Source organism: Mus musculus, chromosome 5 (genome assembly GCF_000001635.26).
Source record: "Mus musculus strain C57BL/6J chromosome 5, GRCm38.p6 C57BL/6J".
NCBI lineage: Eukaryota > Metazoa > Chordata > Mammalia > Rodentia > Muridae > Mus > Mus musculus.
The window spans coordinates 45,923,168-45,995,256 of NC_000071.6; the positions used below are offsets into that span (position 1 = coordinate 45,923,168).

A 72,089-nucleotide genomic window follows, 5' to 3' on the forward strand; every position below is an offset into this window, starting at 1 on the left:
CTCTAAGCAACACAGGAGAAGAGGAGGTGGGAGGGTCTTTAGAATAATGCTTCTTCTGCCCGTTATTGCTTATGAGCACGGAAGTAGAAAGGGATTTGAGGTCCCTTCTGGTTCAGGACAGGGCAAACGGCAAAAACAGAGCCTCTCCCCACTACCCCCTTTACCATGGTTCAAGGCTGACTGTGGCCTGAACACTATTGCCTGTTATTCTTACTTCCTGTTTCCAATAGGCAGCCAAATAAATGCCCTTTAAACCAAGTAGAATTTAGGATTAAGACATGCTTCGTATATGTCATGCTGGGGGCTTTTTCTATTTGAATTACAAAAGTAATGCTTTCATGTTGGTATGTGAAAGCTGGTTTGTCACTATGAGGACTAGTGATTAATTTGGTTTTCCTCTTGGGAAGTTTCAAATTCTTTCCCATTGATTACCATAGAGCATGTCTCTGCATCTAGAACTTTGTGTACCTTTCCTGTGACCATCAAATCTGACTACTGAGAAGGTTGAGGCACACAAAGGCTAGCAGCCTGTTAAATATTCAGAAACTGAATTTCAGACTGCCAACCTATCTTTTGTAGCAGTAAGGAAAAAGCAGATCCAGGACTAGCTGGGTGCTGGTCCATCTTCTCTCCTCTCTTTCAGCAGTAATTACAGTTGCAGGGCCCATGCCATCCCCATCGTCTGTGTCCATGACCTAAATGGGACTCCACTTGTTTCTCCAGGCATCTTCTTGTCCTAAAGCTTTCCATGGATCCCAATCAGAAGTTCCGAACAGGCAGGTGGCCAATGCACGGAAACACGTTTTTTTACTCATATAAAAGATTGCTAATCATTTGGTGAGAGCTATAGGCAGAGAGGTAGCACCTCCTCTTTTCTTATTGTCATTGGGAGGGGCTGGGCTGCTTAGTACTGCATGGTCTTGGATGGAAGCCAAGAGAGCAGAAGGTAATGCTAGATTAGGAGGAAAGAAGCAACCTTGTGCTACCAGCACCATCTTCTGCAGCTGGCCACACCCAAAGTCAGCCTCACCTTTGGATAGTGTTTTTCCCCACAGGGGAAAGTTTTCTGCTTGTGCTTATTTAGGTTGGCTGTTTAGTCCTAAACTCTATACCATATAACTACATAGGTGAGTAGTTAGTTTCAATTTTCAAGGACAATTTCTCAGTCTAGAAAATGAATTCATGTTTATAGCTCTGCAGCTATGGCTCCATCTTGCTACTTAAAGGGACAGTGACATATCACACTCAACTTCAAATTACCCTTGGATATGTTGTTTCTTTGACTCCCAGCAAATACTTTCTGTTCTTTAGGCTAAATGGGCCTAGTAAAGATATGTTGTATCCCAAGATTTAAGCTATTGATAAAAAACATTCAAGAATTTGGTTAAAAGTTGACATTGTAGAAAGCAGATGATGTCTACTTGAACTTGACATGAATCTGCATTAAACCCATGCACTATCTGGGCATGAAATAATGTGTATATTAAATTATGACCACAGAAATTTCTCTCTATAATTTGACAAGTGGGATTATATATATTTAGTTATGAAAATTTAGTGTTTTAGAACTGTAAAGTTAAGCAAAAGTAATCTATCATCTATCTATCTATCATCTACGAACCTCTCTTTCTACCATCTATTTATTTATCTGCTATCTATTTGTGATATATCTATTTTCCCATTACACATGTATGTATACATATATTCAGTTACAGATTAATTTTTTCAACATTTATTTATTTCACTTTACCTGCATAAATGTAAATGCCTGCATGTATGTATGTGAGCTATGTGCATGCTAAAGCCTACATTTTCCATTTGATAGATGTTAGAAAATTGATTGGTATGTAGAAAAGTGCACGACCCACAGAACTGAGAAAGAATGGAACGATAGGAAGAAGTCATTTCTATCATCACTTCTCTCGGTACGGATGAGAATTGAATCTTTGAACCTGCAGAGGCACCCAGGTGGGAATGCTGAATGGTGCATAGGAAAATACTGCCAGCCACTTAACAACCATGGTTGCCTTGTGCACGGTACATTGTGAGATGTTACTGCATTTGAAAATATTCATGACAAATGAAATGTACATAGACTGTTAGAAAGTTATTATGATTCTCTAGGAAGAACGAGATGGCTTGTAATTCTATTCCCTTGTATACACAGTTTCTTGAATGTAAAATCCCATCCATTTCTTTCCTACACACATAGTACTGTGCGCCTTCCAAATTTGGGTTTGAGAACTTTGCTTACCTTGGTTCCTCTCTTAGATTGCTCTGTCCACGATTCCAGAACTGAGCCATGTGTTTGCTGTAAGATCAGTAACATATGCTCAAGTCTCATTCCACCTCTCTACCACTGGAGTTGTAGGACACTGAATTTGAGGATTTGGGGTGCTATAAATGCCCCGCAATGCACGTTTTCTGGATGAATAAATAACCGTAGTGATCTTCATTTGAGGGCAGCTTGCAACTACAATCATTATGGTCATCCATCTTAAAAACATGTAATATAGGCCAGGCAATTGACATATGCTATAAACTTTTATAATTTAATCTAATCCTACCAAATGCACGGTATATCCCCCTCCCCACTTTGTAGAGGACTTTGTGCAAGCTCAGAAAGGTGAAGAAGGATATCCAAGATGCCACTGGTAAGGGTAGCACAGGGATTAAAACCCTGTGCTCATTCCTTCACATCTGATTTCTAATTTAGCTTGAAGTCATTATTTAAAAAAAAAAAAAAAAAACCTACACTGCTTCCGTTTAATCATTCTCTGAGCGTTCTCTTGGGCACTCTGCTTCCTGCTTGATTCATGCTACCTGCTTCCGTCTGCAAAATCAAATAAGCCACTTTGTGCAGCTCCTTCCTCAGGAAATCTGGAAAACTGGACTGTTCTTTCTAGGAATACTAACCATTCGTCTCCATGTATTGGCCTGGCTTATGTTTAACCCCTTGCACTTCGTGTGGCCTTGGGCTGGTGATCTTAGCATGGTCAGTCTAAAAATAAGTCTTTCTTCCTCTCAAACCAAAGCAGGAAGCAAATCAAAATATCGCAAGGGCTGGTTAGCAGAGAGCTTATTTCAGGAAGTTGTTTCAGCTTATCTTAATTTCAATTTGTTGTTTTTCCAGGGCCGATCTGGCCCACACCTGTTACACGCTGTGGTGCACTTTACCCCAGTGATTACTAGTGATTACTAACCGCTGCAGTGAGCCTTTGTCCTGTTGTAGATTGTTACTAGTCAGAAGAGAGGCTAGAAACAAAGTATCAGTGTTATAAACACATCTGACATACACATGAATGTGTACAAGCACACCCGCTTCTCTGCCTTTTCCCTTGCTTTCTCTTTAACTAGGTTGTTATTCTGAGAGTATGTCCTGTTGTCTAATATTGACTGTAAAATATCTTTTAAAGGAGTTCAGATGTGAGTGGAAGTTCAATTAGTGTCTGCCCCTGGCAGGATAAAGATTGTCTCAGAAAGAACAAAGTTTACAGGTCCATGAAATTCTAGAGCTCTGAATTGGTGTCTTCCACGCCCTTCCTTTAACCCTGAAACGAGTTCTGGAATAGAGGAGACTAGTGGCTTGTTTGTTTGTTTGTTTGTTTGTTTGTTTGTTTGTTTTCTTCTTCCGGCACCTGTATAAGGTATTGTCTTTATCTTTTATTGGGATTAGAAGATGGCAGAAGGCAATTTGTATCACAAGCTACTTAGTTGCTGTTTAGTCTTTCTTGAGTCTTAAAAATCTTCTAAAATGCTTCCTTTTAATTATTCCTTTAACGCTGGCTGTCTTGAGGCTTGTCTTCTGCTTGGTTGCAGTGAGATCTCAGTCTGTCACATGCCTGCTGTACAAGTATGGGGACCTGGGTTTAACTCCTCAGCACCCATATAAAAAGCTTGGCACCGAGGCACGCTTGAAATTTCAATTCTGGGGGGGCAAAAAGGAGAGAGGAGGAACTGGGGGTGCTCTCTGGTCAGCAAGTGTCCCCTAACTGGTGAGCTCCAGGTCCCTGTGAGAGATGCTGTCTCACACAACAAACTGAAACAAAACAAAAAATAAAACAAGACAGTTCAACACAAAAGTCCCAACCCAAAGCAAACCAAAACCAACCAACCAACCAACCAAAAGCCAAGATAGGTATCTCCTGAGGAATGATGCCTGAAGTTGACCTCTATTGGTTACACACACACACACACACACACACACACACACACACACACACACACACAAGAGCCATAACAACTACTACTCAAAGCTAGAAGCATTGCTTTTTTTTCATGTATTGCTAGACTCTCCTGGAACATGGAAACAGATTCTGAAAATTAGTTTAAAAAATGACAACAGATTAAACATTGATATTTATTTTCTTTTTCAGATCACTGTTTTAAGTATTTACATTCAAACTCATTTTCACTCTCACCTTCCATTGTACCGAGGAAACTATGAGAAGAGGAATTCCCCAGCTCCTCTGGAGTCACATGGATTTCACTCAGCAATGGTTGGGTCTGTGTAGCCTGACCTTCCCCTCTTCATAACCTCCTCTGAGAGCTGTTTAGGGATGAATAACAAAGAGCAGTCTCAACTGCAAGGGTTGTAATTAAGATGCTGCAAGAGAGAAGGAGGTTTGCAGCCCCATGGAGGGAGTAACAGTGTCAACTGGCCAGACCTCCCAGAGCTCCCGAGGACTGGACCACCAACCAAAGAGTACACGTGGAGGGACCCATGGCTCCAGCCTCATATGTGGCAGAGGATGGCCTTGTTGGACATCAGTGGGAGGAGCAACCCTTGGGCCTGAGGGTATTCGATGCTCCAGTGTAGGGGAATGCCAGGGCAGGAAGATGGGAGTGGGAGGGTGGATGGGGAGCACCCTCATAGAGGTAGGGGGAAGGGGGATGGGATAGGTTGCTTCTGAAACATTTGAAATGTAAATAAAATATCCAATAAAAAAGAAAACAATACCAAAGATGCTCCAAGAGCTGCTGGTCTGCTAATGGCTATCTTCATGAGATCGTAAGCATGAGTCCATACAATCTGGGTTCCTACAAACACTATGTTATAGACAATGAAGCTGAGGCATAGAAGCCTATGGTGGAAAATGGTGGCATCAGAATGCCAGTTCATCTTCCTCTAACTTGAAGTCCTGTGAGCTAGGATGGTGTGCTTAGACAAAAACAGGACATGTAGGGAAACGCCATTTCTAAGCCCTTCAGTGGCTGAATGGCCATATCTATGTCACTGTGCCTTGAAGACTATTGCATCCTTTCCAGAGATGAAGATGCTGCTTAAATGTAATTTATCGATGAATGTCGGAGGCTTGTTCCTTTTCCTGATCTTTCAAGTGTCTCTGTGGGTTCAGGAAGGTCACTATCCTTCTTCGATCCTCTTGCTAGCTTTCCACCCTGGGCGGCCCCTCAGAAAGATTTGGATTCCTGACTCCAAGTAGCTCTAGGAAATGCTCTGCAAGTTGCTGATCACCCAGAGCAATAGGAAGAAAATCAAAGCTGCCAGGCGTGGTGCTCATTAGGTAGGTACTCAGCTTTAGCCAGCCACAAAGATATTAAGAGAAGATATGTATAGCTGACCTTTCAAGATTAATAATTCCTGCGAGAAAGAACCTGTAGCATCCCATACAATTAAAACATGCCTGGAATATGAAAGGAAGTGATTATTTTACTGTTTGTAGTACAGATTGTCACATTTATTAAAATTTTAATAAAATGCATATGCACATTTACCGTGCTTTAGTAACAAATAATATAAAAATTGTTTCAGTTTGCTTCTTTAAAATGAGATGTGTGACATTTTCTATGCTTTCTAATTATTTTGATATATTCCTCAAAATGTGTGCATTAATCCTGTAAAATTCTTTAACAACCAATTAATAAGACATTGCAGATTGAATCTTAAAGTGTGTTAAAGTCAAATGCTAAAGCACTTGTGATTTTAAATATTAGGAAACAGAAGTTGAAAAATACAAGAACCTGGGGTGTTTCTTATGTTCCTAAAGTTTTCATTGACACAGAATTGCTGTTTCTATTTTTGTGGTCTAATATAATATTTCACGTACATATATAGTGTGATGATCTGACCAGAATGACTGGCACACAAATCACCTCAATCACACATCATTTTTATGTTGGCAACCTTCTGAATGCTCTTTCCTAGCTATTTTGAAATATACAATTGTTATCAATAAGCTGCCTTTCCTTAACCTTCATTTTCTTTTATTCTTCCTTCAGACACTGCATCAACTGGGGAAACAATCCCATGCGTTCATATCACATGCCTGGTGAAGGTCTTCCTGGCTTATGTTAATGTCTTGAAAAGATAATAACCAGGAGGGTCCATGTCATCTTCAAATAAATATGGTCTTAGTAAGGCATCTTTGGTTGAAAATCCCCAGATTGTATGTAATTTTACTCTGGTGTGACACACTGTATTCTATAAAACACTCACCAGTATTCTACATGGGAACGGTTTGGGTTTTCTAGGTTGGAGGAAAGGGAAAAGCCTGAGGGCCCAGGATAAGTTATTACTCTGGGTTCATACATCTGGTATGAGGTCTGCCTGGTTTGCTGTTTTTAATGAAAATAGAAAGGTTGCTATGAATTAAATTGGAAGACAATTGAAAATAAGTTTGTAGACATAAAAATGTTCCTGGAATATAGAATTTTAATCTTTGCTTTTTAATATAGTGAGTTATCATGAAAGGATTTAAAAAGAGATTTATATTGCAGCTAGAGAGTCAGCTCAGTGGTTAGCAGCACTAGCTGCTGTTCCAGAGGACCCTGATTTTATTCCTAGTGTCCATATGGAAGCTCACAACAGTCTGGTACTATAGTTCCAGGGGATCTGATGCACTTTCTACACTCTGCAGGTACCAGACACACATACGATGCCTTCACGTACTTATAGCTAGAGCATTCACATGCACAAAATTAAAAAATAGGAAAGACTTTTATTATCAAGCCAATACCCAAAGCTATTTTATTCTGCATACTTCTTTAGATTTCTTGTTCACATATAATTTAAAAAGCATTCTATTTTATGTTATCTAAAAAAATACAATAAAATTACAATTCCTCTTTATTATCATTAATGAAATCTTTATAAGAGCTTGATTTTGGTCAATTATTTAACTATTCCATTATTTATGTATTTAATTGTAACTAGGATTTAATTCATTTGTTTTGCTTTTAAAGAAATACCCATTCTAAGTTTCTAAAATATTTTGGGTTTTACTCCTTTAATTTTCTTTGTCTTTGTGTGCATTTCTTTTTTTAGCTCAAAATGCACTCTTGATCAGTACAGTGTATAGATCTTCATAGGTTTAGCTAGATGTGCTTGCAGAATGATTTTTAAATGTGTAGTTATTTCTTTAGGATAAAATTTGTTCCTTTGCTTGCTCTTATTTTTTTTTTATCCTCTCACCACAATGAATTATTTAACACTCAATTTCAATATCTTTTCATTAGTATTCCCCAGCAATGACTGTCACTCTGTCCTTTACCTGTTCCATGTTTACAGCTGAGGCTACACTGTAGAACAATCTTGTTCAGTTTCAAATATTTCCTGCCCTACTCTGCACTGTTAGGGGCAGGATCTAAGTGTATCCGTATCCCAGTTCTCTAGGACAGTTTTGCATAAATTTCCTGCTTTCTAAGTAAGAGAATCAATTAATTAAATGAGAGCACTTACAAGGTCTTTGATGAATGCAGGAGGAGGTACAGTTCTCTATTAAAGGAGTTCATGGAAAGGTGAGATGTTGGGACTGGAGGAACATGGGAGAAAGGCATGGAAGCTGCTGTCTGCTTTGCTGGGTACTTCACAGGCCTTGTCTCATGCAAGCCCGGACAACTCTGAAGCTCTGAGGGTGCCACATGCAGACAAAGAGATGAGTGTTCATAGATGTTTGGTAATTATTTAAGATCATTTCATTAATGTCAGAGCTGGATGAGGGACAGAGGAAGAGTTTTACTGCTGTTCAAAAGACAGGGATGGGTGTGGTTTCTGCAAGAACAAATGTGTACATACAGAATAAGAGAGCAATTAGTGCTTACGGGGTACTGAGGACGCCAGCCTGGGTAAGCAGTGTTTGGATGAAGGTGAAACCTTGGTAATCTGTATTTACGGGGTCACATGCTGTAAGTAAGAAACAGCAAGTAATTAAGGCCAGCATTGGAGTAGAAGGGGTTAAGGTCTGTTGAAGGGTGTGCCTGCTTGAATAATGGTTGCAACTGAGATGGCTTGGGAAACTCTGATACCCAAGGCAGGTAATATTCTTACTACAGCTCTGTCACCAGGTGATTATATTGGCCTCATAGGAATTAATTTACATTGCCAAGAGCCTTGGGAATACTCAGGTGAGGGTTTAGTGAAACCACAGAGAGAGCTGAACTAGGAAAATAGCTCAATAGAAAAAATTCTTAACTGCTTGATCGTTGGCATAGAAAATAGAACAATATTTTAAAAGGCAAATAAAATTAATGGAAGATGTTCCTTTAATATTCTTCTTTTTCCTCTATGGAAAATGAATTACAGCTTCTAGGCATGAATAATTTTCTACCCATGCCTTTTGATTTGGGGTCTAGCCCATCACACTCACATCCTAATGTATGCCTACACTCACTACTGGGTGCACCAGGAGGCATAAGGCCAGTCCTGGTGCCTTAGGAAATAGGTTGTGAGGGCAGGTAAACCAACAAATATTTAGCATGTCCTGTGTGCTGTCCACTTATACCAAATACATCACATGAGTAAATAGAAAAAAAATACTGTTTTCCTGGCAGCTGATTCTAGGAAGGGGGAATCTTTAGAGGACATTATTGCTCCTTAGGCAATAGAAAGGGAGTCATGAAGAGTCGTTAAAAAGGGATGACAGAAACTAAATGACCAGGTAGTCATTGAGCCAGAGTAGAGCTTTCTACTCTGAAAGCTCAGAGTATTCACATAGCTTTCTAGAAAAGAAATATAGGTGATCCTTATTTGATAGGCTCTATATAGCTTGATTATATCAATCCAAGTCACATACTATTCAAATTTCCCATACAAGAGAACCTAGAAACAAAGACTTCTGGATTCCACCTTGGAAAGGTGAGATCCATAGCTTAGTAAATTCTTTGAACATGTGAAAGCTATTCAGAAGATGCTAGGGAGGACACAGTAGCTCAGACCTGATATCAGTTCAATACAAATGTTCTTTCAAGCCTGTTTCTTCTCCTTCCAGAATTCCATAGAGATCAGTTCTCTGGGCCACTGTGTAGAGACAATAGTTGGGCACTGTTGCTCGGTTGTGCTGTGATGCGAATGGTTCCATGGAGCCTCCCACTTTGGAACTCTTCAAGGTGTTTTGCATTTATAATATTAATTCGTTCATCAGGAAAGTGTAATGAATGCTCACCATTACTGTCATGCTGCAGGGCAGCTTAGATCCAGAGTGGGGTTTGCAGGACTCAGGCTTGACGTTAATATTAGCTGTGAGGCCATGGACTAATTAGCTACACGTAACTATCTTTCTTTTCAGTAAAGTGGAGGAGATCCAATACTTATCTTGTCATGCATGTCATGGCTGTCCCAGGGGACACAAACAGGAAATAGTGGCAGCAGTTACGATCCACAATCATCACCATCTCTAATTTTCATGACAGTCTTTGAGCTCTAGGTCTAATATATGGGGAAACTGAAGTTCAGGTAAGAAAGGACATGCCCAAATGATGACAATACGGAAAAGGGTGGAGTCACACTCCGATTCTGGAGCCTGTGCTCATTCTCTACTGATAAGTTGATTTTTCATGCATCTCCCAGAAGGAATCTTCGACTGAAAGTCCCGTTCTTCCCAGCCTTTCTTTATGTCCAGCATAAATATTAATGCAGCTCCCATCTGCCATCATGTAAAAACACTTGGTCAAATTTATTTTAGCAAATGGAGAAAATCGCCTTTTGTTTGGTATGGGTGTGATGTGTGTTATACTTGCCTTTGACTACCCAGTTCATTTCTGCAGTGGTTGCCTAGGGAACAAGCGTATAGCATTGGTAATTAAAAAAAAAGGGAGGGATGTAAGTTCAAAGTGGTTAGAATTGTTGGCTGAATTTCAAGTGGTGACCTCTGTATTGACTGGAAAGAAATGTAATTTCACTTTCTCTGTAGAAATAGAATTAAAGGTGGGGAAAATTAGAGAAGTTGAAAAGAATTGGTAGAAAATGAAAACCTTGTTGTAGATTTTTCTGCCTGCAGTTCAAAACTAGGTAACCAGTATGTTTATTTTTGAGTGCATAATTCTTACTGATTCTAGATGGGTTTTTATATATTTATAAGTGGGAAAAATTCTGTGTGTTACATTATAGAAAATATATAGCCACTAATGATTTTCGGCTCTAATCTGAAATGGAGCTATATAAAGCTATTATCTGAACACTTATCTTTCCTTTAAAAAAAATCTTTGGCCTACTTTGATGATTCTAAACTCTCACAGTGTACAGATTATTGGGGAAAATAAAAATTTAAAAAACACTCCAGTCTCTTTTTGTTTTCCTTAGGGGCAATAATTTCTGAGGACAAGCCAAGGCAGAGCTATCCATCCTGAGGTAAGATGGGATTTAGGGAGCTAAAGGAGTGAACTCAAGCACTGCTTGTCTGCTTGTGTAAGAAATCTGATGCTTCTGTATCAAGTATACCACAGGTGCTATTTGAAATTTTTGGGATTAGGTAGAATCAAAGGTCATGAACCTGGATTGCCATTGAATGAGAACTAAGTTGAGTGGTGTTTGCATTGTACTTTAATGACCGAATGCAATTTAAAATTTGAGTTAGTTTGTCTATGTTAATTTTATCTGCATTTTCCCATCACTTATTTTAAGTAAGTTTGGCTGAGGTCTCTACCTGAAGTTGTGGTGGGAAGATCAGATTGGAGCAGCTACTGTGGAAATCAGTGCAGAAGTTCCTCAAAAAGTTAAAAAGAGTTCTACTGCATGGTCTACCTACACCACTCTTGGACATGCATCCTGCGGTGAAGATACTTGCTCCTCTGTGTTCACTGCTACACTATTCACAATAGCTAGGAAATCAATACAACTTGAAGAATATACATAATGAAAATATGTTGTATATATACAATGAAATATTATTACAATATATTGTATAGTGTAATTGGAATACTACAGTAATGTGTTAGGCAAAATAAAATCATGAAATTTGCAAGTAAATGGTTGGAGCTGGAAACAGTTATTCTGAGAGAAGTAACCCAGAAAGACAAATGTCATATTCTTTTTTCATTTATGGATGCTATCTTTGAATCTTCAGATATTTATGTTTCATTTGGGATACCTCTAGAGGTCAGAAAATTAGGAAGGAGTCATGGCAGGTAGATACTTTCAAGGATGGAAAATAGAATGCAGTGGTATAAAAAGATTAAAGGGGAAGTCACATATCTTCCTGACATTCACCATAAGTGTTATTCTATGATGGACGGTGAGTTTGTATTATGCAGAAAAGAATTTAGACAGGAAAGAGAAAGTAATTTTCAGAGAAACTTCGTTGGAAGGAAAAAACACCTTCAGCCTGAAGAAGAGAGTGACAAGTGTCACAATGGACAGACTGAGAAAATGCAGATACTGCCCTGCTTAGATTTCAAACTTGATTGGACTAAGAAACAACTGGAGAATTAGTGAGGCACATCTCGTGTGTGTGTGTGTGTGTGTGTGTGTATCCAAGAGCTAACTGAGAAAGAAAGACCCACCCTGAATGTCGGCAGTTCAAGACCCCATTAGAGTTCTGGATTGAATAAAGGGAGGGAAGGAGAAAGCCAGCTGAGCTCTAGCCACTGCTTTCTGTCTTTGCTAGTGAGCATAATGAATTATGTGGCTCTTGCTGCCACGTGTTTCCTGCCACGACAGGCTGTATTCCTCTGAACTGTGATGGGAAATAAAGTCTTCCTCATATTGCTCTTGTAGGTATTTGGTCACAGCAATAAGGGATGTAATCAATACTCAGAGGGAGAAAAATGTTTGCAAGCACAAGCAATTGGAAGACAAGGGTGAGCTTTTCAGAAGGGATTCTAGAAGCAGAAAAGTCCTAGTAATACAATGCATGGATTGGTATAGATGTGATAGAGCATGTGAGTGTGCTGTTTTCAAGGAAAATGGAGACAGGTACAGGGTGCAAAAGAAAATGACTACTGTGCTTAGGAGGGAGTCCATGGGCTGATGTCTGATGGGAGGAAGAACAGGCGATCAGGGTGGTTCATGTATGCATTATAAGGAGCATATTAAGTAGTGAGGTAAAAACTTCATGGTACATATATGTTGTCATGATGTTGTTTATAGAAATTTCTAGTTATAGCTGACATTGCCAGCTAGTTAGTGAAATACTTTAGATAAGTTTTAGATAAGTTTACTTGCCAGCTGTTCCCTGAATCAGTGCCCAGATCTGACAGTTTCCCCTAATTTGCAACAACTTTTCTCCTTCTTTTACTGGTAGGAATGATGGAGCTTTTTAATGCATTAACATAAAAAGAAGGTCTTTGGAGTAATGGAGTTGTATATAAATGTAGACAAGTGACACACACTTAGAAATTCTTCACTTTCCAAGTGTAGAAAGGTAAATTTAATGGCAAATTTAAACAAATAAATCATTCTACATTTGCTGAACTCTGAATACACAGTCCTTTCAGAACAAATAGAAAGGAACTAAAACTGTTTACCTGGTCATGGAAATGTGTTGCATTTGAAAAGCATGATCAAGGACAATCAAATATTCATAGAGCCTGCTTTTCAACTGAACCGACTTAAAGATATTTCTCCCTGCAACAGCCTATATTTAATTATGGTAAAAGAGAAAAGCCAACTTCTTTGTCCCCCACAACAGGTGTGAAGGCTACTGCTGTGTGGGAGGACAACACACTCCCAACCTTGTTCTGAGAGTATTGTTGATATACCCGCAATCTCCTTGAAGCATTCAGTTATTAGATTTAAAAGAGCAGGCATGCTTAGTTCTCAGGTAAATGGCTTATAATGGAGTTATAGTTATACATGGCACCATCTAAGGAGCATGGCATAGAGGCATAAAATATGTCTTTGAATCATAAAATATGTCTTTGAATCAGTGGTCAAGGAGAGAAAAACTTCAAGTAGTAGCTTCAATATTTGTATTTATGTCTGTTTCTGAGGGACCCTGGAAATCTATAAAGTGTATCTATTTGTCTATTTATGTATTTCTGGAATTTGATGACTTTTTAAAATACTTATTTCTACCTGTTTAGAATCCATGTAGTTTGGGAGCTAATTGAATATTTTCAGTCCCAATTTTCTTGAATAAATTAAGTGTGGTAGTGACTTTAACAAGCCTTTATTATGTGCTGAAAGCCCACCATATGAATTAAAGCATCCAAACATGCTTTATATGTAACAGGAACACCAGAGATGGATTGGAAGCACTAACTGCAGATTGTCACTAGTACAGGTGTGTGTGTTTGTGTGTTCCATGAGCAGTGGTAAAGGGGCCTCTGTAACTTCCCGTTTATAGCTGTGCTTAGCAGCTGTTTTGTGTTTAGGTCCTTAAATCCAAAAGTGACTTCAAGGAGACAGGAAAGCCAACACTTGACCATTGAAAGATCATGTTCAAAGTATAAGGCAAAGATTGAGAGCAGTTGGTATCCAAGGGAATACACAAGTGAAGAAGGGAGGGATGTGCTGTTTAGCATGTGTGGTGAAGGCTGAGGTGATTAATTTGTAGTGTTATCAGCACACGGTGTACACATATATTCAGTCACCACAAGTACTCACTGAACAGACTCAACTTATATTTGACAAGCATTTGAAGAAGAAAGCATGAAGCCTGGAATTCAAATAATGGTAGGGAAATGCAAAAATTGCAAAAGAAAAAAGAAAAATTGGAGGTTGCTTGCCCATACTATGAGGCTAGATCTTTGTGGTTTAGAATTTGTCTCTTACTTTAACTATGAAGGAAAAGTCCTAAGAAGTCTTTTTCCCTTTTAATTTAATGTTATTTTTAATTTATTGTTTTACATTCCATATTCTATTCCCCGTCCCCCATCCACTCTCTGTCTGTTCCACATCCCACACCTCCTCCCCACCCCACCCTGTCTCTATGTGGATGCTTCCACCCCCACCCCACCTGACCTCTAAACTCCTTGGGGCCTCCAGTCTCTTGAGGGTTAAGTGCATCATCTCTGAATGAACCAGACCCGGAAGTCCTTTACTGTATATGTGTTGGGGGCCTCATATCAGCTGGTGTATGCTGTCATTTTGGTGGTCCAGTGTTTGAGAGATCTCAGGGGTCTAGATTAATTGAGACTGCTGGTTCTCCTACAGGGTTGCCCTCCTCCTCAGTTTCTTCCAGCTTTTCCCTAATTCAACAACAGGGGTCAGATGCTTCTGTCCATGGGTTGGGTGCAAATTTCTGCATCTGACTCTTTCAGCTACTCATTGGGTCTTTCAGAGAGTAATCATGATAGATCCCCTTTTGCGAGCTCTCCATAGCCTCAATAATATTGTTAGACCTTGGGACCTCCCCTTGTGCTGGATCCCACTTTGGGCCTGTCACTGGATCTTCTTTTCCTCAGGCTCCTCTCCATTTCTATGCCTGTAATTCTTTCAGACAGGAACAATTATTGGTCAGAGATGTGACTGTGGGATGGCAACCCCCTCCCTCACTACCTGCTGGAGATGGGCTCTATAAGTTCCTCTCCTTACTTTTGGGGAGAGGTCTCTTCCTTTGAGTCCTGGGAGTCTCTTACCTCCCAGGTCTCTGGTGCATTCTGGAGGGCCCCCTAACCTCCCATTTCCTGAGGTTGCCTGTTTCCATTCTTTCTGTTTTCCCTCAGGGCTTCAGTCCTTCTTCCTTACCTAATACCAGATCAGGGTTCCCTCTTCCCCCTACTCCCCCCCTCCACTTTCCCTCCCTCCCCACTTGTGATTGCTTTCCTCTCTCTCCCAAGTGGGACTGAGGCATCCTCACTTGGACACTTCAGCTTGTCCAGCGTTTTGAGTTCTGTGGACTGTATCTTGGGTATTCTGTCTGTACTTTTTTTTTTTTTTTTTTTTAAGTAGGAGTGAGGTCCTAGGGTGTATATTACAACAGGATCGGCTTGACTGTTAGGTGGTGAAGGGGATATTGGAAAGGCAAGAGTACAGGAGAGGTGATCCTGGGAAGATCACCAGAGATATAGATGATAGAAGCTTAACTATGATGTGGTGAGGGGGGTGGGGATAAGTGAACATGACAAGTATGCATGTGCATGTGCATGTGTGCGTGTGTACATGTTTGTGTGTGTGTGTGTGTGTGTGTGTGTGTGTATGTGGTCAAAGAAAATACCGAGGTCTTTGGATTGTACCATCAATGATCTTCTTATCTTTGACATGGCAAATGCATATTGTCTTTTTTCCTTTGTATTTAACCATCACAAATGTTTTGGGCTTACAAATAAACTGTATGTAATAGATGAAAGACAACTGGAAAAAAATAAGCTTATTGTGATAGTAGGCTGTGTTTTTTACTACAGTTCCCATCCATAGTCTTATACCAAATTTATCTAAATTTTCTTGTCTTTAGAACTGTAAAGTTGTGAGAAACAACCTTTTTATTTTGCACATTAGTATTCTATTGATAAGACGCACAGGTAGTATTTAATAAGGAGATTTACATACTTTTTAAAGTTTTAAATGAAGATAAAATTACAAAAGTCCTAAGTGACAAAAGAAAAAATTATCCTTGTAAAATATTCCAATAAGTAAAACTGACAAAGGGTTAATGCCATTAATTTATAATGATGTCATTCCACATCAATGTGGAAATGGATTTGACAGACACCTGGCTGAGAAAATGTGCAAAGAAAATGAAAAGACAATTCACAGAAGAAAAGATCAATAGTGTGAGAGAAATCTACTGCATGTGAATAAGTCAATCCTTCAACACTCAAGCAAGGAGAAACAGACTTCACAGCCAGAATGCCTGAGTTTTAGGTCTCCCTCTAACACTCATGGGCTGGGTAACTGGGCAAGCAACTTAACCTTCTTTTTTTATTTTAATTTTTATTAGATTTTTTTTCATTTCTATTTCAAATGTTATCCCCTTTCCTAGTTTCCTCTCCAAAAGACCCCTATACCCTCACCCTGCCCTGCTCCCTAACCCACCCACTCCCGCTTCCTGGCCCTGGCATTCCCCTGTACTGGGGCATAGAGCCTTCACAGGACCAAGGGCCACTCCTCCCATTGATGACAAAGCAACTTAGCCCTCTTTACTTTAGTTTCCGTATTAATGAAAGAGTAGTCAGATAATACCTCTTACGATTACATTGCACATTAACCGGAGGATCACCTAGAAAAGTTTGGAGGCTATAATAATCTTGAGAATTTAAGAAGTGGCTATCCATTTCTATTTAGTATCTACACAATTGTCAGCTGTTTATAAAGTAACATTATGTGCTGCCCTTATGTCTTTAATTTATAAGATAATATCATTTAATGACTTTTCTGTTCAGAGTAAGTATGGTGATTTTCTGCAGAAAATATTTTGCCCCTGAGTCTCAAGAAATTGCCCATGCTTGTCTTCTTGCTATCCAGTTAGGATACTTTCATCCTGTTATTGTCTTGGTGATTTCCAGCTTGTGTCTCTCACATAATTCCCTCATCCTGCCATCAAGCCTTGTCTTGTGCCAAGCCTTTGTTTTGCTGTCCATCTTTCATCCTGATGTTCAAAACACACAGTCTGGTTTAACGCCTTAAACATGTGGAGTAAGAGATTCTAGAGATGACAGAGCAGCTAGATAGAGCCAGTATCTGACCACAACTCCTACAGGAGGAAAATGAAGTCTTCTCTCAGGAAACCAGTCATAGTCCAAGCAGACAAATGCCATATAGAGTGTTTTAAATTTTTCTTTTGTCATTAATATTGAAAATTATATTATAGGGTTCTAAATATAATCTCGTGGCTAAGAAATATTTCAGGTGCAAATACAGTGTGCTGCTTGTGTATACACGGGTTAAGGACTGACCACTTGGGATTGAATAGTTTATCAGAGGGCTCATCCCTGGAGAAAACTCTCTCTTTCTCTCAGCAACTGTTAATTGCCTGTAGTTCTATATCTAGAGGTGGGGCTCTATAATATTTTCCCCATCTGTGATAGCATGCCTACTGATATTGTCATGGATATGTTTAGGTGACCATATTGCTTTTATTTCATGGGCAGAGATTTCTGTCATATAGAGAAGACACTATCTAATACAGATGTTCTAGTCTTCTGGCTCTTGCAATCTTTCTGTCCTTTCTTCCATGGTGTTCCTGGAGCCTTAGGTATGTGGTTGTGTTATAGACATATCAACTGGGGCTGGGCATCCAACCATCAATTAGTTGTTCTTTGCATTGCACCAAGTTGTGGTTTTCTGAGATGATCTCTGCTGCAAAAACAATCTTCTTTCATGAGGGCTCGGGGCTACATTTATCTGTGGGTAGAAGAATATGCATTTCCTATGTGGTTAGGAATCATAATAGTATTAGGTTCTCCTCTGCAGATGCATGTACTCACTGACATGCTTAGGGCTTTTGAAACTTCTTATCACATTTACTGTATTCCCACACTCATTTACTCTGTAACTAGGGATATTTGCAGATGACTGTGAAACACGCAGTTAATAAATAATCTTTTGAGATATGATTTGCAAATAATCCACAGATCCTAATGCTTGGTTTGATATCACAGATATCAAGTACTCAGTTCTATGAGTTATAATACTTGTACATACCAATGTAGTTGTCACTCAGAAATACATGAGGCATCTACATTATCCAGAACTCTCTTTTGTGCCTGCTGTCTTAACCATCATTACACACAGGCAGCCGATTTCTTTCTAATTGCTTATTTGGGTACTTAATATATAGATCATGTTGTATAGTTTGGATTTTTGTTTTGAAATACATCTGTCTTATTGCAAATATCAGTAATGCTGAGAAGTATGAAGTTACTACATTAGAAATAATCTTTTTAAAACACATTTGAGGTATTTCTAATTTGGGGGTTACTATGAAAATGACTTTGTGGACAAATGATTTTTATTTCATTTCTTTGTGGTATCACTCTTTGAATAGGTCATTTTTGGTCATTGTGTAGATGCACCTTTTATGGTCATGAACGTATACATGGCACTCTACAATGTTTATACAACTTAATCCTCACACAAGCCATGCATGAAAACTGCAGTTGCCCAACATCTTGCAAACACTTGACATTATCAGTCTCAGTTCAGCCACTTAATAGCAAGCAATGTTGATTTATGCTTTCTGCACAGCTGATGATGCTGAGCTGCTACCTGTGTCCTAGTGGGATCCTGACATATCTTTTGTAAAAGGTTTGCTCAAGGCTTCTCTTTCATTTGTACAAATTGAGTTTGTGATTTTTATCTGTAGAGGTTTTGTGTATATTCTGGATACAAGTTCTTTATTAGATGAATATCTTGTGTGTACTTTCTCCCGGAAAATATTTTTTATCAACAGAAATTTAAATTAGGATGAAGCACAAGATATTTTTACTTTTATACTTATGTATCAAATATTATATTTATTATGTATTTCAAGAAATTTTTTGCCTACCACATGATCACTTCCCTTTTGTAATTGGAACTTTATCATTCTGATTTTGCAATGTGGTTTGTGACTTATCTCAAATTAACTGCATTATTGTCTTGATTAGTTTCAAGTTTAATTGTTTATTTACGCAGATTTTCCTAACAAACTGGTTACAAATAACATTTCTTTTAGATTTCTCAAATGGATAAGTGAAAACAATTTGTTATTGCTTTATATATTGACGGGCTCTCTAATTTGAATGCTTGCTGATTTCCATGTCCCCACAATTTTGAGTTAGAGGTATTACCTGGTAAAAGGGTTAAGTTATTGACTATGGTTTTCTTCTTTGGTAGATGTGAAATTATCTTAGCAGAACTGATATAAGGATAGTTATGTCAATTAAGATTATAAGAGGCTCAATTGTTGTCATCCATCACAAATTTTACATCAGTAAGGATTTAAATTAACTTCAGAAGCATTCAAATGACCTTCTTTGGGCTAGAGAGATGGGACAGTGGGTGAAATAGTTGTGCAAACATGGGAACCCGAGATTGAATCCCCGTTATTCATGTAAAGAAAGCTAGGTGTGGCAGTCCTTGTTTATAACTCTGGCTGTAGAGAACAGAGATGGGTAGATCCCAGAGGCTTTGTTGGCCAACCCATCTAGGAGGTTCCATAGAGACTCTGTCAAAAAATAATGTGGGGGAGACATTCTATCCTCCATAATTAAATATGACTGAGCACACTTACATACACATATGAACAAGTGCATATTACACACATTTGTACGCACACACGCGTGCAGCACACACACACACACACACACACACACACACACACACGTACCTCTTCCCCACATCCTACAGAAGAATGGCTACATTTGTAACCATCTTGCTCAGCTATGGAAGAAATTAAAACAGATAAGGACAAATGACACCAAAAATTTGGAATCCTATTACAACAAATCTCCAAACCATGAGTTATGCTTGCCAGAGAAATAAAAGCAACCTTAGTCTATTTAAGGCAAAGGAATTGAGGTAACTTATGCCGCTAAATAAAGCAAAATTCCTCTGCATCTTTGTCCTTACTGACTCCCATGACCTCCAAAAATAAGAGCTTTTTTGACTTGATGTCAAAAGTCTGAGGAACCCAGAAAAGAGTAAGTCTTAGAACTACTGAATAGTTTAGGGATTTTATTATACATAGGATGGGCTAGAATTCTAAGGAGAGTTAAAATATTCATGTTCACTTTGGAGGGATAATGTCTCAGAACAATGGCTCGATAAGCAGCTCTGATAGTTCTGATAAAGAATACGTTTCCACTTTTCTAATAATATGATTCAAACCATTCTTTATGCTACATAAATCCTTCCCACGTCCATCCAGATAGTTGGCTTCAGAATGCTCCATAAAAGCTGTAAAATGAGCTAGAATCTCCTGTCCTCTGATAATTTTCGTACCAGTAAATATCTTTCCATGACCTCTAGTCCTGTCCTATCATTTAATCTGAGACTCCTAAACAAGTGCACTTCTATTCTCTGTCCTTTCTTACAAATGCTAGTGGTAATTGTTAACTTACTTAAACACATTTCTTACATACATTTTATGGAGCAATTTTCATTTTGTAACTCACCACATCTTAGTTTCTTATTTTCTGTCTGATACAAAGAAAGAGAGAGAGAGGGAGAGAGAGAGAGAGAGAGAGAGAGAGAGAGAGAGAGAGAGAGAGAGAACAAAATAAAAGAAAGAAGTTAATTCAATACAAAGGCAAATAATTGCCACAAGGAAAGAATTGTCATAACTTTCCCCAAGGAACCCTATTTTTGTTGATTTTAAAAAATTGTTCAGCATATTTTTCTTATGGGATTGAGGTTTTACTTTTCAGTGTTTCTATGCAACCAAAATATATATTTGATGTACTGCACAGAGTTCTGGTAATATCTGACAACAGTCTTGTCAAAACACATGGAATGTGTGCTTACTCATTATGGGAACCTCGAAAACCTCTGCCCCTTCAAAACCGTTGGGCCTGGAAAGCTGCTGAAATTTTGGAACACAGTTGAACATGCTGCTCTATGCAATGGTCTTAGTTCTCTAGGGAGCCATAGGGGATGATGATACAAAAACCTATCTAGACAATACTGCTCAGCAAGGCCACACTAACAACCCCTTTCTAAAAGGCTCTACGCAATCCTGATTTCATGTTCCAGCTTCACTGTGGTCATGTCTTCGCATCTGAAAGAGTGGCAGTGTCTTAAATGCGAGCCACTGGAGATCTAAATGCTCTGACTTGGTGCTTTTTGACAGGAGAGAAAAGCCAATAAACCAGCCCCAAAATGGTGCAATCAGGAGCAGCGCATAATTAGAAGCCATCTGCATGTCTTGTATGCCCCTTTCTGTATGTGAAATAGGGCCAGCACTATGTGAGTCCTTAGAAAGCTCCTTTCAAAAATTTCAAATCCTTATTGAGACTCTACCCTACAGAGGAGAGAACAAGACAGACCAATGTATTCATGATCAACTCCCCCCCCCTTCTGATTTTCTCTTAAGATGTGTGAGCAATTTACAACCAAATTAACATAATGTCCTACCCCTACACTGGAAGTGTTTATTGTAGACTTAAAAAATATTCTAAAATTCATGTTAAAAAAAATAAGTCAGAGGAGTTAACAAAATAGCTGTTGTGTGTATCCGAGAAGACTACAGTATAAAGTTCATTCTAGATTCCAGTGGAGGCGGTGTCCTCTACCCACAGGCAAATGCTAGTCCTCAGCCTTCAGATTCTACACTTTATTTTTCATTAGAAATCTTGTTATTTAATAAAAGACAATTAGTTTAGAGAAATTTTTGGTTCATAGCAAAACTGAGAGGAAGGGCACAAAGATACTACGCATGCTTTCTGCTCCCACTCTTGGTGTCCTCCTTAAGAGATGACTCTGATTCCCATATTAAGTGCTCTCTTGGCTAGAAGGCACACGGTTAAGAAGCCCCTCATAGAGTTCATAGCAGGCATGAGTCACAACGAGGAGAGGGTGTTCTTTTTAATCCCACTGTGATTTGCTAGCGTGTTAAAGAGAACATGTAGTCAGCAGGCAATTTTAGGCTATTGTTTTATCCCCCACAGACCACAGACACCACCTTGCTGTATGCATTCTGTGCTCTGGGATGTTATAGAGGAGAGCTGGGACTGTTCTTGTAGGGAGTTGGTCTTGATCTTCGTGATCCCTTCCAAGCTTTAGAGTCTAAGAGAGTTTTATGTTTTAGAAGGTTGTGTGTCAGTAGTCAGTGTGAATATGCAGAACCATGTCATAAATAAATATAAGACTGTTTAAAAGCCATACATCTTTAAAGTGCCACACCACTATATTTTATGTGACTTATGTACATGTCCTTAATGTGTCCTACAAAACAGATGCCTGTCTCTTGATTCCAGCTTCAGAGGTTAGAGTCAATACTCCTGATAGTATATCCAGGCTGAGATACAAGTGATTCATACTCTAACATGCACTGATTCCAAATTCCCACATGTCTGAATGTTAGCAAGCATCTTTCATTAGAATCTTTCTCATACACCCAGTGACTCCCTGGGTTTCCTGGTCTATGGCTGATCATTTCTGGTTGGTTTTATCTTTCACAAATGGAGCCAGAAATCAGTTCTTCTCTTTCTTGTGAAGTCAGTTGTCTTGGGATCCCAGAACATTATTATCTTGGGTGTTATTGCCACAGTCCCTCAAGTCTTTGTGTTGTCACTAGGTATCAGTGTGGGGTTGATGTCACCAAGGCCTGTGGTACTTAGAATGTTCCAAATTCTTTGGAGTTCAGAGTTTTCTAGTGGTTTTAAATTTAATTTTGTTTCTCTTATTAGTTTACCCATGGAGCAGTTTTTTCCTTTCCTTTCCTTTCCTTTCCTTTCCTTTCCTTTCCTTTCCTTTCCTTTCCTTTCCTTTCCTTTCCTTTCCTTCCTCCCTCTCTCTCTCTTTTTCTTTCTTTCTTTCTTTCTTTCTTTCTTTCTTTCTTTCTTTCTTAACATATAACATATCTTTGTTGGTGTGTGTGTGTGTGTGTGTGTGTGTGTGTGTGTGTGTGTATCATACAGTACATTGTGATTCTGATTGTTTTCCTTCCTCAGCTCATACCCTTTCCTTCTCCCTCGCACTAGAAATGAACATCTACAGAAAAATAAGTTAAGATAAAATAAAAACAATCCAGAATATGACAAAAGACCCAAACAAACACAAACAGAAAACAAGAGCCAATGAAAACCCACAAGAAACACATGTAGTAGGTCCAGAGACACAAACATTTCCAAACACAGAAGTCTCATGAAAACATAAAACCAGAAACCAAATCATATAAGCAAAAGACCTATAAGGTTAGAGAAGGTTTTATGTTACAGATAAATTATTATAAAACAAAAAACCTCCAAAAATACCATTGAGTTTGTTTTTCCGGGGCCATCTACAGCTTGGTTTGGGGCCTGCCCATACGTGTGGCTTGCACACCCAGTGAAAACTAGGTTTTTCTTTGGGAGCAGTTATCAATTGATGATAGATTCTGGGTTAGAGATAGAGACTTGTGTCTACTTCCTCTCTTATTACTGGGACCCCCATGTAGCTTAGACCTGTGCAGGTCCTGTGCATGCTGCCACAATGTCTATGAGTTCATGTGTGGGTCAGTCCCATTGTGTCCAGAATGCCTGTTTCCTTGGTGTCTTCCATCCTCACTGACTCTTGTAATCATCCAACATCCTCTTTTGCAAAGCCCTGAGGGGAAGGATTTGATGGAGACAGCCCATTCCAATGTCTCCCACTCTCTGAACATTGTCCATCTGGTCTCTGTCTTTGTTCCCATTTACTGCTCGAGGAAGCTTCTCTGATAATGGCTGAGCAAGTCATTGATTTATGAATATAGCAAAATGTTGTTAGGAGTGGTTTTATTCTATGTCTCATTAGTAGAATAGTAGTATTTTGTTTCCCCTTAGGTCATGGCCTATCTAATCTCAGGTTCTTGGCTCTATATTAGTTATAGTTATTTTTGCTGTGATGAAACACTATTAAAAAAGCAACTTGTGGAGGAAATTGTTTTTCAGCTTACGCTTCAACATCACAGTTCACCATCAAAGGAAGTCAGGACAGTACCTCAAGCAAGGCAGGAAACTGGAGGCAGAAGCTATTGCAGAGGCCATGGAGGTATGCTGCTTACTGTTTAGCTCCCCATGAGTTGCTCAGCCTGATTTCTTATAAAACTTAGGACCAAAGCCCAGGGGTGTCACCACCCATAATGGTCTGGGCTCTCCCCCATAAATTGCTAATTAAAAAAAATGCCCTACAATCTTGCCTACAACCTGATCTTATGGTGGCATTTTCTCAATCAAGGCTTTCTACTCTCTGATGACTCCAGCTTGTGTTACGTGGACATAGAACTAATCAGTACACCACCTAAGCCGTGTCAGACTTGGATTCCGTCTCATGGAGTGGACCTTAAATTCAATCTGATAGTAGCTGGTTACTCCCACAACTTTTTAAAAAACTTTTTTTAATTAGATATTTTCTTTATTTACATTTCAAATGTTATTCCCTTTCCTCGTTTCCCCTCTGAAAAACTCCTATCCCATCCCACCTCCCCCTGATCACCAACCCATCCACTCCTACTTCCTGATCCTAGCATTCCCCTATACTTTGACACCGAGCCTTCAAAGGACCAAGGGTCTCTCCTCCCATTGATGTCCCACAAGGCTATCCTCTGCTACATATGTGGCTGGAGCCTTGATTTGCTCCTTGTATACTCTTTGGTTGGTGGTTTAGTTCCTGGGAGTTCTGGGGGTACTGGTTGGTTCATATTATTGTTCCACCTATGGGGCTGCAAACCCCTTCAGCTCCTTGGGTACTTTCTCTAGCTCCCCCATTGGGGGCTCTGTGCTCAGTCCAATGGTTGGCTGAGAGTATCCCCCTCAGTATTTTTCAGGCACTGGCAGAGCCTCTCAGGACACAGCTATATCAGGCTCCTGTCAGCAAGCACTTGTTGGCATCTGCAATAGTGTCTGTGTTTGGTAACTGTATATGGGATGAATCCCCAGGTGAGGCAGTCTCTGGATGGCCTTTCCTTCAGTCTCTGCTCTACACTTTGTCTCTGTATCTCCTCCCATGGGTATTTTGTTCCTCCTCTAAGAAGGACCAAAATACCCACATTTTGGTCTTCCTTCTTCTTGAGCTTCTGTGAATTGTATCTTGGGTGTTCCAAGCTTCATGAGTCCTAGGGACTGTAACTCAGGTTTCATGCTTCTACTTTACCTACTGAACCATCTGTCCAGGCATATAATTGGAAATTTTAAAAAATTCCATTTCCCTCAAATTTTGGTACCTCTGTGATACCTCCTATTTGTAGAGTTTTGCCTATTTAACACTGCTTGTGACAAATCTCACTTAGAGAACAATAAGAACAAAGCCTTGTTAACTTATTTAGAAATAGTCATATGGTTCTGATAGCCAAGATTGCACACATAGGGTATCACATTTCATTTACAGATATTTATTTTATATCTATGATGTATTGTCATGGTTATGGATCTCTGGAGACTGTGGTGAGAATGAGAAAATCTTGAGCTAACTTGACATCTGAAAGCCCTGGAGTCAAGTGGTCATAAAATTGTTCACATTAGTTCAGAATAAAGAGATTAATGATAATATTAGTAACATCAAACAAATGACTTACTAAAGAAATTATGTTCCAGTAAGAAAAAAAATGGGTAAAATTCACGATTTGTTTGAAAACTGTGAAAATTTATATGACAGTGATTTTATACACAGCTACTTATTAAAAGAGGAACACCCACACTCCTCAGGGTGGTTCTGCTCCTCTTCAGATGGCAAAGTGTTGCTGCTTTGCCTCGCTTGTTTCCCTGAGCTATAACATGGAGACAAGCTTTTTATCCAAAGCGCTAAAAATGTTTAGCTTCAGTAGTTCAAGCCAATGAAGCAAGGTCTAAAGATGCATTGCTAAAGTAGTGTTTCATATAATTGGAAGGTACAGTTTCAAGGATGTTGGCAGTGAAGGAAAATTTAATTGCTTATTTCATTTATATCCATGACTGCTGACACAAAGAGATTAACTCCTTTGTTTCAAAAGTGGATATTGCTTTTATAATTGTGTTTTGAAATGTGCATTGAATTCAAGATTTTATTCCACTTAATGTTTGCCACCAAAACAACAGGACACTATTTAGGCTACAGAGTACTTTTTGGCAGGAACTTTTCACATATATTTTTTATGCGATTTTCACAATGATGGGGGGAGGCAAACTACCCTTTACTTATCTGTTCACCTATCCATATGCTCACTGCTCACCTATCCATATGCTCACGGTGTACCAAGCACACTTATCCAGGCAATTACAATAGTCAGCATATCTTGTGAGTGAAGAACAGTCTCTACCTAGTCACACCTCTTAAAAAGTTTCAGGAGGGGAAAGCTGCCTCTGGGTTCAGTACATCACCGATGTTAGCTAGTTCCCTTTCTGCTGCTGTAGTGTGCTGGAAGAAAGGTGATTATTTCAGATTTGCTTATAATTTCCCAAGATGCATGGGTTTAGTCTGCATGGGTTGAAGAAAGCCTCTGGCAATGGGAGAGAGGGAGAGAGAGAGAGAGAGAGAGAGAGAGAGAGAGAGAGAGAGAGAGAGAGAGAGAGAGAACAGAGAGAAAGACAGAGAAGACAGAGAAGACAGAGAGACAGAAAGAATGAGTTTCCAGAGACAAAAAAGTAGTCTAATCCAGGAACTTGCTAGTGGGAGTAAGTCAGAGTGGATTAAGATGTGTTAATATGGATATTAAGAGTGGTGTCACTGTGTACAACCATGTAATGAAGTTGGACATATGACTTACATATATTTGAGGAGAGCTTTTCTTTTAAAGTCAGGTTTCATATAGTCCAGGCTAGCCTTGAACTATGTAGTTAAAGATTCCATTGACTTTCTGATCCTCTTGCCCCTGCCTCCCAACGACAGAGATTAGAGGTAAGTACTACATGCCCAGTTACATATAGTGAGGAAAATTAGACCCAGAGCTTCCTACGTTCCAGGCAAGCCCTCTAACAACTGAGCTACATCCCTCAGCCCTCAGAGCCAGGTTTGTGGTACCTCCTCTGACAGATTTTCTAACCATCTGTGGACATTTTTTTTTAATCTTAGAATTTGATTTTGCTGCTTCACACACAGAAAGCATATATAAAGCAGAACCTTCTTGTAAGAGAAAAAAATATTTCAATAAATAGTAAGGGTCATTCCAAGTTTTTCTCTGACTCTCTGGTCTTTGTTCTGGTGATAGTGTTCACAAATTCAGAGACAGTGTGTCTCTGTGACTTAATTATGATGAGTGTAATAATTAAAGTAGGTGGTTTTATTATGCCAGAGGAGATAATTAAATAGGGAATTGCACTATTATCTGGACTTGTAGTATTTACATCATGCTTATAAAAGATGATATTATGGTTCCACTATATATTGCTCAGATAAAAAATATTTGCAATCAATTCTCTAGATCAGTGGTCATAAAGAAAAACATTAGATGATCACCTGAAGACACTGGGACTTTTGTAAGCTCAATGGGTGGAATAGACTTCCCATCTTATGATTCGTTTTATCAGTAGACTGGCAGTTCTTCTTTGCCCTCACAACTTCTGCTGGAAATCACTGAAATAGATAGAATAGGAGCATAGTGGCAGCTTAGCTTAAAATCTTCACACTTTTTTCACTTCTAAATCACATACTAGAAGGATAGAGGAAAAAAAATCTACCCGCAAATTAGAGCCTCAGCAAAGCTATAAAACAACTGAAAACTCTAAGCTGTAACCTAAGTAAATGAAATAAACGTTAACTTTGTGTCTACAGAAAAGTTATGAAATGACATTGTGGATGAATAAACATGGCAATTAACTAAAGACCTAGCAGTGGCAGACCTTAGGACTCAAAAGCAAATAGTCACTTCCAAAAGGAGCAGGGACCTGTGTCAGGAAGACACAGTTCTGTAAGGTAGACTTTGGAAGCAGGATGTAATTGTTAAGAGAGGTGATCAAAGATGTTGCAGAGAACATCTAGGGAAAATCAGGAGGTGAATTAGCTCAGAAAATTCCTTGCTCTAAACAGGAGTAAGACTTTGGGGTTTAGGCAAAGACACTCCTTGTAGTATCAATGGCAAGAAATCAAGGGCAAGATGAAGATGGGCTAGAAGTTCTCCTGGAACACCATGGTACTACGAACCTATGGGGTATGTAAGCCATACTGTGAACAGGCTACTGCCTTAACTCTAAAACCAAGGGTCTCTTGAACAAAATAGACTGGGAAAGAACATCCGGAATTTCTTGCTGATAGGTGGTCCAGGAAAATCCAACTAATTTCAATGTGAGGAAGGACTGGAGTAAATGTCATTAAGGAAAAAATCATGTCCCATGTATCCATTGGGGCTGGGCTCCTCCTGACCTATTATCTCCGTACTGAGCCCAGTTGTGGTTTTCTGTGAAGAGAAGCTTCTTTGATGTAGCTCCACTCATCTGTGGGTACAAAGAAAAGACTCCGAATGAATGTTGGTTGGAATTAGGCTGGTCTAGCACAGTTGTGATGGCACATTCTCTTCTAAGGTTCATGACCTGAGTAGCTCCAGGGAGTTGGGTAGGTTTCTACTACCAAACATCGTTCTCTCCTGTTGCATGGACTTTGACTCTAATTAGATAGCTGTTGGTTACCAGCAACATGTGAGTGCCACATATATATTTATTATATATACACAGATTTATTTGTAGCAATATTAATCAGGGATGAATAGGCTATCAATTTGAGAGTGGGGGCATGAGGGTTGGAGTTAGGGAACTCGGGGGTGGTTGGGGGAGGGAAGGGAAAAGGAATCATGGTGTAATTAAATATAAATTAAAATAAAATAAATTTGTCATAAATGTGTACAAAGGAGTATCCAAACTCTTCTGTATATATTAAAAATAAATCATAAAAAATGTGGCTGGAGCCAGGCAGTGGTGGTGCACGCCTTTAATCCCAGCACTTGGGAGGCAGAGGCAGGCAGATTTCTGAGTGCAAGGCCAGCCTGGGCAATACAAAGAAACCCTGTCTTGGAAAAAAAAATGGCTGGGTATCAGGTGAAAATTACATACAAAGTTAAAAACTATAATCAAAATTCCAATGTAATAAAAAGTAATGTAATAATTATAGTGTTAAAGGAATAGCATGAAACAGAAGCAAAAGAAGGCAGGCAAGTGCTGAGGTGTCAACAGGCTTATCAGACAGACGCTGGAGGAGTAAAAGCAAGGAGTGGCACAAAGAAAGAGAAGGACAAAATTATTCAGAAACTAAGACCAAGTTACAAGGAACACAACAGAGAGAGGAGATCATTTGAAAGGCTCAGCAACAGGTGTAAAAGGTACAAACGTCCAAGACAAGCAAGTGAACGAAAAACACCTGGTAAGAGAAGACAGACGTTGAAGAAAAAGTATGGGGGAGGCTCAGTAAATGCATAGCTGGGGCTTCTGGAGTTTACCCAATGCAATGTGCTGTAACAAATACAGGAGACCTAACTAATGAAAACCCTTCTAGGCTCTGGAGCTTTACATGGGAAGGGCACACAGTATTTCATGAGAAAATGATTACCCAGAATAATCACTGTCAGGACATGCTAATATAGGGTACAAAGATAATCATCCCCTAAGCATATATAAGTTAAGTGAAAGAAAATTAGACAGCCATTGGATATCTCCATTGTAACAGTATAGAATGACTTAATAGCATTTAGGAGGTACCCAAGGAAAAGTGAGAATTTTATATTGCATTTAACTATCGTATAAGCTATGGTTTTATAAAAGCTAGAATACAGTAATAGTACAAGTCTTTCTTAACAAAATTTACCAGAAGATGAAAATGTGCTATACGAAATGATAATGAGGAAAACTACAGGAAGAGTGATCTTCAAACATAGAAAGTTCTAAGAGAAAACCATAGGTAAGATAGGGCTTTCATAGTTAAGTGTGTTGAGTTAATATTTATATGCAATGGACAGGTTCAAACATGTTTGAGAAAAGGCCCGAGGTAGCTATCCTTTGATAGTTTTCCTTTAAGGGTTAATTTTTGGCTGGTACCTAAAAACTTGATGTGGGAAGAGTCTGCCGTTTGGAGATCTGAAGACTTTCTGAGTTTAAATTGTGAAACATGTTTTGTGTTAAGCACCTTTCGGAAACCTGGAACTTTCGTATGTGCTAGGGAGAGGTTGCTATATGATCCACTACCTATAAAAATCTTGGGCACGGTCTCTAACGAACTTCCTGCTGGGCATTTCTCTCATGTCATTATAGCTAGAGGAACTGTGTGTGTCCCTACCTTATTTTGTTAAGCTTATGCGTGGTTTTCCTCCAGACTCTACCCTCTGTACCTTTTCTCCTATCTTTCCATCCTGATAACTTACAGGATGCGTACAACTGAATGCTGTATCCTGTGAGGTCTCTTTATGAGTCACTAAACGTAGGCAAGTGTCAGCAAACCCCACAGCCAATTCAGGTTAGATTCAGGGTGTCAGCGGTTACACAGGAATAAAAGCCAAAACCTTCCTATATGTTCAGAAAGCATACTGTGAAAAGAATACAAGAAGTATGTATAACAAAGACATCTTCTGTGAACTCCTCCATCCTTCTCTCTCTAACATGACAACTAAAACCAGCTCTTGTGTTTGTCAATGTGTCTTGTTCACTTGTAAAAGAAAAATAACCTCTAGATTGATTTAGGCAACAAGACTGAATTTTGTGCTGAATCTAAAAGCTGTGTTTAGATCAGTTCAGAGGCAGTAAACATGAAAGCAGATTTATACCATTGAATGAAGTAAAAAAATAAGCAAAGCTGCAATCTGAAAGGTGTTTTTTGTTTTTGTTTGTTTTGTTTTCATGTTTTTTGTTTTTGTTTTTGTTTTTTGTTTTTTGTTTTTTTTTTTTGGCCAGAAGTAAGTGTTTGAGGAGATAGACACAATTACCTTGATTTTAGCAGTGCCCAATGTACATGTGCATTGAAACAACCCATGGTATCCCACAAATATAGATACTTTAGAATTGGCTTTTTATAAGGCATAAACAAGTGAGGTAGGGGACTTCAAAGCCAGCTATGCCATGTGTTCTCTTTACAGGGCTTTACATGTTCCTTTGTTGTGACTTCTAGTAGGGGCACGAGGAGGCTGGAAGGTCACAGCCGGGCTGGAGAGAGGGCTTGTCCTTTATTTATAGTTTCCGTTTGTCCTTCTGACTTAGTCAGGATTTCTATTCCTGCACAAACATCATGACCAAGAAGCAAGAAGCAAGTTGGGGAGGAAAGGGTTTATTTGGCTTACACTTCCATACTGCTGTTCAACACCAAGGAAGTCAGGACTGGAACTCAAGCAGGTCAGGAAGCAGGAGCTGATGCAGAGGCCATGGAGGGATGTTCTTTACTGGCTTGCTTCCCCTGGCTTGCTCAGCCTGCTCTCTTATAGAACCAAGACTACCAGCCCAGAAATGGCACCACCCTCAAGGGGACCTCCCACTTTGATCACTAATTGAGAAAATGCCTTACAGTTGGATCTCATGGAGGCATTTCCCCAACTGAAGCTCCTTTCTGTGTGATAACTCCAGCCTGTGTCAAGTTGACACACCTTCCTATTATTCTTCCATCTGGGCAGTGACAACTAGTTCCATTCTGCTTATACGGAGTTCATGATGTCTGATTCTTCAAAAAACTGGCCTCATGCTCTAACTTCCTGTAACTCTCTCTCTCTCTTTTGCCTATCTCCTAAAGGTTATTCTCAGGCCTTAGTGTTCTAGCTTTTTAATAACTGTGTAACTGGCTTCCTATGTTTTTTTGAATTCACTTTGTTGATATATGTCATATGTGTTTCTGCTAGACTCATCCCTCTGTGTTTTAGTTTCTTCACATGTGAAATGGAGAAAATGATGATGAACAATGATGGTTATACAGACTAAGTTAGTTAATATATAGGTTCTTAGAACAACTTGGCTAGAGTAAAACACATAGATACACATCATATATATGTATATAATATATTATATAGACATAAAATATATATATATGTATATTTATATACATATATGTATCTATATTGTTACTGTTGAAAATAGGAGGATTTTAAATAGTTGGTAAATACATGTGTTTACCAACCGTTCTTGTGTCCCTACAGAAAATCTGGCTTAGGCAAATTTACAGGGGACTTTTTCTAAACATATAAAGTGTAAACATTATTCTAAACATGGAGAAAAAGGAAAAACTCCTAATTTAATTTGATGACCTGACTATAACATTGTAACGCAGCTTAAAAAATATTTTTACCAAACATTATTGTGTTATGTTACACTAAAAGTTAGGATAAAATATCCCAGTAAGGCGTGAACAATGAAAACATGACAATGCATTAAAGAGTAGTCCATGCATATGACCAAGTCAGAAATTCAAGGTTCCCTGAAGTCATGGCCTCACCGTTAGAAAGTCTAGGAATGCAATCACCGTATTAACCGGTGTAATTGCGTTTCAGAGACCCAGGGCTGGTTGGATCTGTGGTTTACATCCCTCTCCTCTTTATATTCAATCCCATGGATCCAAGTTTTCTGAACTTGGAATACTATCCCAGCCTGGCCTGTTTTTATACAGCTCTCAAGTTAAGAGGGGTTTTTAAGGGCCAGCGAGATGTAGCTAGTAGAGGATTTTGGCATACAGGCCTGTCAAAGGGAGCTTGACCACCAGAGCCCATGTAAAGGTGGTAAATGTTGTAAGAGAAATGACTCCAGGACTGTCCTCTCACCTCACACAGACACTGTAGCATGCACATGCACATGCACAGACATTGGCTTGCACACACAATAATTAAAACTGTAAAAAGAATTTAAGAATTACTTTCAGTGTTGTACAAAAGCAAAGGTAAACAAAACCACCAACAGAGACAGAGACTATTCAGTGTGACTTGAGGACCTAAACTGTTTACCGCTCAACCTCCTCCCTAAAGGGTTCCACGGGCCCTTGGATTCAGTATAGTCCTGTTTGGAATAGGCTGACTTAAGTTTAAATATTGTTGTTTTTCATTTAATGTATTCATAAGGTACATACATTTTCAAGGCTCCACAAACTTCACGAAGTGATCACAGCTATTTAAACAGCATGGAGATAAACAATATAATTTGCTCCAGTTCTCTGCTGAGTTCTTGCAAATGCATACCTACACCTTCACTGTACCTCAGGCTTTAGGCACTTTTAAAAAGAATGCTTTTCATTATTCTTACTTCACCCACCCTTATCAATTTTCTGCCCACCAGAAGGAAAAGTGTCTTAACTTTATCATTATCTTGCTCAATTTCTTTTAACAATTTGAAAGCTTTAACAGAAAAGAGAACTCAAAACTACATCAAGTCTACCAACATGAAGCTAACAGAATTGTGTAGGATGGCAATGTTTTTTCCTCCCTAAACAGACAGAACATAACAGTGAGAAATAACATAGTACTTCACTTTAAATAGATTAGAGAGAATGACACTTTGTGTCTTCAAGGTAGCATGAACACAATGGAACGGACAAGTTGCTATGGAAACAAATGAATGACAAGAAAAACAGTCACATAAATTTATATAATTTGTGGGTTTCTGAGAATTTTCAGTTCTAAGTTTGTAATACACAGAACTTCTTACCAATAGGGCATTTATCTTTCTTGGTAAACATATTTTTTTTGTCTATATATGCTACAATACTTCCACTGATTAAATTACTTTGAAAAGACTACCTGATTGATTAGAATTTGTAAAGCTTATAATTATAATTATATTTATATTATGTTTACTTTTTTGGTGATTTGCTTTTTGTTCTGTTTTGTGTGTTTGCATGTAGGATGTGTGTGGTGTATGTGTGTGTATTGTGTGTGTGTTGTGTGTGTGTGTTGTGTATGTATACGTGTGTTTTGGAGAGGAAGACTCACTATGTAGGCCAAGATGCTCTTGAACTTGTGATCCTTCTTCTCACCCAGGTTCCCACTTTACTTACTTACAGAGTCAATACAATTGGCATTTAATAATTAAAATTCTTAGATTAAAATTTAGCACAGATAAGTAATAAGTGGAGAAATGAGAATACATTAAAATGCCAAGTTTAGACTCCAAAATGGATATGAAATCAGTATAGAAGCAACAATAGGAAGTTATGTTATGATGGAAGAACTCTATGCCTTAGCCCACTGATATTTTCATGTGTTTTTCCAAAACAAAAGCAACCATGAATTCACTATTTCACTAAGCATTTATTCAAAGCCTTCTTGTTCTCAGAATTCTTCCAGGTCCTGGGAATAGATAAGACAATAAAACCTTCTGAGCAAAATCCCTGTTTTCAAGACAGAATAGACAAGTGATAAACACCCACATTAGCTGATAGTAGTTAAGTGCCTAATGAGAGTCAAGCAGAGGGATTGCTTACTGATGAGAACCTGTGGAAGTTCTTCTGGGGAGCTTATGGTTGGTCTGAATTCTGCACGACATGAAGGTAGGTGAAGACAGCAGGAATACCCAGGTGAAGACAGCATGGACAGAAACAGTGATAGAAATGATCTTTTCCAAGAGTTAGGAGACACATTTTCACTCAGTACTCAAGTGCGCTTGGATCATTGGGCTGTTGATCGTTTGGAGTAAAGTATTCAATGGAAAGAAGAGTGTTGCCTTTGATGGCCCCCGATTCTTCACAATCTTTTACCACCAGACAGAAACAAGATTCACATCGGCATCCTTTGCCTCCTCCTGCTCTGCATTTCTTTCCTCCCTCCTCCCTCCTCCCTCCTCCCTCCTCCCTCCTCCCTCCTCCCTCCTCCCTCCTCCCTCCTCCCTCCTCCCTTCTTCCTTCCCCATCTTTTCTTCTGCTGCCTCAGTCCTTCCCTTTCTCCTGTCCTTTCACCCTCCCTTCCAACCACAAGCATCCGTGAAGTGGCCTGGTTGTGCATACATAACAAAGTCACAGTGAAGGATGTTTAAAGCAAACAGATCCATCAGTTGGAGTTCATGAAGAACAGGTGGTCCTCAGCCAACATATTCAAATGCACAGCTTGCTTCAGCCTTGGCTGATTTTTTTTTCTGAGGCAGAATTGAAAAGTTCCAGATTCCCCAATTTCAAAACACAATAACCTCTTCTGTTTGTTTCACTTATTATAGCAAATGTCTCATTTGTGAGATCAACATGTTTGGCATGCTCACTCCGAGGTGGGAGTGTGGGGGAAAGTGTTATGCCAACAGTGAGGGGGAAACTAAACTTTGTTCTCTGTGCATGAAAATAATGACTAATTCCTTTACACCAGGGCTGTCCTTTGGCATACTAGTGTTGAAAACTCAGCTCACTGGTGGGGAATAAATAGACATGTAAATAATGCGACAAGAAAAACGCAACGCAGGTTATATGCTAGGGAGCGATATGAAAACATCCCATAGTACATAGCAAATCCTTAATGGAATATATTTTAGAACATTTGGACATGCAGGTAGGGAAGAATTATCTTGTTAGATTACAACAGATTGGACATAACTATTGAGGCAGGGGATGCATCTCAGTTGATCGGGTGCTTGGGTAAAGTACTGAAATTTTTCCCCAATGCTGTATAATCCAGGCATGATGGTGCATGCCTGTAATCCCAGCACTGTGGATATGGAACTAGGAGGATCAGAAGGTCAAGGTTGTCCTCAGGAGCTCAAGATCAGCTTGGGCTATATGAGAGCATATTTCCAAAAATCTAAATAAGGGGCTGCAGAGAGAACAGTTAAAGCTCTTGCAGAAACTAGGATTTGGCTCTTAGCATCCAAATTGACTCCTCACAACTGCTTGTAATTTCAGCTACAGGGCATCTAAAACCCTGTACTTGTCTTTTGGGGCACCTGAAATGTACTTGGTACATATACAACACACACACACACACACACACACACACACACACACACACACACACACACACACTTTTAAATTTAAGTAAGTAATGTAAACTGCTAGTTGAGTCAGCACCATTTAGATACTATTATTATTATACCTATTGTTTTAACTAATACTGTGTGTGGGCTTCTTCAGAAATATCATGGGGCTGAAGACATGGCACAGTGCTTAAGAGCACAAACTGCTCTTGCAAAAACAAGAGTTCGCTTCCCAGGACCCATATCAGTTGGCTCACAGCCATCTGTGACTCCAGCTCCAGGGGATCCAATGACCTCTTCTGTCTTCCATGTGTGCCTGCATATACACACAGCGATACAGACACATGTAAATACACATAAAAAAGTAAAGTCTTTTAAAAAAGCAATTTACAGGGATAATGAAAGGGTTAACTGAGACTAACCACATCCATATTAGCCAACGAGAATTACTTATAGTTTACTTATTATACACACAGTTTAAGTATAAGTCTATTTTGTTTCATTACAATTAATAACCAGATATAAATGTCCTTTGTGTTTGCACTAAGGACTAGTGGAATCTTTAGCTTTGCTTTGCTGTGAAAAGGGCCCTGTTTGGGCTGTCCCTCATTTTTCTCCCTCATATCTCTGTTGGGGTACACTGTGAAAAAGGCTACCTCATTGCATGAAATAGTGTAAGACCAAGCTGGAGAAATCTTAGTCTCTGCTTCTCCTCTCATCTTCTACCATTCATTCCCCTTTGGCCTCTGGAACCATCTGTATCCGGTTAATAGCAAAAGGAAGAAAATGGATGATATTATCTCATATCCATATTGAGCAGGAGGTGGTGGCAAAAAGTCACTCACACTACACTGAGGAACAGCTGTCTCCTGCCTCCTTTTAAGATTCAAAGGAAAAGGAAGGAAGTCAGACCCCAAAGGGAGGTGTTTTTTGAGTTTTCTATAGTAAAGGGCTGATGTTTGCTTTGTAACTTACCATGAGACAGTATTTTCAAAATGCAAGTTAAATTTATTCTATGCAAAAAATGAATTTGAAAAATATACAAAATACAATTTCCATTTTCAGCATCTTACTCTATAGCCCTGGGTAGCTTGGAACTCACTATATAGACCAGTCTGGCCTCAACTTTCTAGAGATCTAACAGCCTCTGTCTCCCAAGTTTTGGGATTAAAGCAATGTGTACTATCATGGCTGGCTACAAATTCTATTTTTACTTAAAATTTAAGAGAGAACAGTACTTGGTCTTCAAAATTCTCTACATTCCTTAGGTCCTTAAACTTTGTATGATGACACTTAGTTTTGTCATGACAACCATTGAAGAGTTTGTAGATGGGTACTGGTCATATTCTAAGTAGCACTGCGTTATATGGTAGAAAGGAATGCATTTACTCTATAGATGGTATCTCTGGCTCACTCTGCTAGCACTTGCAAAGTCTTGTCATCACAGTTTGATATAATTACTTGTTTGACATTTATCTTTCTGCCTTTTGGATACCGAGCTCTGGGAGGGCAGAGGTCACATGTTTAGTTTATGGTCCTGTCTTCAGCACTAAGTTGAGTGCATGGCATGCAGTTAGAGGTTAGTAACCACGTGCTAAAACTCCACTCTCAGGCTGCACCTGGAACAGTCCCTATGAAAACATGTTTATATAGAGTGCATGACATTAATTTATTTAACAAAAACCCTGTTGCTTTCTTCTGCTAATTAAATGTTTTCCAATGTCACATATATCGAAGATCATGCTGTGTATCTCCATGATGCTGAAAAGAGGGATTTCCTTGAGACAGTGGATCTAATGAAATGATAGTCAAGTGGTTGTCATTTAGATAGCTTAGATAGCAAGAGGGGTGATAATCATTGTCAAAACCCAGTGCATAGGAAGAAAATAATTTAGTAAGTAAAATAAGAACTGTTTCGCCATGTATGTAGAACACAGAGAAACAGGAGGATGACCTGCTTAGTTCTTTAACAGGTAAGATGAGAAACAAAAGATCTAGGCAGTGGTCACTGAAGACATGCAGCCATGACAGACATGGTGCTGCTAAGAGGATAAACATAGTTATTATTAAACTGCCAAATTTAAAAAATGGGCCTGCTAGTCAAGCAGGAGTCTGATAAAAGACTTGAGATGATTGTAATTCTTTCCCAACAGCTGGAAAAATGATGGCTTTAAAAAAATTATTTTATTTATTTACATTCTAGTCGTTGCCACCCCTTTGGTCCCCCTTCCACAGTTCTTCATCCCATTCCTCCTCCCCCTTGCCTGCGAGAGGTTGCTTCTCCCCACTAGGCTTCCCCTCTTCCCTGGGACCTCAAGTCTCTCAAGGATTAAGTGCATAGTCTCCTGAGGCCTGACCAGGAAAACCTCTGCTATATTTGTGCCAAGAGCCTGCAACCAGCCCGTGTATGCTCCTTGTTGGTGTCTTAGTCTCTGGGATCTCCCTGGGGTCTAAGATGAGACTGCTGGTCTTCCTATGGGGTAACTCACCCCTTCAGCTTCTTTAATTCTACCCCTAATTCAACCATAGAGGTCTCCAACTTCAGTTCAATGGTTAGGGGTAAATATCTGCTTCTGCTTGCGTGTAAGTATTAGGTGCTGGTAAGGCCCCTGAGAAGACAGCTATGCCAGGGTCCTGTCTGTAAGCACATCACAGCATCAATAATAATATCAGGCCTTGGTGCCTTCCCATGAGATGGATCCCAAGTTGGGCCAGTCATTGAACCCTGAAGTTCTTTTAGACAGGAGCAATTCTGGTTCAGAAATTTAGACTGTGGGTTAGTAACCCTGTCCCTCTGCTTGAGACCCTGTCTATCTACTGGAGGTGGATTATTTAGGTTCCCTCTCCTCACTGTTGGACATTTTGACTAAGGTCACACCCATTGAGTCCTTAGAGTCTCTCACCTTCCAGATCTCTGGTACTTTCTAAAGGGCCTCCCAACCTCCCACATCTCTTGCCCATTCATTCTCCTGGCCCTCTGGGCTTCTCTCCTGCCCCCCCCCTTTGCCATGTCTGATCCTGTTCCTCTTTTCCACTCCCCCTTACTTCTCCCACCCAAGTGCCTCCCTCGCTCTGACTCTTGTGATTATTTCCTTCCCCCTTCTAAGTAGAATTGGAACATCCTCAATTGGGTCTTTCTGCTTGATACATCCTACGTATTCTGTACTTTTGGCTAGTAAATCAGTGAGTACATACCATGCATGTCCTTTTTGGTCTGAGTTGCCTCACTCAGGATTATATTTTCTAGTTCTATCTATTTGCCAGCAAAATTCATGATGTCACTTTTAAAATAGCTGAATAGTATTCCATTGTGTAAATGAACCACATATTCTGTATACATTCTTCTGTTGACAGACATTTGAGTTGTTCCCAGCTTCTGGCTATTAAAAATAAGGCTGTTGTGAACATGGTGGAACATGTGTTCTTGTGGTTTGGTGGGGCATCTTATGGGTACATGCCCAAGAGTGGTATAGCTGAGTCTTCAGGTAGAACTATTTCCAATTTTCTGAAGAACCTCCAGATTGATTCCCCTAGTGGTTGTACCAGTTTGGAATCCCACCAGCAATGGAGAAGTGTTCCTCTTTCTCCTCATCCTCACTAGCATGTGCTGTCACTTGAGTTTTTGATCTTAACTATTTTGATTGGTGTGAGGTGGAATCTCAGGGTCATTTTGATTTGCATTTCTCTGGTGTCTAAATACTTTGAACATTTCTTTAGGTGCTTCTCAGCCACTCAAGATTCCTCTGTTGTGAATTCTCCATTTAGCTTTGTACTCCATTTTTTTTTAAATTGGGTTATTTGGTTTTTTGGAGGTCAACTTCTTGAATTCTTTATATATTTTGGATATTAGCCCTTTGTCAGATGTGAGCTTAGTGAAGATTTTTTTTTCCAATCTGTAGGTTGCTGGTTTGTCTTATTGACTATGTCCTTTGCCTTACAGAAGCTTTTTAGTTTCATGAGGTCCTATTTATCAATTCTTGCATGAGCCATTGGAGTTCTGTTCAGGAAATTTCTCCCTGTGCCAAAGAGTTCAAGGCTTTTTCCCACTTTCTCTTCTACTAGATTCAGTGTAACTGGTTTTATGTTGAGGTCCTTGATCCACTTGGACTTGAGCTTTGTTCAGGGTGATAAATAAGGATATATTTTCATTCTCCTACATACATACCACCAGTTAGACCAGAACCATTTTTGAAGATGCTTTCTTTTTTTCCACTGTACGTTTTTGGCTTCTTTGTCAAAGATCAAGTATCCATAAGTGTGTGGGTTTACTTCTGGGTCTTTGATTCTATTCCATTGAACACCACTTCATGTTAAAAGTCTTGGAGGAATTCCTGGACATACCTAAACATAATAAAAGAAATATATATCAAACCAACAGCCAACACCAAATTAAATGGAGAGAAAATAGTAACAATCCCACTAAAATCCAGGACAAGACAAGGTTGCTCACTCTCTCCCTATCTATTCAATATAGTAGTTGAAGTTCTAGCTAGAGCAATTAGACAACAAAAGGAAATGAAGGCAGTACAAATTGGAAAGGAAACAGTCAAAGTATCGCTATTTGCAGATGATATGATAGTATACATAAGCAACCCCCAAAATTTCTCCAGAGAATTCCTACATCTGATAAACAACTTCAGCAAAGTGGCAGGATATAAAATTAACTAAAAAAATCAGTAGCCTTCCTTTACACAAATGATAATCAGGCTGAGAAAGAAATAAGGGAAATACCACACTTCACAATAGCCAAAAATAGTATAAAATATTTGAGTGTAACTTTTTCCAAGCAAGTGAAAGATTTATATGACAAGAACTTCAAATCCCTGAAAAATGAATTGAAGAAGATCTCAGAAGATGGAAAAATCTCCTATGATCATGGATTGGTAGGATTAACATAGTGAAAATGGTCATATTACCAAAAGCAACCTACAGATTCAATGCAATCCCCATCAAAATTCCTACACAATACTTCACAGACATGGAAAGAACATTTCTCAACTTCATTTGGAAAAACAAAACAACAGCAGCAACAACAACAAAAAAACAGGATACCCAAAACACTTCTCAACAATAAAAGAACTTCAGGAGGAATCACCATCCATGACCTCAAGCTGTACTACAGAGCAATACTGATAAAAAACTGCATGGTATTGGTGCAGAAACAGACTAATCAATCAAAATGATAGCTTATTAAAAAAAGAAGCTGATTGTACAACCACTCTGGAAATCAGTCTGGCGGTTCCTCAGAAAATTGGACATAGTACTACAGGAGGATACCGCAATATGTCTCCTGGGCATATATCCAGAAGATGTCCCAACCGGTAAGAACAACACATGCTCCACTATGTTCATAGCAGCCTTGTTTATAATAGCCAGAAGCTGGAAAGAACCCAGATGCCCCTCAACAGAGGAATGGATACAGAAAATGTGGTACATTTACACAATGGAATACTACTCAGCTATTAAAAAAATGAATTTATGAAATTCCTAGGCAAATGGATGGACCTGGAGGTTATCATCCTGAGTGAAGTAACCAAATCAGAAAGGAACTCGCACAATATGTACTCACTGATAAGTGGATAATAGCCCAGAAACTTAGGATACCCAAGATATAAGATACAACTTGCCAAACGCATGAAATTCAAGAAGGAAGACCAAAGTGTGGACACTTTACCCTTTCTTAGAAATGGGAACAAAACACCCATGGAAGGAGTTACAGAGACAAAATTTGGAGTTGTGACGAATGGATGGACCATCTAGTGATTGCCATATGCAGGGATCCATCCCATAATCAGCTTCCAAATTGCTGACACCATTGCATACACTAGCAAGATTTTGCTGAAAGGACCCAGATATAGCTCTCTCTTGTGAGACTATGCCGGGGCCTAGCAAACACAGAAGTGGATGCTCACAGTCAGCGATTGGATGGGTCACACGGCCCCCAGTGGAGGAGCTAGAGAAATTACCCAAGGAGCTAAAGGGAACTGCAACCCTATAGGTGGAACAACAATATGAACTAACCAGTACCCGGGAGCTCTTGTCTTTAGCTGCATATGTATCAAAAGATGGCCTAGTCGGCCATCACTGCAAAGAGAGGCCCATTGGACTTGCAAACTTTATATGCCCCAGTACAGGGGAACGCCAGGGCCAAAAAGGGGGAGTGGGTGGGTAGGGGAGTGGGGGGGGGTGGGTATGGGGGACCTTTGGGATAGCATTGGAAATGTAAACGAGGAAAATACCTAATTAAAAAAAAAAGAAAAGAAAAGAAACTGAGTGGCTTAGCTTCTGTTTTGTTTCTCAGAGTCTTTCTTAAGAGTGCTCCAGCAGTATACATGATAAAATAAGAATGTGTTGAGGGGCTGCTATGTCAGGTACTAGATAGTTAGCTCTGTTTCCTCATGAGCCCGACAATACTGCAGAAGGAGGAATGTGCAATACTCTGTAGTCCTTATGTGAGAAAAGAAAGCCATGTGCAGGTGAGCAGTTCTTAGGTGTCCAAGAACTTTAAGTGTAGGAAGACTTATCAACTGTCTAATAACTTTCTCTTTAAAAATATACATTAACATATATTTATCTTGTGTGTGTATGTGCATGGTGGGGCTATATATGTGTGTGGGTGCATATGCCTGGTACACTTAGAGGTCAAGAATGACTTGTGGGAGTTGATTCTTTCCTTCTACTATGTGGGTCATGGAGATTGAACTATTGTTGTCAGCCTAGGCAGCAAGCAAGCCCTTTACACAACTGAGCCATCGCAATACCCTTCACATTTAATATTAAATCTGGTTACACCAAAATTAATCCTCCCTCTAAGCAAGCCTCAAAGGTCTCTTAACCTTAGAAAAAAATGATGTCTTCAATAAGCAAGGTTTTCTTCTGGAATCTCTAATTTCTGTTGTATTTTACTGTATGATACAATATTGTACTTGTTTATTTTATTTCATTTCATTCTTTGTCTTTTAAGGCATGAGACAAAAGCCCTGTCGCAAAACAAAACAAAACAGAACAGAACAGAACAGAACAGAACAGAACAGAACAAAACAAAACAAAACAAAAAAGACATGGGACAAAGTCTCACTCCACAGTCCAAACTGGTTTAGCAGAATCCTCCTGCCTCAGACTGCCATATACTGGCATTACAGACCTGTGTCCTCCCCACCTAGCTTCACATTTTGTTATTTGATTTGATGGCAAGTTTCTGTTTGGTTGGTTGTTTTGGTTTGGTCAGCTGTTTTTTTATTAGAAAATGTAAGTACTGATATGGGTTCACACAGTATTATTTTTAGAACCATTGTATTTCAGTGTCAAAGGCAGAAGAGATTCATAGGAATCTATGTTGGCATTATTGAGGATTTCTTTGTCAAATAGTTTTTACACTTATTACCCTCTGGAGAAGTTCTTGAGCTACAGAGAAAAATGTCAAATTCTAGGAACAATAAGCCATCATAATGCAATAAACATGCATTAGAAGATGTTTATGAAGACATCATTCTGATAAAATAAAAGTTATTGCTTCAAGAAAGAAAATGACAGCAACTCTCAGTGACTCACTTTGCAACAATAAATGTGCTTTAAACTCTTAAGCTTCTGTTGTGTGCTGTGGGGGTTCCCTATTCTACAATCTCATTGACTTAGTGTGGTGTAGTTCTGCTTGTCTCCTGTGCCATGACCAGCTTAGATTTGTGTGTCCCCTTCCTTATTGTATATTCTCAGCCCATGTGGCAGATGTGTGCCCCCATTGGATGGCCATTTCTCTGAGGGTGTTGGGGAAGGGATGGACAGTCCCAAAGCACCTTGTGTGGCCTGAGTGCAAAGCACAATGTATGCTTGATCCACAAGAAGAAATGTTGTGTTTGCAAAGTTAACATGAAATTGTTTTAAGGTTGTTTATTCCCCCCCAACCAGATAAATTAACAGCTTCTTGGACCACTCCACAGCCCAAAGCTTAAAATGGTGGGTTGTGTGTGTGTGTGTGTGTGTGTGTGTGTGTGTGTGTGTGTGTTTATTTGTTCATTTTTTGTTTGTTTTTGTTTGGTGTTTTGTTTTATTTGTAAAGCCCTAAAGGCACTGAATGAATATTTGCTGAATGAATGAGTGAATGGAGAAATGATTGAAAAAACATTTTAGCAAATTGGAAAAATGGAGACAATGGTTGAAAATTCTATTATTATTTTCTTCCTGGTATATTACCTGCCAACTGTGTGTGTGTGTGTGTGTGTGTGTGTGTGTGTGTGTGTGTGTGTGTTTTAGTGCAGGTACATTCCTGCTATGATACACATGTGGAGGTTAGAAAACAATTTTCAGGAGCTGGTCTTTCTTTCCATAGTGGATTTCGGGGACAGAAGTCAGGTTGTCAGGCTTTTGAGTTGAGTGCTTTCACCCATTGTCATCCAGCCAAGTTAGCTTCCTTCGCAACGTAAATAGTAGTGTGATATATGTCAAACTTTTTTATTTGACAACTTTAGATGCAGAATTAATAAGGATTTGGTGAGTTACACAATTTTCTTTGACAGGTAAATGCTACTTTTATTTCAAATGTTAATTACATTGCAATCACAGATTTTTGAAACATTAAATCAAATGTTTTGTTTGTCGTCTGATTATTTATTAATTTATTTGTTGACTTAAGTTTTATTGAATTATGATGAGAAAAGATACATAATTTCAATTTATCTGAATTTGTTAACATTTAAAAACATATTTTGAGTAAATAGACTTACATTACATTTTTCTTTCCCTTTTGTACCCCAACTCCTCCTGGAGACCCCCTTCAAAACCTGCGATACCTCTATTTTTTATCATATTCTTTAAAATTTATAAAATATTGTAACAATAGAAATGGCTATAGTAGCTATTTAAAAACAGTTACCCAATCAATCAACCAACCAAACAAACAATAAAGTCTGGTGAGACTATGGAGAACAAGGAACTCATACACTGGTGGTGATGATGAAAGTTTGCACAGCTATTATGGAGAGCCAGTATATGATGCAGGATTTTAAATCCAAAGGAATTGGATTTGGCATGACAAAGATATTACAGCATGTCCACATTTACTGTGGTACTCCTCAGCAATACATCTGACACAGCATAAGCCAAGAGGCCTATCTCTGTAGGGATTAATAAAGAATACATGGTACAAAGAATGGAGTACTGCTCCTTAGAGCAAAATGGAACTGAAAAGTGTTTCAGACACAGAAAGAAAAGTGTGCTTTTTCTTCTCATAAATAGAAGCTAAAAACATTGACCTGACAGTAGAATAGGATATACCAGATCTTGGGAAAGGTGTGGCTGGTGAAGATGGTATGGAATAAAGGGGACTGAGTTTGATTGGAACATACTATGTGAATGTATGAAGATATCACATCAGACTCAATATGTAATTAGTATGTTTTAATGGTGTCTTAAAATATATCAAAGAAGCACACAAGCAAACAGTGTATCCAAACGGGAAAGGAGGAATTTAAATAGTCTCTTTTTGCAGATGATATCACATACAAAATTATACACACACATATGTACATACACACACACACATATATGATATATATAGAAAACTCTAAAGACATTCCTAAAAATTGTCAAGCAAATAAAGTAGTAGGAAACAAAATCAAAGCTTAATAACATTTCCACAGACTAATGATGAACCAGAAAGTAATTCTGTTTATTATAATGTCCAAAATATTTGAGAATAAATATAATCGAGGAAATGAAAGACGCACGCAATGATTGCTATAAAATATTAATGAAAGCAATCAGAGAAAAACAAATAAATTATAAAATATCACATGATCATAATTAAAAGTAATGTTATGAAAATGTCCTCATATCCTAAACTGATTTATAGTTTCAAGGCAATCCTTATCAAACAGTCAAATATTTTCATTTAAGAAGGGAGAGAGGAGGAGAAGGAAAAAGGAAGGGGTTAGGATCAGGTATTGGAAGGGACAGAAGTACAGAGGTCAGGAAATTGAATAAAAATATGTATCAGTGGGGGATGAAGAACTGGGGGTAGCCACTAGAAAGTCCCAGACTCCAGGGAAGTGAGAGGCTCCCAGGACCCAACAGGGATGACTTTAGCCGAAATATGCAGAGAAGGGGAGCTACAACCTGTTGAGACCACATCCAGTAGATAAGCATGGTCCTGGTTGAGGGATGTGGGCCACCCACCCATCTCAAAAACTTTAACCCAGAAATATTCCTGTCCAAAGGAAAGACAGGGACAAAAAATGGAACAGAGACTAGAGGAAAGGCCACACAGAGACCACCCCACCTAGAGATCCATCACATCTACATACACAAAACCCCCATACTATTGCTGATGCCAAGGAACACTTGATGACAGGAGCCTGGTATGGCTGTTCCCTGAGAGGTTCTACCAGCACCTGACCAATACAGATGTAGATGCTCACAGCCAACCATCAGACTGAGTCCCCAGGACTGAGCTATGGGAAGGATTGAGGGAGTTGAAGGGGATTGCAACCCCATAGGAAGAACAATATCAGTTAACTGGATTGCCCAGAGCTCCCAGAGACTAAACCACCAACCAAAGAGCATACATGGAGGAATTCATGGCTCCAGATACATATGTAGCAGAAGATTTCCTTATCTGACATCAATGAGAGGGGAAGCCTTTGGTCCTGTGGAGGCTTGATGCCCCAGTGTAGGGGGATGCTAGAGCAATGAGGCAGGAGTGGGTGAGTGGGTGGAGGAGCACCCTCATCGAGGCAAGGGGGAGGAGGGAGGAGGGAAATGGGATGGGAGGGTATGTGGAGGGGTAACCAGGAAGGGGGATATCATTTGAATTGTAAATGGATAAAAATGATTAATTTTTTAAAAAGGAAAAAAAAAGAAGTAGGAAAAAAAAGAGAAGAGATGAGGTTGGGAGGACGAGTGGAGGGACCTGGAGGAGCCGGAGTCTGGAAATGGCATTTGAATATGATCGAAACACATTGTGTGTATATATCAAATTGTCAAGGGCAAATAAGGATATACTTTAAGGAAGTGTATGGTTGCTGTAACTTTTCTTTTCTTGCTGCAACTATCAGGAAATGAACCTGTGTTAGTCTCATGAGAATGAAAACCTGTGTGAATGATAATTCAGATGCCATAACTAGTCTAGTCTAGGCTGATGTGTTGTCTGAGCCATCAGCAGATGTGGACTCATGAACGAGGCTTGGCTGAGATGAATTGAGTACAGACCAAACTTCTGATCTAAAGGTCAATGGGCTCAATGCATGGTTGCTGTTTTAAGTGAGTCAGTTCTGGGGTAGTTAGCTATGCAGCCAAGCTGACAGACAGGTAATCTCAGTGATGCAAACTCCTTGCTACAGAACTTCGTGCAGATCACTTTGTCTTCAAATTTTAGCTTTCTTCTTTTTTATGGAGATGATGACCATACCAGTGACGTATGGGTGTAAAGCAGAGCCATAATATCAGTCATGGGATGGGTGCTGCATTAAACACTAGCAATTTGCATTTCAGGCTCTTTCAGCCTGGATTCTGACTGTTGTTTCTCCATATATGGAAAAAATAATGAGAGTTGTTACTTTACAAGCCACACATAAACACAAGTGTTTCAAGAAGTTTTTTTTCCCCCCTGCAGGTATGAAGCAAATGAAGGACATAGATTTTTTTTAATTAAAAATTTAAATAGTACAATTCTTTCTCTGCAATAAATCAGTACATACCTTCAGAAAGATAAACTTCTCAAACACAGGGAGGATGTTCGGCAAGGTATGGCTTGAGTAACTCTTCTGGTTCAGGTGGAATGTGCATTTGCGTGAGAGACAGTGTGGATAAGATAATGTCAAAAAGTGTGGAAGAGTGAATGGCGGAGACTCTTCAGTTCACATTAAAACCGACGCGCATTGCCACATTCCAGATGCTTGATTGCTGTTCTTTAATATAACGAGTTGCCAGATCCTCTCTCTAGAGATGGATTGACAGATTGTAATGCAATCTGTTGATATTCTTTGACAGCAAGATTTTCAGTCAGTGCCACCACTGCTAAGGAGCTGGGAACCTAAACGTGGAGGCTTTGTGCTGGGAACTGCGTGGCTCTGTTGGATGGTGTAGGCATTTTCATTTTCTTATGTTTAGGGTATATAAAATATCAGGTAAAGAATTGGGATTTGAAGAGACTCAGAAACAACAATCAGACCCGACTAAGTGGCTCAGAAGGAGCCAACAGTGAAATTCCAGGGGGTAGTTCACTGTAAAAAGATATCTTCATGGAAGACAAAGAAAAATTGATAAAAATGAATGATGGAGCAATCCCACTAAAATCAGGGACTAGACAAGGCTGCCCACTTTCTCCCTACCTTTTCAACATAGTACTTGAAGTATTAGCCAGAGCAATTCGACAACAAAAGGAGATCAAGGGGATACAAATTGGAAAAGAGGAAGTCAAAATATCGCTTTTTGCAGATGATATGATAGTATATATAAGTGACCCTAAAAATTCCACCAGAGAACTCCTAAACCTGATAAACAGCTTCGGTGAAGTAGCTGGATATAAAATTAACTCAAACAAGTCAATGGCCTTTCTCTATACAAAGAATAAACAGGCTGAGAAAGAAATTAGGGAAACAACACCCTTCTCAATAGTCACAAATAATATAAAATATCTTGGCGTGATGCTAACTAAGGAAGTGAAAGATCTGTATGATAAAAACTTCAAATCTCTGAAGAAAGAAATTAAGGAAGATCTCAGAAGATGGAAAGATCTCCCATGCTCATGGATTGGCAGGATCAACATTGTAAAAATGGCTATCTTGCCAAAAGCAATCTACAGATTCAATGCAATCCCCATCAAAATTCCAACTCAATTCTTCAACGAATTGGAAGGAGCAATTTGCAAATTTGTCTGGAATAACAAAAAACCTAGGATAGCAAAAAGTCTTCTCAAGGATAAAAGAACTTCTGGCGGAATCACCATGCCAGACCTAAAGCTTTACTACAGAGCAATTGTGATAAAAACTGCATGGTACTGGTATAGAGACAGACAAGTAGACCAATGGAATAGAATTGAAGACCCAGAAATGAACCCACACACCTATGGTCACTTGATCTTCGACAAGGGAGCTAAAACCATCCAGTGGAAGAAAGACAGCATTTTCAACAATTGGTACTGGCACAACTGGTTGTTATCGTGTAGAAGAATGCGAATCAATCCATACTTATCTCCTTGTACTAAGGTCAAATCTAAGTGGATCAAGGAACTTCACATAAAACCAGAGACAATGAAAGTTATAGAGGAGAAAGTGGGGAAAAGCCTTGAAGATATGGGCACAGGGGAAAAATTCCTGAACAGAACAGCAATGGCTTGTGCTGAAAGATCGAGAATTGACAAATGGGACCTAATGAAACTCCAAAGTTTCTGCAAGGCAAAAGACACCGTCAATAAGACAAAAAGACCACCAACAGATTGGGAAAGGATCTTTACCTATCCTAAATCAGATAGGGGACTAATATCCAACATATATAAAGAACTCAAGAAGGTGGACTCCAGAAAATCAAATAACCCCATTAAAAAATGGGGCTCAGAACTGAACAAAGAATTCTCACCTGAGGAATACCGAATGGCAGAGAAACACCTGAAAAAATGTTCAACATCCTTAATCATCAGGGAAATGCAAATCAAAACAACCCTGAGATTCCACCTCACACCAGTCAGAATGGCTAAGATCAAAAATTCAGGTGACAGCAGATGCTGGCGTGGATGTGGAGAAAGAGGAACACTCCTCCATTGTTGGTGGGAGTGCAGGCTTATACAACCACTCTGGAAATCAGTCTGGCGGTTCCTCAGAAAATTGGACATAGTACTACCGGAGGATCCAGCAATACCTCTCCTGGGCATATATCCAGAAGATGCCCCAACTGGTAAGAAGGACACATGCTCCACTATGTTCATAGCAGCCTTATTTATAATAGCCAGAAGCTGGAAAGAACCTAGATGCCCCTCAACAGAGGAATGGATACAGAAAATGTGGTACATCTACACAATGGAGTACTACTCAGCTATTAAAAAAATGAATTTATGAAATTCCTAGGCAAATGGATGGACCTGGAGGGCATCATCCTGAGTGAGGTAACCCAATCACAAAGGAACTCTCACAATATGTACTCACTGATAAGTGGATATTAGCCCAGAAACTTAGGATACCCAAGATATAAGATATCATTTGCTAAACACATTAAACTCAAGAGAATGAAGCCCAAAGTGAGGACACTTTGCCCCTTCTTAGAATAGGAAACAAAACACCCATGGAAGGAGTTATAGAGACAAAATTTGGAAGTGTGATGAAAGGATGGACCATCTAGTGATTGCCATATCCAGAGATCCATCCCATGATCAGCTTCCAAACGCTGACACCATTGCATACACTAGCAAGATTTTGCTGAAAGGACCCAGATATAGCTGTCTCTTGTGAGACTATGCCAGGGCCTAGCAAACACAGAAGTGGATGTTCACAGTCAGCTAATGGATGAATCATAGGGCTCCCAATGGAGGAGCTAGAGAAAGTAGCCAAGGAGCTAAAGGGATCTGCAACCCTATAGGTGGAACAACATTATGAACTAACCAGTACCCCGGAGCTCTTGACTCTAGCTGCATATATATCAAAAGATGGCCTAGTCGGCCATCACTGGAAAGAGAGGCCCATTGGACTTGCAAACTTTATATGCCCCAGTACAGGGGAACACCAGGGCCAAAAAGGGGGAGTGGATGGGCAGGGGAGTGGGGGTGGGTGGATATGGGGGACTTTTGGTATAGCATTGGAAATGTAAATGAGCTAAATACCTAATTAAAAAAATGAATGATGGTTATAGATGAAAGAAATCTCTTGTTTCTTACAGCTTTAAATTGTTATGTAGAGATGAGTTGTGGTGGTACAGTGGGGGCCAGTTCAACATGGCTGAGCTTGCTTATGAAATTGGAGGGAAAAATGAACAGGGGAGAAGTGTGTGTATGTTTTCATGCTGCATATCTTTCAGTACTAACGGTATGTAATGCTGGTTTCTTTTGATTTTTAAATCATTGAATTATAAACATAGAACCTGGTCATCAGGGATGCCAGGGTGCCTTAGAGCCCAGGGATTGAGTCTGTGTGTGATCCTCCACAGCTCTGGAGTTTGGGGAAAAGCATTTCATCTCCCTGGACCTTGATATTCATAAACCAGAGACAACATATGACCTCCCTCTTACAATTGCACTGAGGGTAACATGATAGAAGACCTGGAAAGTGCAAAGTCTGGCACAAAGTAAGCACCCTGCAAGTGTCAGCGGTTGAAGAGAAATTGAAGGAGGGTCTAAGGGAAATAAGTGAAAAAATATTACCTGTTTCCCAGGAAACAATTGTCATTAATACCTGTTGGAGTTCATATCTTTTAAAAAAGGATCAATATCCCTTTTAAATCCAGGCAAACTCTGAAGAATTGACGTTTCTTTTACTGAAGAAGTTTCCTTTAAAGAAAACAAATGAAACTTAGTATGTTATTCTACACTTTGTATACTAGAGCAGGTGAACAGAGGCAATGCATTGGGATTGAAGTACTTTTTATAAGTGTATTAGAAAACTGACTCTAACTGTCTACTGTACTGCAAATAGGAAAGAGTAGCAATATTCAGTGTGGAAAAAGAATGAATTTGAACACTGCTTTTTAAAGAAAGCTTTTAAACTTTTGTTTTTTGTTTTTTTAAGTTTGGAGAGTTTTGAGTTTTGATCACATGCAGTCCCCAACTCTTCCTATATTCACCTACCTTCTCTATCTACCCAAGTTTTGTCTGTGTTTAAACCTTCAAAAATAACTTTTCCTTCCTCAAATATTTTTGGATGACCAGAGCATGGTGTCTACTAGGGGCTTCAGTCTTAGAGAAAGCTTACCCTTACATCCCCAGCAGCTAACAATTCCCAGTTGCCTCACAGCTAGGAGTGGAACTGTGTGCCCAACTCAACTCTCCATTCTGGGATTTTGATTTGGTTTGGTCTTACAAAAGTCTCATTACAATCACTGTGGGTTCCTTTGTGCAGATGCCCTGCTGTGTCCTGAAAGATTTCTCAGGGCCCACCTGATGACTCCGGTTCTTATACTCTTTCCCTTTCATCCAGTGAGAGAATAGGGGATAGCTTTGGTATAGGTGATGCCATAGCATATTATCCCCTGTAGGGCTGAGCTTTTGGCCTCTTGAATTCTCTGCATCTTGCAAAGATATGGTCTCGGTGTCAATCACAATCTACTGCAAGTCGAAGCATCTCAGATGTATGTGGGTTAGAGATGTACTGATCCATGGAGATACTGATAAATTATGTTTAGTCCTATCTTCATTTAGTAGCATAATGGTAATGGTGTCCTTCATTTAGTAGCATAATAGTAACAGTGTCTCCTCTAGTTCCCAGTCAGTCATAGGTTCTTGACCTGTCAACACTGCCAGGTATGTATTTCATCTTATAAAACAGGACCTAAATCCAATCAGAATGTAGTTTTTTACATTCACGATGTTCATGCCACTACTGCCCAAGTAGACATGTCCAGGACTGTTGTGGCTCACAGAGTCCACAGGGTAAACTTGATGATTAATTTTACTTTTCTACCGTATGCACAGCATCTTCCAGCACTATGAATGGCACTTAGAGGGATGACACTTCCAGGACTGTGCCAGCTTGATTCCATCATGTTCTTCAACTCAAATATGTGGTGAGTTTAGCAATAAGATCTTACCATCAGATTCTGGAGTGTAACCAAGAATAATGACAGCAGCCTATAATATTTAAGGCTCTATGGAGCCTCATTGTTCAAAAACTCGAAACCAGTCCTGGCGTTAGAATTTTTATTTGTTAGCCTCTGGTGTGTAATAAGGGCATTGTTGTTCTGTTATAGGGTAACTCCATTTTAACTCTTTTTAATATTTAGTAGATTTCCATGTCTTTTTCTGAAGGTCTTGCAGTTATCTCTGCCTCCCTATATTTCTTTCTTTACTTTACACTACTTTCTCCAACCCCAGTCTAATCCTCACCACTCCTTTATTTCCTTACAGAATCTTATTAGTGCTTTCTATCCCTACTCTCCAGAATGTTCCTCCCCATGGTCCCTTAGTAAGATTTCAAATGAAACACATATATCAGAATATTCAAAGCTAACATATACATATGAAAATGTATTTTGAGTGTATACCTATATGTGACATTAGTTTTCTAGATCTAGCCAGGGAATGAAAAGAACTTAGCTATTCATCGGCTGGTGAATATGCAATGAAATGTGGTTTTCTTACACAATGGAATATTATTCAGCATTGAGAAAGTAAAATTATGAATTTTACACATGAATAGATAGAACTAGAAACAATCATTCTGAATAGGATAACCAAGCACTGCTTTTGACACATTGTAGGACTTGTTTGTCAATGCAATTTTTAGAAATATTTTTTAAGATTTATTTTATATTTATTATTTATGTGTTTATGTATGTTTGCATATGTATACATGCACATATATAGGGGTGCCTGCAGAAGCCAGAGAGGATGTTTGATCCCCTGGCACTGAATTTGTGATCCACCTAATATGGATTATGGATTCTGGAAATGGGAACACTGGTTCTCTGTAAGAGCAACAAACACTCTTACATACTGAGCTATCTCTCCAACCACTAGAGTTCATTAAAAAACAAAACTAAACTAAACTAAACTCAAAAAATCCCTAAACCCTTTTTACTGACTCTGTGACTCTATGTACTCCAATCCTGTTATTCTCCTAGTCCATCCATATCTGCCTTCAGACCTTGCAAATTTCCCCCTGCCTGAAAAAGAAAACAAGTAATTAATATACATATTTCCATAGAAGCTGTGGTGTGGCACAGTGTGCCACAGAGTATAATTTTTTGCTCAAGTATCCTTCCTTGAAAATGCTCACTGCAATGAGTCATTTTTCTTTTTTCAAAGCCTCTGGCTTCTGCTACCCTATCAACACTTAATCCTCATGGGAACTCCTCATGCTTGTCCTGTTGTTGCCCTGTGTTGTGGTCCTGCAGCTTTAGTTCTGCAGGACAGGGCTAGTTCCCCCCAATGCCACAGCTAGTAAGGGGGCAGGGCCAGTAGTCCTAGTGCACTGACAGATTAAATGGCAGGTCAATAAAACACCTTTTTCATGGAATATGCAGTCTCCCTGAAGAAAGGTGCTACAGGTGAAGTATTCAGAGGCTCATAAAAATGCTTTACTTATGGTGGATATATAGAAATAAGAGCTTTCTGATGGGCTGTGTCTGAATGTCTCATTCTTTCATGTGTTTAATGAATTATGAATCTTTAGATTATTAAATATTGCTTCTAGGAAGCCAAGAAAGGTTAAATAAAATTATTATATTTTATTATGATACTATGATACTATGTCATTTGTCTCATTTTTATAGCTATATTCCTATTTTCACAGTGATTTCACATTTAAAGATACAAAATTTCACTCAATTATTCATTTGCTCATTTTTTCCCCACAAATACATATTGAGAATTTACCATATGCTGGCAAATAACATTTTTATAAATTTGAATAATAGCCCTCCAAGTGCTGAGCTTTAAAAATGTAAATGGTATGTAATAAAATCCTCCTTTGCCTCAAGTGAAATCACTCATTCATATCATCAGCCCTATTATATACTGAAGATTTGGTAGTTACTTAATAAATTTCAATCAGAAGGTCAAACAGGAGAGCTGGTGCTCCAGTGTTGATTTCCGGTAGCAAAGGATCTGGCTCTGATACCCACAGATACCTAGTAAATGGAGCATTTTTAGAAACACATTTTGTGTTGGATGGACATTTTCCAAGAGGGAGAGCTGAATTTAAAAAGGCAGGATGACTCTGAAGGCAGAAGTAGTATTTGTGAGAGTGAATTTTGTGCTGTGTTGGAAGAACATTGATTGAACTAGGCCAGGAGGTACTGTGGAGGCAAGCAGGAAGACTGTGGATCTAAGCCTTCAGAATGATCAAGAGGCCCCCAGGGAAGTAGAACCAAGGACTCTTGCCAAATGGCCAGCCTTTAAGGAAAATCCTCCATAAAAGCCTTTCGTGTACTGCCGAGGCCTGCAGATTGATAGTGAGATGGAGTGCATACCTACATTAGAGTCTTCTGTCTTCTTTTTTGATCGTGACCTAGAGAGTGTGGTTAGGAAACCTGGCATTGTATTACAGTGGTTGCAGAATTCAACATTGTTTGAGGAGAGAGTTGGGTCAAAATTAATTCAGAGTCTTCAAGATTCCAGTCTTCCAGTCTACTCTATACCAGTGCTGGATATACGTCGAAGCTCACCTCGACCTCCTGAGCCCAGCTTACCACCAGCTCAGTGAAGTTGACTAAGTGTCAGATAGTTATGCCTCTTGAATTATGTTTTTCTCCTCAGTTAAAACTCCCTCTGAGTGAACATTGACTAGAAAAATTACAATATGGTTCCGGGACTCAGCAGAACTTAGGAAATTAGTCTGAACAGGTGAGAGGGTGCGCCAGAGAACCAGACAGCTTCTGGGACAGGCAGAAGCACAGAGCCGCTGAGGCAGCACCCTTGGCGGGCCGCAGACAGCGGACCAGAGGACAGGTGTCCGCCTGGCTTGGGAGGCGGCCTCAGCCTCAGCAGCAGCGGTCGCCATCTTGATTCCGGGACTCCCTGGAACTTAGGAATTTAGTCTGCACAGGTGAGAGTCTGCACCACAGAAGCTGACAGCTTCTGGGAACTGCCAAAGCAACACAGCTTCTGAGAAAGGCCCTGTTTTGGGCCTTCTTCTTCAGCCAGGAGGAGGTCCAAAAACAAGATATCTGTGCACCTTCCCTGTAAGAGAGCTTGCCAGCAGAGAGTGCTCTGAGCACTGAAACTCAGAGGAGAGAATATGTCTCTCAGGTCTGCTGAGAGACAGTAACAGAATCACCAGAAGAACAATCTCTAAACAGAGTCAACTATAACTACTAACTCCAGAGATTACCAGATGGCGAAAGGTAAACGTAGGAATCCTACTAACAGGAACCAAGACCACTCACCATCATCAGAACCCAGCACTCCCACTTCGTCCAGTCCAGGACACCCCAACACAGCTGAAAACCTAGACCTAGATTTAAAAGCATATCTCATGATGATGGTAGAGGACATCAAGAAGGACTTTAATAAATCACTTAAAGAAATACAGGAGAACACTGCTAAAGAGTTACAAGACCTTAGAGAAAAACAGGAAAACACAATCAAACAGGTAGAAGTCCTTACAGAAAAAGAGGAAAACACATACAAACAGGTGATGGAAATGAACAAAAACATACTAGACCTAAAAAGGGAAGTAGACACAATAAAGAAAACTCAAAGTGAGGCAACACTGGAGATAGAAACCCTAGGAAGGAAATCTGGAACCATAGATTTGAGCATCAGCAACAGAATACAAGAGATGGAAGAGAGAATCTCAGGTGCAGAAGATTCCATAGAGAACATCGGCACAAAAATCAAAGAAAATGGAAAATGCAAAAAGATCCTAACTCAAAATATCCAGGAAATCCAGGACACAATGAGAAGACCAAACCTACGGATAATAGGAGTGGATGAGAATGAAGATTTTCAACTCAAAGGACCAGCAAACATCTTCAACAAAATTATTGAAGAAAACTTCCCAAATCTAAAGAAAGAGATGCCTATGAACATACAAGAAGCCTACAGAACTCCAAATAGACTGGACCAGAAAAGAAATTCCTCCCGACACATAATAATCAGAACAACAAATGCACTAAATAAAGATAGAATACTAAAAGCAGTAAGGGAAAAAGGTCAAGTAACATATAAAGGCAAGCCTATCAGAATTACACCAGACTTTTCACCAGAGACTATGAAAGCCAGAAGAGCCTGGACAGATGTTATACAGACACTAAGAGAACACAAATTCCAGCCCAGGCTACTATACCCAGCCAAACTCTCAATTACCATAGATGGAGAAACCAAAGTATTCCACGACAAAACCAAATTCACACATTATCTCTCCAAGAATCCAGCCCTTCAAAGGATAATAACAGAAAAAAACCAATACAAGAACGGGAACAACGCCCTAGAAAAAACAGGAAGGTAATCCCTCAACAAACCTAAAAGAAGACAGCCACAAGAACAGAATGCCAACTTTAACAACAAAAATACCAGGAAGCAACAATTACTTTTCCTTAATATCTCTTAACATCAATGGTCTCAACTCCCCAATAAAAAGACATAGACTAACAAACTGGCTACACAAACAAGACCCAACATTTTGCTGCTTACAGGAAACACATCTCAGAGAAAAAGATAGACACTACCTGAGAATGAAAGGCTGGAAAACAATTTTCCAAGCAAATGGTATGAAGAAACAAGCTGGAGTAGCCATCCTAATATCTGATAAGATTGACTTCCAACCCAAAGTCATCAAAAAAGACAAGGAGGGGCACTTCATACTCATCAAAGGTAAAATCCTCCAAGAGGAACTCTCAATTCTGAATATCTATGCTCCAAATACAAGGGCAGCCACATTCATTAAAGAAACTTTAGTAAAGCTCAAAGCACACATTGTACCTCACACAATAATAGTGGGAGACTTCAACACACCACTTTCACCAATGGACAGATCATGGAAACAGAAACTAAACAGGGACACACTGAAACTAACAGAAGTGATGAAACAAATGGAGCTGACAGATATCTACAGAACATTTTATCCTAAAACAAAAGGATATACCTTCTTCTCAACACCTCATGGTACCTTCTCCAAAATTGACCACATAATAGGTCACAAAACAGGCCTCAACAGATTCAAAAATATTGAAATTGTCCCATGTATCCTATCAGATCACCATGCACTAAGGCTGATCTTCAATAACAAAAAAAAATAATAGAAAGCCAACACTCACGTGGAAACTGAACAACACTCTTCTCAATGATACCTTGGTCAAGGAAGGAATAAAGAAAGAAATTAAAGACTTTTTAGAGTTTAATGAAAATGAAGCCACAACGTACCCAAACCTTTGGGACACAATGAAAGCATTTCTAAGAGGGAAACTCATAGCTCTGAGTGCCTCCAAGAAGAAACGGGAGAGAGCACATACTAGCAGCTTGACAACACATCTAAAAGCTCTAGAAAAAAAGGAAGCAAATTCACCCAAGAGGAGTAGACGGCAGGAAATAATCAAACTCAGGGGTGAAATCAACCAAGTGGAAACAAGAAGAACTATTCAAAGAATTAACCAAACGAGGAGTTGGTTCTTTGAGAAAATCAACAAAATAGATAAACCATTAGCTAGACTCACTAGAGGGCACAGAGACAAAATCCTAATTAACAAAATCAGAACTGAAAAGGGAGACATAACAACAGATCCTGAAGAAATCCAAAACACCATCAGATCCTTCTACAAAAGGCTATACTCAACAAAACTGGAAAACCTGGACGAAATGGACAAATTTCTGGACAGATACCAGGTACCAAAGTTGAATCAGGATCAAGTTGACCTTCTAAACAGTCTCATATCCCCTAAAGAAATAGAAGCAGTTATAAATAGTCTCCCAGCCAAAAAAAGCCCAGGACCAGATGGGTTTAGTGCAGAGTTCTATCAGACCTTCAAAGAAGATCTAATTCCAGTTCTGCACAAACTTTTTCACAAGATAGAAGTAGAAGGTACTCTACCCAACTCATTTTATGAAGCCACTATTACTCTGATACCTAAAGCACAGAAAGATCCAACAAAGATAGAGAACTTCAGACCAATTTCTCTTATGAATATCGATGCAAAAATCCTCAATAAAATTCTAGCTAACCGAATCCAAGAACACATTAAAGCAATCATCCATCCTGACCAAGTAGGTTTTATTCCAGGGATGCAGGGATGGTTTAATATACAGAATTCCATCAATGTAATCCATTATATAAACAAACTCAAAGACAAAAACGACATGATCATCTCGGTAGATGCAGAAAAAGCATTTGACAAGATCCAACACCCATTCATGATAAAAGTTCTGGAAAGATGGGGAATTCAAGGCCCATACCTAAACATGATAAAAGCAATCTACAGCAAACCAGTAGCCAACATCAAAGTAAATGGAGAGAAGCTGGAAGCAATCCCACTAAAATCAGGGACTAGACAAGGCTGCCCACTTTCTCCCTACCTTTTCAACATAGTACTTGAAGTATTAGCCAGAGCAATTCGACAACAAAAGGAGATCAAGGGGATACAAATTGGAAAAGAGGAAGTCAAAATATCACTTTTTGCAGATGATATGATAGTATATATAAGTGACCCCAAAAATTCCACCAGAGAACTCCTAAACCTGATAAACAGCTTCAGTGAAGTAGCTGGATATAAAATAAACTCAAACAAGTCAATGGCCTTTCTCTATACAAAGAATAAACAGGCTGAGAAAGAAATTATGGAAACAACACCCTTCTCAATAGTCACAAATAATATAAAATATCTCGGCGTGACTCTAACTAAGGAAGTGAAAGATCTGTATGATAAAAACTTCAAGTCTCTGAAGAAAGAAATTAAAGAAGATCTCAGAAGATGGAAGGATCTCCCATGCTCATGGATTGGCAGGATCAACATTGTAAAAATGGCTATCTTGCCAAAAGCAATCTACAGATTCAATGCAATCCCCATCAAAATTCCAACTCAATTCTTCAACGAATTAGAAGGAGCAATTTGCAAATTCATCTGGAATAACAAAAAACCGAGGATAGCAAAAACTCTTCTCAAGGATAAAAGAACCTCTGGTGGAATCACCACGTCTGACCTAAAGCTTTACTACAGAGCAATTGTGATAAAAACTGCATGGTACTGGTATAGAGACAGACAAGTAGACCAATGGAATAGAATTGAAGACCCAGAAATGAACCCACACACCTATGGTCACTTGATCTTCGACAAGGGAGCTAAAACCATCCAGTGGAAGAAAGACAGCATTTTCAACAATTGGTGCTGGCACAACTGGTTGTTATCATGTAGAAGAATGCGAATCGATCCATACTTATCTCCTTGTACTAAGGTCAAATCTAAGTGGATCAAGGAACTTCACTTAAAACCAGAGACACTGAAACTTATAGAGGAGAAAGTGGGGAAAAGCCTTGAAGATATGGGCACAGGGGAAAAATTCCTGAACAGAACAGCAATGGCTTGTGCTATAAGATCGAGAATTGACAAATGGGACCTAATGAAACTCCAAAGGCAAAAGACACCGTCAATAAGACAAAAAGACCACCAACAGATTGGGAAAGGATCTTTACCTATCCTAAATCAGATAGGGGACTAATATCCAACATATATAAAGAACTCAAGAAGGTGGACTTCAGAAAATCAAATAACCCCATTAAAAAATGGGGCTCAGAACTGAACAAAGAATTCTCACCTGAGGAATACCGAATGGCAGAGAAACACCTGAAAAAATGTTCAACATCCTTAATCATCAGGGAAATGCAAATCAAAACAACCCTGAGATTCCACCTCACACCAGTCAGAATGGCTAAGATCAAAAATTCAGGTGACAGCAGATGCTGGCGTGGATGTGGAGAAAGAGGAACACTCCTCCATTGTTGGTGGGATTGCAGGCTTGTACAACCACTCTGGAAATCAGTCTGGCGGTTCCTCAGAAAATTGGACATAGTACTACCTGAGGATCCAGCAATACCTCTCCTGGGCATATATCCAGAAGATGCCCCAACTGGTAAGAAGGACACATGCTCCACTATGTTCATAGCAGCCTTATTTATAATAGCCAGAAGCTGGAAAGAACCCAGATGCCCCTCAACAGAGGAATGGATACAGAAAATGTGGTACATCTACACAATGGAGTACTACTCAGCTATTAAAAAGAATGAATTTATGAAATTCCTAGACAAATGGATGGACCTGGAGGGCATCATCCTGAGTGAGGTAACACATTCACAAAGGAACTCACACAATATGTACTCACTGATAAGTGGATATTAGCCCGAAACCTAGGATACCCAAGATATAAGATACAATTTCCTAAACACATGAAACTCAAGAAAAATGAAGACTGAAGTGTGGACACTATGCCCCTCCTTAGAAGTGGGAACAAAACACCCTTGGAAGGAGTTACAGAGACAAAGTTTGGAGCTGAGATGAAAGGATGGACCATGTAGAGACTGCCATATCCAGGGATCCACCCCATAATCAGCATCCAAACGCTGACACCATTGCATACACTAGCAAGATTTTATCGAAAGGACCCAGATGTAGCTGTCTCTTGTGAGACTTTGCCGGGGCCTAGCAAACACAGAAGTGGATGTTCACAGTCAGCTAATGGATGGATCACAGGGCTCCCAATGGAGGAGCTAGAGAAAGTACCCAAGGAGCTAAAGGGATCTGCAACCCTATAGGTGGAACAACATTATGAACTAATCAGTACCCCGGAGCTCTTGACTCTAGCTGCATATGTATCAAAAGATGGCCTAGTCGGCCATCACTGGAAAGAGAGGCCCATTGGACACGCAAACTTTATATGCCCCAGTACAGGGGAATGCCAGGGCCAAAAAGGGGGAGTGGGTGGGTAGGGGAGTGGGGGTGGGTGGGTATGGGGGACTTTTGGTATAGCATTGGAAATGTAAATGAGCTAAATACCTAATAAAAAATTTAAAAAAAGAAAAATTACAAAAGATCAAAATTACATGAGAAGAGACACGTTTTCAGTAAGTTCTAAGCACTTTCATATAATTTAAAAAAATATAACAGCTTCTTGCAGGGGAAACACTAGTATACTTATCTAAACATTTATTAAACTAATCAACTATTACTTTTTAAAACTTAAAAAAATACCACACAGTAGATCTTATATTAGTCCCTTTAAGTTTCTATGCCCTATGGCTTAGTCCACTCATTTTGCCACAAAATTATATCACAAATAGTTTGTAAACAAGAGAACTTCACTGTAGAGTGTTCTAGATGCTGGGCAGTCCAAAACCAGCAGACTTGTCTTGTCAAAGCTCACTTTCTAATTTATAGATGGAGATGTCTGCCTGGTAACTGACATGGTAGTAGAAACAAGGATGCCTACAAATCTCCATTATATGCATTAAAGCTCATTCCTGAGATTTCTGTCTCTATTACCTCATCAACTCCCTAAAATCCTGCTTCGCAACTTCATCATCAACATCCCAGATTCGGGATCACAAATACTCAGCCCAAAGCATCCTCAAGCATCTAGGTACCAGTTTAAGAAGGAGGATATAAGGACAAAATTTGGAAGATGAAACATATTTTTGAGTCTCCCAAGAAGATTATAAGATTCCTACAGAAACTATCAAATCAAATAGTTTTCCCCGTCCCCATGTTAAAGCAGAAGACTCTGTCATGTGAGGACTTGAAATTGATTGATTAGGAAGCTTCGAGAATTGACAAATGGGACCTAATGAAACTCCAAAGTTTCTGCAAGGCAAAAGACACCGTCAAGAAGACAAAGAGACCACCAACAGATTGGGAAAGGATCTTTACCTATCCTAAATCAGATAGGGGACTAATATCCAACATATATAAAGAACTCAAGAAGGTGGACTTCAGAAAATCAAACAACCCCATTAAAAAATGGGGCTCAGAACTGAACAAAGAATTCTCACCTGAGGAATACAGAATGGCAGAGAAGCACCTGAAAAAATGTTCAACATCCTTAATCATCAGGGAAATGCAAATCAAAACAACCCTAAGATTCCACCTCACACCAGTCAGAATGTCTAAGATCAAAAATTCAGGTGACAGCAGATGCTGGCGTGGATGTGGAGAAAGAGGAACACTCCTCCATTGTTGGTGGGATTGCAGGCTTGTACAACCACTCTGGAAATCCGTCTGGCGGTTCCTCAGAAAATTGGACATAGTACTACCGGAGGATCCAGCAATACCTCTCTTGGGCATATATCCAGAAGATGCCCCAACTGGTAAGAAGGACACATGCTCCACTATGTTCATAGCAGCATTATTTATAATAGCCAGAAGCTGGAAAGAACCCAGATGCCCCTCAACAGAGGAATGGATACAGAAAATGTGGTACATCTACACAATGGAGTACTACTCAGCTACTAAAAAGAATGAATTTATGAAATTCCTAGCCAAATGGATGGACCTGGAGGGCATCATCCTGAGTGAGGTAACACATTCACAAAGGAACTCACACAATATGTACTCACTGATAAGTGGATATTAGCCCAAAACCTAGGATACCCAAGATATAAGATACAATTTCCTAAACACATGAAACTCAAGAAAAATGAAGACTGAAGTGTAGACACTATGCCCCTCCTTAGAAGTGGGAACAAAACACCCTTGGAAGGAGTTACAGAGACAAAGTTTGGAGCTGAGATTAAAGGGTGGACCATGTAGAGACTGCCTTATCCAGGGATCCACCCCATAATCAGCATCCAAACGCTGACACCATTGCATACACTAGCAAGATTTTATCGAAAGGACCCAGATGTAGCTGTCTCTTGTGAGACTATGCCGGGGCCTAGCAAACACAGAAGTGGATGCCCACAGTCAGCTAATGGACGGATCACAGGGCTCCCAATGGAGGAGCTAGAGAAAGTACCCAAGGAGCTAAAGGGATCTGCAACCCTATAGGTGGATCAACATTATGAACTAACCAGTACCCCGGAGCTCTTGACTCTAGCTGCATATGTATCAAAAGATGACCTAGTCGGCCATCACTGGAAAGAGAGGCCCATTGGACACACAAACTTTATATGCCCCAGAACAGGGGAACGCCAGGGCCAAAAAGGGGGAGTGGGCGGGTAGGGGAGTGGGGGTGGGTGGGTATGGGGGGGACTTTTGGTATAGCATTGGAAATGTAAATAAGCTAAATACCTAATAAAAAATGGAAAGAAAAAAAAAAAAAAAAAAAAAAAAAAAAAAAAAAAAAAAAAAAAGGAAGCTGTCTTTGCCTCTTCCCATCTCAGCTCTTTATCTTTCATTCTTTACCTTTCTCCACACGGGAAAGACAAGACTAATGAAGCATAAGGGTGCAGGAGAATGTGCTTTTTACATTAAAGCATACTGGTCTACCGCGATGCAGGTAAATGCAGCAATTGCTTGTTGCTTCTTCCCAATGACCTTCAGGTCTTAGATTATACTCTCCTTCTTTTTGAAGATATCACTTACCTAGGTAGAATTTCTCTTCTGGGTTCACTGTCTTGCAATTGTGCCTTCACACCTATGTTTCTATGACCATGCTGTAAGTTCATAAGGCAGAATTTTCTGGCTCTATCATATGTACGGTGGCAAGCAAAGGTCTTCTCTGTAAAGAATGTTCAATAAATTGAGTGAATAAATTATTTGAAGCATCTACATTGTGAACTTGAACTTTTTAAATTTCAGCATTGGAAAGGGGCAGATGTGTGCATTGTTAAGACCCTGACATCATACCTGAGACATGCTGGACCCCACTGCTGAGGAGAGATCAGGCTAGTCAAAAGAGCTCTATGAAAGATTTGAACTAAAAAGTGCTTCTTCCATGCTGTGTGAAGAGCAGACAGCACTCTGGCCACTGCCCAGAACTCTTGGGAGAATTGGGTGAGAAAGACATCAAATGACAGATTTATATAGTGCTTTAGAGTTTATGAATCCTTGCCATGAGTTATTGCATTTGATACTCATAAAACGTTGTGAAGGAGGCATGAACTTTTATTCTACTTTAGAGATGTGAAAAGGGAGGGTTAAAGAGCAAATGCCTTGCTGAGGTCACAGTGCCCAGTGCTTTTATTATTCCACTTTGACTCTGAGAAGTTGCCCTTCTTGCCTTTTCTTTGTCTCTGAGCAGGGATAGGATGTAGTTGCTATGGCTGAATAATAAGAGCAGCATCTATCAAGTTACTGTGTTATGTCAGATGCTGGGTGAAGTATCGCTTGTGCATTGATCCATTTAATTCTCATAAAATACATTATTGCTGTCCCTGTTTTATATATGCAGTAGCTGAGGCACAGGGATGTAAATTGCCTGTCCATGGTTGCAAAGCTGCCAAGTAACAATACTCAATTTAGAATTCAGGATTTGACAGCAGAGAATATACTCTGATCCACCCGAGTATACAAAAGCCCAGGTTCTGAAAGAAGACTATCAAGGCTAAGCAACTGGCTGCTTTTCTGTCTAACAGGGTGGCCTTGGCCAAGAACTATATCTTTTTCATGCCTCGGTTTTCTGATCTATGAATCAAGATAAAAGATAAAGTGAGGATTAAAAGAATGCAATATATCTCCATACCTAGCACATGTTAAGCATCCAACAATATTATTAGTCATTATTTTGGCAGTGCTTTGTTGTCCATGTCTGTATGACTTAAAGATAGGCGATGACAGTCATTCCTGAAACTTTGAAAGTTAAAAGAAAATGGAGGAGTATGACAAATGAGAAATGCAAGCAAGCAATACATTCTCTGGAGACATATGATTATAAAACCCTGGTCAGTACTTACTCAGTAGAAAGCAATTTAATAGGAAGATGAAGGTGTATATCTATCTCTATCTCTATACATAGATAAACATGGTTTTGCATGTTTACATATATAAGCATATTATATATATATGTATATGTGTGTGTGTGTGTGTGTGTACGTATGTGTGAGATGTAGGCTTATCTACAAGCACATATACATATATTCATACTAGTAGTCAAGGGATAACACTTAGGTGTGTTCAGCTAACTGCATAGGGAGAAGTTGGCTTTATCTGACTGTTTCCCATCTGGTTCTTGTGGGTATTTCAGTTAGGGATTAAGTAGGGGTCAGAAAACAGAAACCTGACTCCTAGACTTAACCAAATAGATTATTTTTCTTATATAAGAAGTGTGGCAAAGAAACTGAGGCGATGGCTCAGTGGATAAAATGCTTGCTGTGCAAACTTGAGAACCTTAGGCCAGATCATCAATGCCCAAATAAAAACAAGGTATGGCAGTACATGTCTGTACCCTGACTGCTGGGAGGCCAGGCAGACAGTGAGGGGCTGATTCCTATGTCTTGCTGGCAAGTTAGTCTTGTCCAAATTGCAAGGTCCAGGTTCAGTGAGAGACCCTGACCCAAAAGGTAATATGGAGAATATAGGAAGATGCCCTGTGTCAATCTTTGGCTTCTACATATGCCTGCATAGGTGGAATAGGTGCATGAACCTGCACACAGATGTGTACACAGAACACATATACACACACACACACACACACACACACACACACACACACACACACACACACACAGAGAGAGAGAGAGAGAGAGAGAGAGAGAGAGAGAGAGAGAGAGAGGTAACATATGGTCATAGACTGTTCTGCTCCCAGCATAACAGTCTCCCTCCATGACTATCATCCTGATTTGTTTTGTTTTGTTTTGTTTTGTTTTGTTTTGTTCTGTTTTGTTTTGTTTTTATCATGACAATATGGCTATTTCTTCTTTGGCCTCTTGTCCACATTTTACTAAGTAAAAAGAAATGGACAAGTCCCTTGTGGTCGGTGTCAGCACCAGGCCACCTTGGGCACAGAATCGGCGCACACCCCCAAGGTCCCCTAGAGGACTCTCCACGCGATCTGAGGACCACCTGTGGGTGGAACACAGCTTCTGTTCCAATCCAATTGCGTGGGACCTGAGACAGCATTAGGGAAGCAGGAAACCCGGCCTGACCAGGGTCACAAGTCCCTTCTGGTCAGTGCCAGCACTGGTTCACCTGGGCACAGAGTTGGTAGACACCCCCAAGGTCCCTAGAGGATAGCTTCTGAGACAGACCCCGTTTTGGGCTCCAGACATCCAGGCACCTTCCCTGCCTTAGGAGAGGTGTGTCTGCCCTGCCAGGGAGGGCTTTGCCTGAGCACCTGGGGGAGCAATCTTGGTTCCTGGATCCCTCTGAGACTAGTCTGTGCAGGTGAGAGTGTGGACTACAGAAGCTAACAGCTTCTGTGACAGGCCAAAGCAACACAGCTTCTGGGACAGGTCCTGTTTCAGGCCTTCATCTTCTGCCAGGAGGAAGGTCCGAACTCCAGATATCTATGCACCTTCTCTGTAAGAGGAGAGCTTGCCTGCAGAGAGTGCTCTCACCATTGAAACTCAGAGGAGAGAACTAGTCTCCCAGGTCTGCTGATAGAGGCTAACAGAATCATGAGAGGAACAAGCTCTAACCAGAGACAACTATAACAACCAACTCCAGAGATTACCAGATGGTGAAAGGCAAATGTAAGAATCTTACTAACAGTAACCAAGACCACTCATCATCATCAAAAAGCAGCACTCCCACCTCGCCCAGTCCTGGACACCCCAACACAGCCAAAAAGCTAGACCCGGATTTAAAAGCATATCTCATGATGAAGATAGAGGACATCAAGAGGGACTTTAATAACTCACTTAAAGAAATACAGGAGAACACTGCTAAATAGGTAGAAGACCTTAAAGAGGAAGCACAAAAATCCTTTAAAGAATTGCAGGAAAACCCAACCAAACAGGTTATGGAATTCAATAAAACCATCCAAGACCTAAAAAGGGAAGTAGACTTAATAAAGAAAACCCAAAGTGAGGCAACGCTGGAGATAGAAACCCTAGGAAAGAAATCTGAAAACATAGATGCAAGCATCAGCAACAGAATACAAGAGATAGAAGAGAGAGTCTCAGGTGCAGAAGACTCCATAGAGAACATCGGCACAACAATCAAAGAAAATGGACAATGCAAAAAGATCCTAACTCAAAACATCCAGGAAAATCCAGGACACAATGAGAAGACCAAACCTATGGATAATAGGAGTAGATGAGAATGAAGATTTTTCAACTTAAAGGGCCAGCAAATATCTTCAACAAAATAATAGAAGAAAACTTCGCAAACCTAAAGAAAGACATGCCCATGAACATACAAGAAGATTCTCTCTCCAAATAGACAGGACCAGAAAAGAAATTCCTCCAGACACATAATAATCAGAACAACAAATTCACTAAATAAAGAGAGAATATTAAAAGCAGTAAGGGAAAGGGGTCAAGTAACATATAAAGGCAGGCCTATCAGAATTACACCAGACTTTTAACCAAAGAGTATGAAAGCCAGAAGATCCTGGACAGATGTTATACAGACACTAAGAGAACACAAATGCCAGCCCAGGCTACTATACCCAGCAAAACTTTCAATTACCATAGATGGAGAAACCAAAGTATTCCACGACCAAACCAAATTCACACATTATATTTTCACAAATCCAGCCCTTCAAAGGATACTAACAAAAAAATTAATACAAAGATGGAAACCACGCCCTAGAAAAAGCAAGTAATCCTTCAACAAACCTAAAAGAAGACAGCCACAAGAACAGAATGCCAACTCTAACAACAAAAATAATAGGAAGCAACAATTACTTTTCCTTAATATCTCTTAATATCAATGGACTCAACTCCCCAATAAAAAGACATAGACTAACAGACTGGCTACACAAACAGGACCCAACATACTGCTGCTTACAGGAAACCCATCTCAGGGAAAAAAAAAAAAGACACTACCTCAGAGTGAAAGGCTGGAAAATAAATTTCCAAGCAAATGGTCTGAAGAAACAAGCTGGAGTAGCCATTCTAATATCAAATAAAATCGACTTCTAACCCAAAGTCATCAAAAAAGACAAGGAGGGACACTTCATACTCATCAAAGGTAAAATCTTCCAAGAGGAACTCTCAATTTTGAATATCTATGCTCCAAATGCAAGGGGAGCCACATTCATTAAAGAAAGTTTGGTGAAGCTCAAAGCACACATAGCACCTCACACAATAATAGTGGAAGACCTCAACACAGCACATTCATCAATGGACAAATCGTGGAAACAGAAACTAAACAGGGACACAGTAAAACTAACAGAAGTTATGAAACAGATGGATTTAACAGATATCTACAGAACATTTTATCCTAAAACAAAAGGATATACCTTCTTCTCAGCACCTCATGGTACCTTCTCCAAAACTGACCATATAATTGGTCACAAAACAGGCCTCAACAGATAGAAAAATATTGAAATTGTCCCATGCATCCTATCAGGTCACCATAGACTAAGGCTGATCTTCAATAACAACATAAATAATAGAAAGCCAACATTCAAATGGAAACTGAACAACACTCTTTTCAATGATACCTTGGTCAAGGAAGGAATAAAGAAAGAAATTAAAGACTTTTTAGAGTTTAATGAAAATGAAGCCACAACATACCCAAACTTATGGGATACAATGAAAGCATTTCTAAGAGGAAAACTCATAGCTCTGAGTGCCTCCAAAAAGAAGCTAGAGAGAGCACACACTAGCAGCTTGATAACACACCGAAAGGCTCTAGAACAAAAGGAAGCAAATTCACACAAAGGAGTAGAAGGCATTAAATAATCAAACTTAGGGGCGAAATCAACCAAGAGGAAACCAGAAGAACTATTCAAAGAATCAACCAATCGAGGAGCTGCTTCTATGAGAAAATCAACAAGTTAGATAAACCCTTAGCCAGACTCACTAGAGGGCACATGGAAAGCATCCTAATTCACAAAATAAGAAATGAAAAGAGAGACATAACAACAGATCCTGAAGAAATACAAATCACCATCAGAACTTTCTACAAAAGACTATACTCAGTAAAACTGGAGAACCTGGATGAAATGGACAAATTTCTAGACAGATACCAGGTACCAAAGTTAAATCAGGATCAGGTTAATGATCTAAACAGTCCTAAATCCCCTAAAGAAATAGAAGTAGTCATTAATAGTCTCCCAACCAAAAAAAGCCCAGGACCAGATGGGTTTAGTGAAGAGTTCTATCAGACCTTCAAAGAAGATCTAATCCCAGTTCTTCACAAACTATTCCACAAAATAGAAGTAGAAGGTAGACTACCCAACTCATTATATGAAGCCAAAATTACTCTGAAACCTAAACCACAGAAAGATCCAACAAAGATAGAGAACTTCAGACCAATTTCCCTTATGAATATTGATGCAAATATACTCAATAAAATTCTCACTTAACCGAATCCAAGAACACATCAAAACAATCATCCATCCTAACCAAGTAGGTTTCATTCCAGGGATGCAGGGATGGTTTAATATACAGAAATCCATCAAAGTAATCCAGTATATAAACAAACTCAAAGACAAAAACCTCATGATGATCTCAATAGATGCTGACAGAGCATTTGACAAAATCCAACACCCATTCATAAAGAAGTCTTGGAAAGATCAGGGATTTAAGGCCCATACCTAAACATGATAAAAGCAATCTACAGCAAACCAGTATCCAACATCAAAGTAAATGGTGGGAAGCTGGAAGCAATCCCACTAAAATCAGGGACTAGACAAGGCTCCCCACTTTCTCCCTACCTATTCAACATTGTACTTGAAGTCCTAGCCAGAGCAATTCCACAACAAAAGGAGATCAAGGGGATACAAATTGGAAAGGAAGAAGTAAAAATATCACCTTTTGCAGATGATATGATAGTATATATAAGTGCCCCTAAAAATTCCACCAGAGAACTCCTAAACCTGATAAACAGCTTCAGTGAAGTAGCTGGATATAAAATTAACTCCAATAAGTCAATGGCCTTTCTCTACATAAAGGATAAACAGGCTGAGAAAGAAATTAGGGAAACAACACCCTTCTCAATAGTCACAAATTATATAAAATACCTTGGTGTGACTCTAACTAAGGAAGCGAAAGTCTGTATGATAACTTCAAATCTCTGAAGAAAGAAATTAAAGAAGATCTCAGAAGATGGAAAGATCTCCTATTCTCATGGATTGACAGGATCAATATAGTAAAAATGGCTATCTTGCCAAAAGCAATTGACAGATTCAATGCAATCCCCAACAAAATTTCATCTCAATTCTTCAATGAATTTAAGGGCAATCTCCAAATTCATCTGGAACAACAAAAACCTAGGATAGCAAAAACTCTTCTCAAGGACAAAAGAACCTCTGGTGAAATCACCATGCCTGACCTAAAGCTGTACTATAGAGCAATTGTGATAAAAACTGCATGGTACTGGTATAGCAACAGACAAGTAGACCAATGGAATAAAATTGAAGACCCAGAAATGAACCCACACACCTATAGTCACTTTAACTTTGACAAGGGAGCTAAAACCATCCATGGAAAAAAAGACAGCATTTTCAACAAATGATGCTGGCACGACTGGCAGTTACCATGTAGAAGAATGCAAATTGATCCATTCCTATCTCCTTGACTAAGGTCAAATCTAAGTGGATCAAGGAACTCCACGTAAAACCAGAGACACTGAAACTTATAGAGGAGAAAATAGGGAAAAGCCTCAAAGATATGGGTACAGAGGAAAAATTTCTGAATAGAATAGCAATGGCTTGTGCTGTAAGATCGAGAATCGATAAATGGGACCTCATAAAATTGCAAAGCTTCTGCAAGGCAAAAGACACCGTCAATAAGACAAAAAGGCCACCAACAGATTGGGAAAGGATCTTTACCTATCTTAAATCAGATAGGGGACTAATATCCAATATATATAAAGAACTGAAGAGGGTGGACTCCAGAAAATCAAATAACCCCATTAAAAAATGGGGCACAGAACTGAACAAAGAATTCTCACCTGAGTAATACCGAATGGCTGAGAAGCACCTGAAAAAATGTTCAGCATCCTCAATCATCAGGGAAATGCAAATTAAAACAACCCTGAGATTCCACCTCACACCAGTCAGAATGGCTAAGATAAAAAATTCAGGTGACAGCAGATGCTTGCGTGGATGTGGAGAAAGAGGAACACTCCTCCATTGTTGGTGGAATTGCAAGCTTGTTCAACCACTCTGGAAATCAGTATGGAGGTTCCTCAAAATTGGACATTGTACTACCGGAGGATCCTGCAATACTACTCCTGGGCATATATCTAGTGATGTTCCAACCGGTAATAAGGTCACATGCTCCACTATGTTCATAGCAGCCTTATTTATAATAGCCAGAAGCTGGAAAGAACCCAGATACCCTCAACAGAGGAATGGATACAGAAAATGTGGTACATTTACACAATGAAGTACTACTCAGCTATTAAAAAGAATGAATTTATGAAATTCCTAGCCAAATGGATGGACCTGGAGGGCATCATCCTGAGTGAGGTAACCCAATCACAAAGGAACTCTCACAATATGTACTCACTGATAAGTGGATATTAGCCCAGAAACTTAGGATACCCAAGATATAAGATATCATTTGCTAAACACATTAAACTCAAGAGAATGAAGCCCAAAGTGAGGACACTTTGCCCCTTCTTAGAATAGGAAACAAAACACCCATGGAAGGAGCTACAGAGACAAAATTTGGAAGTGTGATGAAAGGATGGACCATCTAGTGATTGCCATATCCAGAGATCCATCCCATGATCAGCTTCCAAACGCTGACACCATTGCATACACTAGCAAGATTTTGCTGAAAGGACCCAGATATAGCTGTCTCTTGTGAGACTATGCCAGGGCCTAGCAAACACAGAAGTGGATGCTCACAGTCAGCGATTGAATGGACCACAGGGCCCCCAATGGAGGAACTAGAGAAAGCACCCAAGGAACTAAAGGGAACTGCAACCCTATAGGTGGAACAACATTATGA

General features: G+C 39.5%; 2 long non-coding RNA genes across 2 annotated transcripts; one reads left to right on the plus strand and one right to left on the minus strand.

Annotated features, from left to right (window-relative positions):
* Nucleotides 1-3,654: 3,654 nt before the first annotated feature.
* 4930405L22Rik (RIKEN cDNA 4930405L22 gene) lies at nt 3,655-9,242 on the minus strand. Its single transcript, NR_110478.1, has 3 exons — nt 9,175-9,242; nt 4,422-4,549; nt 3,655-4,039 (listed from the first exon to the last, which is right to left on the minus strand). It is a non-coding gene; the product is annotated as an RIKEN cDNA 4930405L22 gene (long non-coding RNA).
* Nucleotides 9,243-9,383: 141 nt separating this feature from the next.
* On the plus strand, nt 9,384-52,241 carry Gm40298. The gene is made up of 3 exons (XR_868408.2): nt 9,384-9,691; nt 10,538-10,585; nt 52,130-52,241. It is a non-coding gene; the product is annotated as a predicted gene, 40298 (long non-coding RNA).
* Nucleotides 52,242-72,089: the final 19,848 nt, after the last annotated feature.